At 28.9% G+C, this 70,116-nt stretch overlaps 2 long non-coding RNA genes across 3 annotated transcripts; both read left to right on the top strand.

Annotated features, from left to right (window-relative positions):
- Positions 1 to 21,874: 21,874 nt before the first annotated feature.
- LOC147802066 (uncharacterized) lies at positions 21,875 to 26,129 on the top strand. Its single transcript, XR_015429864.1, has 3 exons — positions 21,875 to 21,995; positions 23,394 to 23,515; positions 24,703 to 26,129. It is a non-coding gene; the product is annotated as an uncharacterized LOC147802066 (long non-coding RNA).
- A 150-nt stretch (positions 26,130 to 26,279) lies between these two features.
- Positions 26,280 to 54,494, top strand: LOC147802065 (uncharacterized). 2 transcript variants are annotated; one of them, XR_015429668.1, is made up of 8 exons: positions 26,280 to 26,753; positions 37,329 to 37,478; positions 39,272 to 39,326; positions 39,448 to 41,723; positions 44,486 to 44,575; positions 49,936 to 50,005; positions 52,251 to 52,433; positions 54,167 to 54,494. It is a non-coding gene; the product is annotated as an uncharacterized LOC147802065 (long non-coding RNA). The 2 variants fall into 2 exon arrangements; XR_015429669.1 differs by lacking the exon at positions 39,272 to 39,326.
- Positions 54,495 to 70,116: the final 15,622 nt, after the last annotated feature.

The following is a 70,116-nucleotide window of genomic DNA, read 5'->3' as shown; positions in this document are numbered from 1 at the left end:
CGGATTAATTTTTAATTTTTTTCTTCTATTTTCATTATTCTACTTTTTAAAATTTATTTTTCGATATTTCAACGAGAATAAAGTGTTATGTATATAAAAGTAATTATTTTTCTTTGGGAAAGAGGGAATAATAGCTGAAAAACGGATAAATTTCGACTCCGGAGTTAATCACACGACTCACTACGTAACTCCCTGTAATATTAACTTATAATTTTCAAACTCTGCCAGAAATTAGAGTTTTATATACCAGACAATCGTAATAAAGGAAATTTTTATACACTAATTAGGGGGAAAATAGTGGGCCAAAATAGATTTTGTTAATTAACGGGAAGGAAGTTCTTTAAGCTATATATTCGTGGAAGCAACGTGTGAGTCGTGGTGTGGTTGTTAGCGCCATGGGTAAAGAAGTTTGTTGAATCGGTGATCAGGGTTTCGGTCCTGATCACGGATTAATTTTAAATTTTTTTTTTCTATTTACTTTATTTTACTTTTTAAACTTTATTTTTCGATATTTCAACGAGAATAAAGTGTTATGTATATAAAAGTAATCATTTTTCTTTCGGAAAGAGGGAATAATAGCTGAAAAACGTATAAATTTCGACTCCGGAGTTAATCACACGACTCACTACGTAACTCCCTTTAATATTAACTTATAATTTTCAAACTCTGCCAGAAATTAGAGTTTTATATACCAAACAATCGTAATAAAGGAAATTTTTATACCCTAATTAGGGGGCACATAGTGGGCCAAAATAGATTTTGTTAATTAACGGGAAGGAAGTTCTTTAAGCTATATATTCGTGGAAGCAACGTGTGAGTCACGGTGTGGTTGTTAGCGCCATGGGTAAAGAAGTTTGTTGAATCGGTGATCAGGGTTTCGGTCCTGGTCACGGATTAATTTTAAATTTTTTTTTCTATTTACTTTATTTTACTTTTTAAACTTTATTTTTCGATATTTCAACGAGAATAAAGTGTTATGTATATAAAAGTAATCATTTTTCTTTCGGAAAGAGGGAATAATAGCTGAAAAACGTATAAATTTCGACTCCGGAGTTAATCACACGACTCACTACGTAACTCCCTTTAATATTAACTTATAATTTTCAAACTCTGTCAGAAATTAGAGTTTTATATACCAGACAATCGTAATAAAGGAAATTTTTATACACTAATTAGGGGGCACTTAGTGGGCCAAAATAGATTTTGCTAATTGACGGGAAGGAAGTTCTTTAAGCTATATATTCGTGGAAGCAACGTGTGAGTCGTGGTGTGGTTGTAAGCGCCATGGGTAAAGAAGTTTGTTGAAACGGTGATCAGGGGTTCGGTCCTGGTCACGGATTAATTTTTAATTTTTTTCTTCTATTTTCATTATTCTACTTTTTAAAATTTATTTTTCGATATTTCAACGAGAATAAAGTGTTATGTATATAAAAGTAATTATTTTTCTTTGGGAAAGAGGGAATAATAGCTGAAAAACGGATAAATTTCGACTCCGGAGTTAATCACACGACTCACTACGTAACTCCCTTTAATATTAACTAATAATTTTCAAACTCTGCCAGAAATTAAAGTTTTATATACCAGACAATCGTAATAAAGGAAATTTTTATACACTAATTAGGGGGCACATAGTGGGCCAAAATAGATTTTGTTAATTAACGGGAAGGAAGTTCTTTAAGCTATATATTCGTGGAAGCAACGTGTGAGTCGTGTTGTGGTTGTTAGCGCCATGGGTAAAGAAGTTTGTTGAATCGGTGATCAGGGGTTTGGTCCTGGTCACGGAATAATTTGTAATTTTTTTTCTATTTACTTTATTTTACTTTTTAAAATTTATTTTTCGAAATTTCGACGTGAATAAAGTGTGAAGTATATATAAAAATAATTATTTTTCTTTGGGAAAGAGGGAAAAATAGCTGAAAAACGGATAAATTTCAACTCCGGAGTTACGCACACGACTCACTACGTAACTCCCTTTAATATTAACTTATAATATTCAAACTCTGCCAGAAATTAGAGTTTTATATAACAGACAATCGTAATAAAGGAAATTTTTATACACTAATTAGGGGGCACATAGTGGGCCAAAATAGATTTTGTTAATTAACGGGAAGGAAGTTCTTTAAGCTATATATTCGTGGAAGCAACGTGTGAGTCGTGTTGTGGTTGTTAGCGCCATGGGTAAAGAAGTTTGTTGAATCGGTGATCAGGGGTTTGGTCCTGGTCACGGAATAATTTGTAATTTTTTTTCTATTTACTTTATTTTACTTTTTAAAATTTATTTTTCGAAATTTCGACGTGAATAAAGTGTGAAGTATATATAAAAATAATTATTTTTCTTTGGGAAAGAGGGAAAAATAGCTGAAAAACGGATAAATTTCGACTCCGGAGTTACGCACACGACTCACTACGTAACTCCCTTTAATATTAACTTATAATTTTCAAACTCTGCCAGAAATTAGAGTTTTATATAACAGACAATCGTAATAAAGGAAATTTTTATACACTAATTAGGGGGCACATAGTGGGCCAAAATAGATTTTGTTAATTAACGGGAAGGAAGTTCTTTAAGCTATATATTCGTGGAAGCAACGTGTGAGTCACGGTGAGGTTGTTAGCGCCATGGGTAAAGAAGTTTGTTGAATCGGTGATCAGGGTTTCGGTCCTAGTCACGGATTAATTTTAAATTTTTTTCTTCTATTTTCATTATTCTACTTTTTAAAATTTATTTTTCGATATTTCAACGAGAATAAAGTGTTATGTATATAAAAGTAATTATTTTTCTTTGGGAAAGAGGGAATAATAGCTGAAAAACGGATAAATTTCGACTCCGGAGTTAATCACACGACTCACTACGTAACTCTCTTTAATATTAACTAATAATTTTCAAACTCTGCCAGAAATTGGAGTTTTATATACCAGACAATCGTAATAAAGGAAATTTTTATACACTAATTTGGGGGCACATAGTGGGCCAAAATAGATTTTGTTAATTAACGGGAAGGAAGTTCTTTAAGCTATATATTCGTGGAAGCAACGTGTGAGTCGTGTTGTGGTTGTTAGCGCCATGGGTAAAGAAGTTTGTTGAATCGGTGATCACGGGTTTGGTCCTGGTCACGGAATAATTTGTAATTTTTTTTCTAATTACTTTATTTTACTTTTTAAAATTTATTTTTCGAAATTTCGACGTGAATAAAGTGTGAAGTATATATAAAAATAATTATTTTTCTTTGGGAAAGAGGGAAAAATAGCTGAAAAACGGATAAATTTCGACTCCGGAGTTACGCACACGACTCACTACGTAACTCCCTTTAATATTAACTTATAATTTTCAAACTCTGCCAGAAATTAGAGTTTTATATACCAGACAATCGTAATAAGGGAAATTTTTATACACTAATTAGGGGGCACATAGTTGGCCAAAATAGATTTTGCTAATTAACGGGAAGGAAGTTCTTTAAGCTATATATTCGTGGAAGCAACGTGTGAGTCGTGGTGTGGTTGTAAGCGCCATGGGTAAAGTTGTTTGTTGAATCGGTGATCAGGGGTTCGGTCCTGGTCACGGATTAATTTTAAATTTTTTTCTTCTATTTTCATTATTCTACTTTTTAAAATTTATTTTTCGATATTTCAACGAGAATAAAGTGTTATGTATATAAAAGTAATTATTTTTCTTTGGGAAAGAGGGAATAATAGCTGAAAAACGGATAAATTTCGACTCCGGAGTTAATCACACGACTCACTACGTAACTCTCTTTAATATTAACTAATAATTTTCAAACTCTGCCAGAAATTAGAGTTTTATATACCAGACAATCGTAATAAAGGAAATTTTTATACACTAATTAGGGGGCACATAGTGGGCCAAAATAGATTTTGTTAATTAACGGGAAGGAAGTTCTTTAAGCTATATATTCGTGGAAGCAACGTGTGAGTCGTGGTGTGGTTGTTAGCGCCTTGGGTAAAGAAGTTTGTTGAATCGGTGATCAGGGGTTTGGTCCTGGTCACGGAATAATTTGTAATTTTTTTTCTAATTACTTTATTTTACTTTTTAAAATTTATTTTTCGAAATTTCGACGTGAATAAAGTGTGAAGTATATATAAAAATAATTATTTTTCTTTGGGAAAGAGGGAAAAATAGCTGAAAAACGGATAAATTTCGACTCCGGAGTTACGCACACGACTCACTACGTAACTCCCTTTAATATTAACTTATAATTTTCAAACTCTGCCAGAAATTAGAGTTTTATATAACAGACAATCGTAATAAAGGAAATTTTTATACACTAATTAGGGGGCACATAGTGGGCCAAAATAGATTTTGTTAATTAACGGGAAGGAAGTTCTTTAAGCTATATATTCGTGGAAGCAACGTGTGAGTCGTGGTGTGGTTGTAAGCGCCATGGGTAAAGAAGTTTGTTGAATCGGTGATCAGGGTTTCGGTCCTAGTCACGGATTAATTTTAAATTTTTTTTTCTATTTACTTTATTTTACTTTTTAAACTTTATTTTTCGATATTTCAACGAGAATAAAGTGTTATGTATATAAAAGTAATTTTTTTTCTATGGGAAAGAGGGAATAATAGCTGAAAAACGGATAAATTTCGACTCCGGAGTTACGCACACGACTCACTACGTAACTCCCTTTAATATTAACTTATAATTTTCAAACTCTGCCAGAAATTAGAGTTTTATATACCAGACAATCGTAATAAAGGAAATTTTTATACACTAATTAGGGGGCACATAGTGGGCCAAAATAGATTTTGTTAATTAACGGGAAGGAAGTTCTTTAAGCTATATATTCGTGGAAGCAACGTGTGAGTCGTGGTGTGGTTGTTAGCGCCTTGGGTAAAGAAGTTTGTTGAATCGGTGATCAGGGGTTCGGTCCTGGTCACGGATTAATTTTAAATTTTTTTTTCTATTTACTTTATTTTACTTTTTAAACTTTATTTTTCGATATTTCAACGAGAATAAAGTGTTATGTATATAAAAGTAAATATTTTTCTTTGGGAAAGAGGGAAGAATAGCTGAAAAACGGATAAATTTCGACTCCGGAGTTACGCACACGACTCACTACGTAACTCCCTTTAATATTAACTTATAATTTTCAAACTCTGCCAGAAATTAGAGTTTTATATACCAGACAATCGTAATAAAGGAAATTTTTATACACTAATTAGGGGGCACATAGTGGGCCAAAATAGATTTTGTTAATTAACGGGAAGGAAGTTCTTTAAGCTATATATTCGTGGAAGCAACGTGTGAGTCGTGGTGTGGTTGTTAGCGCCATGGGTAAAGAAGTTTGTTGAATCGGTGATCAGGGGTTCGGTCCTGGTCACGGATTAATTTTAAATTTTTTTTTCTATTTACTTTATTTTACTTTTAAAACTTTATTTTTCGATATTTCAACGAGAATAAAGTGATATGTATATAAAAGTAATTACTTTTCTTTGGGAAAGAGGGAATAATAGCTGAAAAACGGATAAATTTCGACTCCGGAGTTACGCACACGACTCACTACGTAACTCCCTTTAATATTAACTTATAATTTTCTAACTCTGCCAGAAATTAGAGTTTTATATACCAGACAATCGTAATAAAGAAAATTTTTATACACTAATTAGGGGGCACATAGTGGGCCAAAATAGATTTTGTTAATTAACGGGAAGGAAGTTCTTTAAGCTATTAATTCGTGGAAGCAACGTGTGAGTCGTGGTGGGTTGTTAGCGCCATGGGTAAAGAAGTTTGTTGAATCGGTGATCAGGGTTTCGGTCCTGGTCGCGGATTAATTTTAAATTTTTTTTCTATTTACTTTATTTTACTTTTTAAACTTTATTTTTCGATATTTCAACGAGAATAAAGTGTTATGTATATAAAAGTAATTATTTTTCTTTGGGAAAGAGGGAATAATAGCTGAAAAACGGATAAATTTCGACTCCGGAGTTACGCACACGACTCACTACGTAAGTCCCTTTAATATTAACTTATAATTTTCAAACTCTGCCAGAAATTAGAGTTCTATATACCATACAATCGCAATAAAGGAAATTTTTATACACTAATTAGGGGGCATATAGTGGGCCAAAATAGATTTTGTTAATTAACGGGAAGGAAGTTCTTTAAGCTATATATTCGTGGAAGCAACGTGTGAGTCGTGGTGTGGTTGTTAGCGCCATGGGTAAAGAAGTTCGTTGAATCGGTGATCAGGGGATCGGTCCTGGTCACGGATTAATTTTTAATTTTTTTCTTCTATTTTCATTATTCTACTTTTTAAAATTTATTTTTCGATATTTCAACGAGAATAAAGTGTTATTTATATAAAAGTAATTATTTTTCTTTGGGAAAGAGGGAATAATAGCTGAAAAACGGATAAATTTCGACTCCGGAGTTACGCACACGACTCACTACGTAACTCCCTTTAATATTAACTTTTAATTTTCAAACTCTGCCAGAAATTAGAGTTTTATATACCAGACAATCGTAATAAAGGAAATTTTTATACACTAATTAGGGGGCACATAGTGGGCCAAAATAGATTTTGTTAATTAACGGGAAGGAAGTTCTTAAAGCTATATATTCGTGGAAGCAACGTGTGAGTCGTGGTGTGGTTGTTAGAGCCATGGGAAAAGAAGTTTGTTGAATCGGTGATCAGGGGTTCGGTCCTGGTCGAGGTTTAATTTTAAATTTTTTTTTCTATTTACTTTATTTTACTTTTTAAACTATATTTTTCGATATTTCAACGAGAATAAAGTGTTATGTATATAAAAGTAATTATTTTTCTTTGGGAAAGAGGGAATAATAGCAGAAAAACGGATAAATTTCAACTCCGGAGTTACGCACACGACTCACTACGTAACTCCCTTTAATATTAACTTATAATTTTCAAACTCTGCCAGAAATTAGAGTTTTATATACCAGACAATCGTAATAAAGGAAATTTTTATACACTAATTAGGGGGCACATAGTGGGCCAAAATAGATTTTGCTAATTAACGGGAAGGAAGTTCTTTAAGCTATATATTCGTGGAGGCAACGTGTGAGTCGTGGTGTGGTTGTAAGCGCCATGGGTAAAAAAGTTTGTTGAATCGGTGATCAGGGGTTCGGTCCTGGTCACGGATTAATTTTTAATTTTTTTCTTCTATTTTCATTATTCTACTTTTTAAAATTTATTTTTCGATATTTCAACGAGAATAAAGTGTTATGTATATAAAAGTAATTATTTTTCTTAGGGAAAGAGGGAATAATAGCTGAAAAACGGATAAATTTCGACTCCGGAGTTACGCACACGACTCACTACGTAACTCCCTTTAATATTAACTTATAATTTTCAAACTCTGCCAGAAATTAGAGTTTTATATACCAGACAATCGTAATAAAGGAAATTTTTATACACTAATTAGGGGGCACATAGTGGGCCAAAATAGATTTTGTTAATTAACGGGAAGGAAGTTCTTTAAGCTATATATTCGTGGAAGCAACGTGTGAGTCGTGGTGTGGTTGTTAGCGCCATGGGTAAAGAAGTTTGTTGAATCGGTGATCAGGGTTTCGGTCCTGGTCACGGATTAATTTTAAATTTTTTTTTCCATTTACTTTATTTTACTTTTTAAACTTTATTTTTCGATATTTCAACGAGAATAAAGCGTTATGTATATAAAAGTAATTATTTTTCTTTGGGAAAGAGGGAATAATAGCTGAAAAACGGATAAATTTCGACTCCGGAGTTACGCACACGACTCACTACGTAACTCCCTTTAATATTAACTTATAATTTTCAAACTCTGCCAGAAATTAGAGTTTTATATACCAGACAATCGTAATAAAGGAAATTTTTATACACTAATTAGGGGGCACATAGTGGGCCAAAATAGACTTTGTTAATTAACGGGAAGGAAGTTCTTTAAGCTATATATTCGTGGAAGCAACGTGTGAGTCGTGGTGTGGTTGTTAGCGCCATGGGTAAAGAAATTTGTTGAATCGGTGATCAGGGGTTCGGTCCTGGTCACGGATTAATTTTCAATTTTTTTTTCTATTTACTTTATTTTGCTTTTTAAAATTTATTTTTCAAAATTTCGACGTGAATAAAGTGTTATATATATAAAAATAATTATTTTTCTTTGGGAAAGAGGGAATAATAGCTGAAAAACGGATAAATTTCGTCTCCGGAGTTACGCACACGACTCACTAAGTAACTCCCTTTAATATTAACTTATAATTTTCAAACTCTGCCAGAAATTAGAGTTTTATATACCAGACAATCGTAATAAAGGAAATTTTTATACACTAATTAGGGGGCACATAGTGGGCCAAAATAGATTTTGCTAATTAACGGGAAGGAAGTTCTTTAAGCTATATATTCGTGGAAGCAACGTGTGAGTCGTGGTGTGGTTGTAAGCGCCATGGGTAAAGAAGTTTGTTGAATCGGTGATCAGGGGTTCGGTCCTGGTCACGGATTAAATTTAAATTTTTTTCTTCTATTTTCATTATTCTACTTTTTAAAATTTATTTTTCGATATTTCAACGAGAATAAAGTGTTATGTATATAAAAGTAATTATTTTTCTTTGGGAAAGAGGGAATAATAGCTGAAAAACGGATAAATTTCGACTCCGGAGTTAATCACACGACTCACTACGTAACTCTCTTTAATATTAACTAATAATTTTCAAACTCTGCCAGAAATTGGAGTTTTATATACCAGACAATCGTAATAAAGGAAATTTTTATACACTAATTAGGGGGCACATAGTGGGCCAAAATAGATTTTGTGAATTAACGGGAAGGAAGTTCTTCAAGCTATATATTCGTGGAAGCAACGTGTGAGTCGTGTTGTGGTTGTTAGCGCCATGGGTAAAGAAGTTTGTTGAATCGGTGATCACGGGTTTGGTCCTGGTCACGGAATAATTTGTAATTTTTTTTCTAATTACTTTATTTTACTTTTTAAAATTTATTTTTCGAAATTTCGACGTGAATAAAGTGTGAAGTATATATAAAAATAATTATTTTTCTTTGGGAAAGAGGGAAAAATAGCTGAAAAACGGATAAATTTCGACTCCGGAGTTACGCACACGACTCACTACGTAACTCCCTTTAATATTAACTTATAATTTTCAAACTCTGCCAGAAATTAGAGTTTTATATACCAGACAATCGTAATAAGGGAAATTTTTATACACTAATTAGGGGGCACATAGTTGGCCAAAATAGATTTTGCTAATTAACGGGAAGGAAGTTCTTTAAGCTATATATTCGTGGAAGCAACGTGTGAGTCGTGGTGTGGTTGTAAGCGCCATGGGTAAAGAAGTTTGTTGAATCGGTGATCAGGGGTTCGGTCCTGGTCACGGATTAATTTTAAATTTTTTTCTTCTATTTTCATTATTCTACTTTTTAAAATTTATTTTTCGATATTTCAACGAGAATAAAGTGTTATGTATATAAAAGTAATTATTTTTCTTTGGGAAAGAGGGAATAATAGCTGAAAAACGGATAAATTTCGACTCCGGAGTTACGCACACGACTCACTACGTAACTCCCTTTAATATTAACTTATAATTTTCAAACTCTGCCAGAAATTAGAGTTTTATATACCAGACAATCGTAATAAAGGAAATTTTTATACACTAATTAGGGGGCACATAGTGGGCCAAAATAGATTTTGTTAATTAACGGGAAGGAAGTTCTTTAAGCTATATATTCGTGGAAGCAACGTGTGAGTCGTGGTGTGGTTGTTAGCGCCTTGGGTAAAGAAGTTTGTTGAATCGGTGATCAGGGGTTCGGTCCTGGTCACGGATTAATTTTAAATTTTTTTTTCTATTTACTTTATTTTACTTTTTAAACTTTATTTTTCGATATTTCAACGAGAATAAAGTGTTATGTATATAAAAGTAAATATTTTTCTTTGGGAAAGAGGGAAGAATAGCTGAAAAACGGATAAATTTCGACTCCGGAGTTACGCACACGACTCACTACGTAACTCCCTTTAATATTAACTTATAATTTTCAAACTCTGCCAGAAATTAGAGTTTTATATACCAGACAATCGTAATAAGGGAAATTTTTATACACTAATTAGGGGGCACATAGTTGGCCAAAATAGATTTTGCTAATTAACGGGAAGGAAGTTCTTTAAGCTATATATTCGTGGAAGCAACGTGTGAGTCGTGGTGTGGTTGTAAGCGCCATGGGTAAAGAAGTTTGTTGAATCGGTGATCAGGGGTTCGGTCCTGGTCACGGATTAATTTTAAATTTTTTTCTTCTATTTTCATTATTCTACTTTTTAAAATTTATTTTTCGATATTTCAACGAGAATAAAGTGTTATGTATATAAAAGTAATTATTTTTCTTTGGGAAAGAGGGAATAATAGCTGAAAAACGGATAAATTTCGACTCCGGAGTTACGCACACGACTCACTACGTAACTCCCTTTAATATTAACTTATAATTTTCAAACTCTGCCAGAAATTAGAGTTTTATATACCAGACAATCGTAATAAAGGAAATTTTTATACACTAATTAGGGGGCACATAGTGGGCCAAAATAGATTTTGTTAATTAACGGGAAGGAAGTTCTTTAAGCTATATATTCGTGGAAGCAACGTGTGAGTCGTGGTGTGGTTGTTAGCGCCTTGGGTAAAGAAGTTTGTTGAATCGGTGATCAGGGGTTCGGTCCTGGTCACGGATTAATTTTAAATTTTTTTTTCTATTTACTTTATTTTACTTTTTAAACTTTATTTTTCGATATTTCAACGAGAATAAAGTGTTATGTATATAAAAGTAAATATTTTTCTTTGGGAAAGAGGGAAGAATAGCTGAAAAACGGATAAATTTCGACTCCGGAGTTACGCACACGACTCACTACGTAACTCCCTTTAATATTAACTTATAATTTTCAAACTCTGCCAGAAATTAGAGTTTTATATACCAGACAATCGTAATAAAGGAAATTTTTATACACTAATTAGGGGGCACATAGTGGGCGAAAATAGATTTTGTTAATTAACGGGAAGGAAGTTCTTTAAGCTATATATTCGTGGAAACAACGTGTGAGTCGTGGTGTGGTTGTTAGCGCCATGGGTAAAGAAGTTCGTTGAATCGGTGATCAGGGGATCGGTCCTGGTCACGGATAAATTTTTAATTTTTTTCTTCTATTTTCATTATTCTACTTTTTAAAATTTATTTTTCGATATTTCAACGAGAATAAAGTGTTATTTATATAAAAGTAATTATTTTTCTTTGGGAAAGAGGGAATAATAGCTGAAAAACGGATAAATTTCGACTCCGGAGTTACGCACACGACTCACTACGTAACTCCCTTTAATATTAACTTTTAATTTTCAAACTCTGCCAGAAATTAGAGTTTTATATACCAGACAATCGTAATAAAGGAAATTTTTATACACTAATTAGGGGGCACATAGTGGGCCAAAATAGATTTTGTTAATTAACGGGAAGGAAGTTCTTTAAGCTATATATTCGTGGAAGCAACGTGTGAGTCGTGGTGTGGTTGTTAGAGCCATGGGAAAAGAAGTTTGTTGAATCGGTGATCAGGGGTTCGGTCCTGGTCGAGGTTTAATTTTAAATTTTTTTTTCTATTTACTTTATTTTACTTTTTAAACTATATTTTTCGATATTTCAACGAGAATAAAGTGTTATGTATATAAAAGTAATTATTTTTCTTTGGGAAAGAGGGAATAATAGCAGAAAAACGGATAAATTTCAACTCCGGAGTTACGCACACGACTCACTACGTAACTCCCTTTAATATTAACATATAATTTTCAAACTCTGCCAGAAATTAGAGTTTTATATACCAGACAATCGTAATAAAGGAAATTTTTATACACAAATTAGGGGGCACATAGTGGACCAAAATAGATTTTGTTAATTAACGGGAAGGAAGTTCTTTAAGCTATATATTCGTGGAAGCAACGTGTGAGTCGTGGTGTGGTTGTTAGCGCCATGGGTAAAGAAATTTGTTGTATCGGTGATCTGGGGTTCGGTACTGGTAACGGATTAATTTTAAATTTTTTTTTCTATTTACTTTATTTTGCTTTTTAAAATTTATTTTTCAAAATTTCGACGTGAATTAAGTGTTATATATATAAAAATAATTATTTTTCTTTGGGAGAGAGGGAATAATAGCTGAAAAACGGATAACTTTCGTCTCCGGAGTTACGCACACGACTCACTACGTAACTCCCTTTAATATTAACTTATAATTTTCAAACTCTGCCTGAAATTAGAGTTTTATATACCTGACAATCGTAATAAAGGAAATTTTTATATACTAATTAGGGGGCACATAGTTGGCCAAAATAGATTTTGCTAATTAACGGGAATGAAGTTCTTTAAGCTATATATTCGTGGAAGCAACGTGTGAGTCGTGGTGTGGTTGTTAGCGCCATGGGTAAAGAAGTTTGTTCAATCGGTGATCAGGGGTTCGGTCCTGGTCACGGATTAATTTTAAATTTTTTTTTCTATTTACTTTATTTTACTTTTTAAACTTTATTTTTCGATATTTCAACGAGAATAAAGTGTTATGTATATAAAAGTAATTATTTTTCTTTGGGAAAGAGGGAATAATAGCTGAAAAACGGATAAATTTCGACTCCGGAGTTACGCACACGACTCACTACGTAACTCCCTTTAATATTAACTTATAATTTTCGAACTCTGCCAGAAATTAGAGTTTTATATACCAGACAATCGTAATAAAGGAAATTTTTATACACTAATTAGGGGGCACATAGTGGGCCAAAATAGATTTTGTTAATTAACGAGAAGGAAGTTCTTTAAGCTATATATTCGTGGAAGCAACGTGTGAGTCGTGGTGTGGTTGTTAGCGCCATGGGTAAAGAAATTTGTTGAATCGGTGATCAGGGGTTCGGTCCTGGTCACGGATTAATTTTCAATTTTTTTTTCTATTTACTTTATTTTGCTTTTTAAAATTTATTTTTCAAAATTTCGACGTGAATAAAGTGTTATATATATAAAAATAATTATTTTTCTTTGGGAAAGAGGGAATAATAGCTGAAAAACGGATAAATTTCGACTCCGGAGTTACGCACACGACTCACTACGTAACTCCCTTTAATATTAACTTATAATTTTCAAACTCTGCCAGAAATTAGAGTTTTATATACCAGACAATCGTAATAAAGGAAATTTTTATACACTAATTAGGGGGCACATAGTGGGCCAAAATAGATTTTGCTAATTAACGGGAAGGAAGTTCTTTAAGCTATATATTCGTGGAAGCAACGTGTGAGTCGTGGTGTGGTTGTAAGCGCCATGGGTAAAGAAGTTTGTTGAATCGGTGATCAGGGGTTCGGTCCTGGTCACGGATTAAATTTAAATTTTTTTCTTCTATTTTCATTATTCTACTTTTTAAAATTTATTTATCGATATTTCAACGAGAATAAAGTGTTATGTATATAAAAGTAATTATTTTTCTTTGGGAAAGAGGGAATAATAGCTGAAAAACGGATAAATTTCGACTCCGGAGTTACGCACACGACTCACTACGTAACTCCCTTTAATATTAACTTATAATTTTCAAACTCTGCCAGAAATTAGAGTTTTATATACCAGACAATCGTAATAAAGGAAATTTTTATACACTAATTAGGGGGCACATAGTGGGCCAAAATAGATTTTGTTAATTAACGGGAAGGAAGTTCTTTAAGCTATATATTCGTGGAAGCAACGTGTGAGTCGTGGTGTGGTTGTTAGTGCCTTGGGTAAAGAAGTTTGTTGAATCGATGATCAGGGGTTCGGTCCTGGTCACGGATTAATTTTAAATTTTTTTTTCTATTTACTTTATTTTACTTTTTAAACTTTATTTTTCGATATTTCAACGAGAATAAAGTGTTATGTATATAAAAGTAAATATTTTTCTTTGGGAAAGAGGGAAGAATAGCTGAAAAACGGATAAATTTCGACTCCGGAGTTACGCACACGACCCACTACGTAACTCCCTTTAATATTAACTTATAATTTTCAAACTCTGCTAGAAATTAGAGTTTTATATACCAGACTATCGTAATAAAGGAAATTTTTATACACTAATTAGGGGGCACATAGTGGGCCAAAATAGATTTTGTTAATTAACGGGAAGGAAGTTCTTTAAGCTATATATTCGTGAAAGCAACGTGTGAGTCGTGGTGTGGTTGTTAGCGCCATGGGTAAAGAAGTTTGTTGAATCGGTGATCAGGGGTTCGGTCCTGGTCACGGATTAATTTTAAATTTTTTTTTCTATTTATTTTATTTTACTTTTAAAACTTTATTTTTCGATATTTCAACGAGAATAAAGTGATATGTATATAAAAGTAATTATTTTTCTTTGGGAAAGAGGGAATAATAGCTGAAAAACGGATAAATTTCGACTCCGGAGTTACGCACACGACTCACTACGTAACTCCCTCTAATATTAACTTATAATTTTCAAACTCTGCCAGAAATTAGAGTTTTATATACCAGACAATCGTAATAAAGAAAATTTTTATACACTAATTAGGGGGCACATAGTGGGCCAAAATAGATTTTGTTAATTAACGGGAAGGAAGTTCTTTAAGCTATATATTCGTGGAAGCAACGTGTGAGTCGTGGTGTGGTTGTTAGCGCCATGGGTAAAGAAGTTTGTTGAATCGGTGATCAGGGTTTCGGTCCTGGTCGCGGATTAATTTTAAATTTTTTTTCTATTTACTTTATTTAACTTTTTAAACTTTATTTTTCGATATTTCAACGAGAATAAAGTGTTATGTATATAAAAGTAATTATTTTTCTTTCGGAAAGAGGGAATAATAGCTGAAAAACGGATAAATTTCGACTCCGGAGTTACGCACACGACTCACTATGTAACTCCCTTTAATATTAACATATAATTTTCAAACTCTGCCAGAAATTAGAGTTTTATATACCAAACAATCGTAATAAAGGAAATTTTTATACACCAATTAGGGGGCACATAGTGGGCCAAAATAGATTTTGTTAATTAACGGGAAGGAAGTTCTTTAAGCTATATATTCGTGGACGCAACGTGTGAATCGTGGTGTGGTTGTTAGCGCCATGGGTAAAGAAGTTTGTTGAATCGGTGATCAGGGGTTCGGTCCTGGTCACGGATTAATTTTCTATTTTTTTTTCTATTTACTTTATTTTACTTTTTAAAATTTATTTTTCGATATTTCAACGAGAATAAAGTGTTATGTATATAAAAGTAATTATTTTTCTTTCGGAAAGAGGGAATAATAGCTGAAAAACGGATAAATTTCGTCTCCGGAGTTACGCACACCACTCACTACCTAACTCCCTTTAATATTAACTTATAATTTTCAAACTCTGCCAGAAATTAGAGTTTTATATACCAAGCAATCGTAATAAAGGAAATTTTTATACACTAATTAGGGGGCACATAGTGGGCCAAAATAGATTTTGTTAAATAACGGGAAGGAAGTTCTTTAAGCTATATAGTCGTGGAAGCAACGTGTGAGTCGTGTTGTGGTTGTTAGCGCCTTGGGTAAAGAAGTTTGTTGATTCGGTGATCAGGGGTTCGGTCTTGGTCACGGATTAATTTTTAATTTTTTTCTTCTATTTTCTTTATTCTACTTTTTAAAATTTATTTTTCGATATTTCAACGAGAATTAAGTGTTATATATATAAAAGTAATTATTTTTCTTTGGGAAAGAGGGAATAATAGCTGAAAAACGGATAAATTTCGACTCCGGAGTTACGCACACGACTCACTACGTTTCTCCATTTAATATTAACTTATAATTTTCAAACTCTGCCAGAAATTAGAGTTTTATATACCAAACAATCGTAATAAAGGAAATTTTTATACACTAATTAGGGGGCACATAGTGGGCCAAAATAGATTTTGTTAATTAACGGGAAGGAAGTTCTTTAAGCTATATATTCGTGGAAGCAACGTGTGAGTCGTGGTGTGGTTGTTAGCGCCATGGGTAAAGAAGTTTGTTGAATCGGTGATCAGGGGTTCGGTCCTGGTCACGGATTAATTTTAAATTTTTTTTTCTATTTACTTTATTTTACTTTTTAAAATTTATTTTTCGATATTTCAACGAGAATAAAGTGTTATGTATATAAAAGTAATTATTTTTCTTTCGGAAAGAGGGAATAATAGCTGAAAAACGGATAAATTTCGACTCCGGAGTTACGCACACGACTCACTATGTAACTCCCTTTAATATTAACATATAATTTTCAAACTCTGCCAGAAATTAGAGTTTTATATACCAAACAATCGTAATAAAGGAAATTTTTATACACCAATTAGGGGGCACATAGTGGGCCAAAATAGATTTTGTTAATTAACGGGAAGGAAGTTCTTTAAGCTATATATTCGTGGACGCAACGTGTGAATCGTGGTGTGGTTGTTAGCGCCATGGGTAAAGAAGTTTGTTGAATCGGTGATCAGGGGTTCGGTCCTGGTCACGGATTAATTTTCTATTTTTTTTTCTATTTACTTTATTTTACTTTTTAAAATTTATTTTTCGATATTTCAACGAGAATAAAGTGTTATGTATATAAAAGTAATTATTTTTCTTTCGGAAAGAGGGAATAATAGCTGAAAAACGGATAAATTTCGTCTCCGGAGTTACGCACACCACTCACTACCTAACTCCCTTTAATATTAACTTATAATTTTCAAACTCTGCCAGAAATTAGAGTTTTATATACCAAGCAATCGTAATAAAGGAAATTTTTATACACTAATTAGGGGGCACATAGTGGGCCAAAATAGATTTTGTTAAATAACGGGAAGGAAGTTCTTTAAGGTATATAGTCGTGGAAGCAACGTGTGAGTCGTGTTGTGGTTGTTAGCGCCTTGGGTAAAGAAGTTTGTTGATTCGGTGATCAGGGGTTCGGTCCTGGTCACGGATTAATTTTTAATTTTTTTCTTCTATTTTCTTTATTCTACTTTTTAAAATTTATTTTTCGATATTTCAACGAGAATCAAGTGTTATATATATAAAAGTAATTATTTTTCTTTGGGAAAGAGGGAATAATAGCTGAAAAACGGATAAATTTCGACTCCGGAGTTACGCACACGACTCACTACGTTTCTCCATTTAATATTAACTTATAATTTTCAAACTCTGCCAGAAATTAGAGTTTTATATACCAAACAATCGTAATAAAGGAAATTTTTATACACTAATTAGGGGGCACATAGTGGGCCAAAATAGATTTTGTTAATTAACGGGAAGGAAGTTCTTTAAGCTATATATTCGTGGAAGCAACGTGTGAGTCGTGGTGTGGTTGTTAGCGCCATGGGTAAAGAAGTTTGTTGAATCGGTGATCAGGAATTCGGTCCTGGTCACGGATTAATTTTAAATTTTTTTTCTATTTACTTTATTTTACTTTTTAAACTTTATATTTCGATATTTAAACGAGAATAAAGTGTTATGTATATAAAAGTAATTATTTTTCTTTGGGAAAGAGGGAATAATAGCTGAAAAACGGATAAATATCGTCTCCGGAGTTACGCTCACGACTCACTACGTAACTCCCTTTAATATTAACTTATAATTTTCTAACTCTGCCAGAAGTTTGAGTTTTATATACCAAGCAATCGTAATAAAGGAAATTTTTATACACTAATTAGGGGGCACATAGTGGGCCAAAATAGATTTGCCGTCATGCAATCGTGGGAGAGATGACATCAGAATGACGTTTTAGCCGGCGTACACTAGCAATAGCATTAAATTGCATTGTCAATGAAAATCTTATGACAGGGTAGATTTTAGCTGAGCATGCGAAAACGCAGCAAACGGAAACCTTATAATTATGTAGATTTAAGATGATTTTCATCTTAGAACTAGCTTTATTCAAGGTTTTTTTTCCCGCTTGAAAACCCTAAGACAACCTCGTTTTAAGGTTGTTATGTTGAAGGTTGTTTTCCAAGGTTTAGGATTAGGGTAATGTGCGTAAAATAGAGCAGATTGTCGCGGACCTCGTTTTAAGGTTGGAAGTTTACACGTAAACCGTGTAAAAAACCCTTTTTAGGTTTACATGAAAAGATTTTTGCTGTGTTGAAAAAACCTTATATTGCTATCTGGGATAGGAAAAAGTTTACAGAAAATAATAGCTTTTAGGAATCCGCGAACTCAACGATTTATAGAGGACGTTGTTATCTAAGACGAATGACATCTAGCAAAACAACACGATCATCAGTTGCTCTGGAGATTTCTTCATTGTAACGTTTCCAACTTTATATAGCTGCTTACTAAATTTCAAAAAGAAACATTTTTAATATTCTTTCTTATGCAAGCAAAACAAAATGAAATTTCTTTTTTAAAAAGAAAGAGCAACCCAAACATCCCGGAAAAATATTCGTAAATAAACAGGAAAAAAATATGTATCATATTTTCTTTTTGAAGTTAAAACCTATTACCTCTGAAATCGCTCTAATAAATTTAATGATCTGATATGAAAGATCTGTTTAAACTTTACATTCCAAACTTTTTTCAATCATAGAACTTCAAAAAATAAAATATGCAAAAAGTATACAGTGACACACAATGTCATGTAATTTAATCTTGAAAAAAATCTTTTTAACGAAAATTGTATCAAAAAAAGTAAAGTCTTAATAAAAAATCATTATTTACAAACAAAAAAAAAATGTAGGATAAAAAATGCTTATAATAAAACAAAATATAGTTTTTTTTTTTTTTTTTAGTCTTAAAGTTCTAAGTCAGACATAGAAAATCACTCTGTAGAGAACTATATTCAAATTAGAAAAAAAAATGTTTACAAGTAAATCTTTTATCATTAAAAACGCAACAAAGTGGCCCTGGAAAGACTGGAAAAATCCAGGAAAATTAGTTTATTTGCTCTTTTTCTACTTCTTTTGTAACATTTTGGATATTCTAGCACGCATGGAGTGTTTTCTGTTTGTGAAATCTAGCAAAGAAAGCGTAATGGAATAATAAAAGAAAAAGAATAAAAAAATAAAATGGCCCGAGAAAGGTTCAAATTTCAAGACCCCCTAGCTCCATTTAATATCAAGGTATAATTTTCAAACTCGGACCCTAAGTAGGGGTCTATGGTCCTTACAAGGCTGCCGAAGAGAATTTTTATAGGCCAATTAGGGGGGTCACAGTGTGCCCCTAAAGGTATATTGCGAAGATGAGAGGAGAGAGCTTTTGAAGCGACACTGTGGTAGGCTTCACGTATAACCGTGGACTGGAAGGTAGGCCACCAGACCAGCAAGTTCGCTGCTGGACGGAGGGGTCCTTGGGTTCAAATCCCAGGGACGGACAAATTTTGAAATTTTTTTTCTTTTTTTCCCCTTTTGTTTTTTTTTACATTGTATTATTCCTGACTGCGAAGCCATTGGCTGCGGGCTGGAATCCCGCTCTGTGCATGGATCTTTCCTCTTCTCTTTGTGCTGTCCTCTGTTGTGTGTGTGTGATGTGTGAATATGTCCCACCCTATAAACGGGTGTGTGGCAGTGTGGCGTGGGCAATGTTGATAGCCTTCGTGACTTTGGCTCATAGGAGCCCGCTGGGTAACGACAAATGAGCAACAGTTCTGTCATCTTCATAGGCAAAAATTAAAATTCAGTGCCTGTCATTGGAAAAAAAAGTTATATTATTTTTTAAAAGTGTTTTTCGATATTCTGGAGACTACTTTATGTAGGAAATAGTTTCCTTTAATTGGGAAAATGGGAAAAAACTGGAAAAATCTAGGAAAATCAGTTTATTTGCTCTTTTTCGACAGCTTTTGCAACATTTTGGATATTCCGGCATGTGTGGGGTGTTCTGCGTGTGAAATCCAGCAAAGAAAGCGTAATGGAATAATAAAGAAAAAGGAATAAAAAAATGAAATGGCGCGAGTAAGGTTCAAATTTCGAGACCCCCTAGCTCCCTTTTAATATCAAGGTAGAAAAAAAGGAAAATTTTTTGAAAAATTGCCGCAGCTGGGATTCGAACCCACGACTCCTCACTCCAACCGTGAGTTACTAGTCCGGTGCCTTGACCACCAGTCCACCGGAATACATGACGTCTGCCACAATTTCGCTTCCAAAGCCTTCTCACGATCAGCTATGCAATAGACCTTTGGGGCCCCACCCTGCCCCCCTCATTCACCTATGTGAATTTCCTTCGTCCTTCGGCCAATGGACCCCTACTTAGGGTCCGAGTTTGAAAAATATAACTTAATATTATAGGGAGTTTGACGGCTTCGAAATTCGAACCCCACCCTGCCATTTTATTTTGTTTGTTATTATTATTCCATTACGAGTTCTTTAACAAAGAAAGATGCTCGATTTTGCACATAGAACTCATTATGCATGATAAACTGTCGAATATATTGTAAAAATAATTTAAAACAATGTAAATAAACCAATTTTCCTTGATTTTTCCAGTTTTTGTCCATTTTTCGCTATTTTTCGAATTTAAAAAAATTATTTCCTACATGTAGGACCCCCTAAAATATGGAAAATAATATTTAAAAAAATAATATAGTGCAATATAGGCGAAAGAAAAAGAAAAGAAGATTTTTTGAAAAGCTGCCGCAGCTGGGATTCGAAACTGCGCCTCCTCGGCCCAGCTGTGAGTTACTACTCCGGTCTCTTGACCACCAGACTACTAGACACGGGAACATCTGAGCAACGGGAAAGGAGACTGTTAACAAATCAACTACGCACTACTCAAGCCCGTTCGACGGATCATGGGTTAGAGTTCCCTTGTCGTCAGGTTAACCTTGGGAGGTTTTCACGGATTTCCTTTCCATGTAACTCAAATGCAGGTTAGTTCCATCATAAAGTCCTCCACGTAGGCAAATTTCTCCCAAAACTTGATCCAAGAGTTCCCTTGTCTTCTGGATTTGGTTAAAAATCACAAAACAACTGAGTTGGACAGTAGTAGTCGTGAACACACAAAAAAAATCGGATCGGCTGTTAAATAAAATAAAGTCAAATACGTAGAAAGTCTTCTGTGGTAAACGCATCATGGGTTAGAATCCCCTTGCAGTCAGGCTTACCGTGAGAGGTTTTTGCGGTTTTCCCCTCCATGCAACTACAATGCGGGTTAGTTTCATCAAAAAAGTCAGCAACGGAGGCTTTCTCCAAATATATGTTCCAGGGGTTCCTTTGTCATCTGAATTGGATTCAAAATTACAAGGCTACGGTGTTGAACATTCACAGTCGTAAATACCACGAAAAGAATTGGGTCGACTGCTTTAATACAGAGAAGAGTGGCTGAGGGTATAGGGCACTTGCCTCTCAATGAGTTGACCTGGGTTCGATTCCAATAATTATCTGATCGATTCGAACTCAGCACCCAGCTCATACCGACCACAGTACAAGCGAAAAATATCCTCAGTGGTAGACGGGCCTTGAGTTAGAATAATCGCTAGACGTTAGGCTAACCGTGGAAGGTTTTACTTTCCTTGTAACGCAAATACGGATTATTTCCTTCAGAAAAAATCCTCCACGACGGCAAAATTCTCCCCGGTTCCTGAACTAGGAGTTCCCTTATCTCCTGGATGTGGTTCAAAATTACAATGCTACGGAGTTGAACATTAATAGTCGTAAACCCTAAAATTGGGTCGGCTGTTCAACGACGGTAACAAAATAAAATACTGAGAAGGACAGTGCGAAGATAAATCCAGGGTAAAAGCGGGATTCAAACCGGCTAACTCTACTCTTAGAATTAGATTATCTATTCTAATTTCTGCTGTTTTTTTTTTTAGATGTTTAGTCTGCCGCACACTGTTATCTTACCTGTTATAAAAATTTGAATTCAAAAAAACAAAAAACTGAAAAAACGTCGTAGAAAACTAGTAAGCTGAAAGCGGAAAAAATATTTTTACACAATCCTTCAAAACTGATATAAAGCCAACATTAATTTTTTTTTTTTTTTTTGTAATATCAACGAGAGTATTTTAAATTAAAAAAATTCCACTAAAATAAGAAAGTTTTTTTAAACTGCAAATTTCGGGGTGCACATCCCCAATGAATTTAAATATTATATAATGAAGTATATAATAAATATTATATAATGAAATTATATATTATTATTTCGGTCCTTTCAAGTAGCATTTTAAATTATACAGATTTTGGATTTCAACGAAATCTTGTATTATGCTGTCGAATTCCAAACTACGCAAAATGTCGTATTCAATAGACATAAGTGCGAGCGATGTGTAACGATCTTGATTCATTGCTGATCTGTATTCGTATGCTGCAATTAAATTCACAAAGACGTGATTCAACCCAGGTGATCCAGGAAAAACATCGAGAAACAAAATTATCTGCAGGGATAGGGGGGGGGGGCGTATGTGGATATCATCAGATTGAAATAGTATTTCAATTTTTACTTTATTTAGGTCGATAGTCCACTTGTTATTTTGAGCTAGTTTCAAATTTATTATAAGTGCTTTCTTTTATTTTGAGGTTTTGTTTAGAGAAAAATTACCAAATTGTGTAGGATATTATAAATGGTGTAAACCAACCAGTAAGTGTAAACCAGGGCCGGATTAACCTATAGGCACACTAGGCACGTGCTTAGGGCCTATGAAATTCAGGGGTCTACGAAAAACTTGGGAGAAAAAAATTTGTTGACAAAAATAATTTAGCTTTAAAAACAACAAGTGTATTTTGCACAAAATTATGAAGATACAAATAAAAATATAACCTACGAAAGGTATAATCCGGCTCTGGTGTAAACCTATTTGGTTTGGTAAGTATATATTATGTTGTTCTGCAACGAAGTAAAGAAGAAATTTTCTCATTCGGAAAAGATAACAAAACTGAAATATTTCATTTGCTAGTTTGAAACAGTGCTTAACATTCAAAGAACCAGTCTATTTGTTTATTTATTTTCTTGATAAATTTGTGTTTTGTGTAATACTTAGCTTTGTTAATTTGAAATGTTCTAATGTTTTTAAACATTATTATTTCTCAGAATTCCAATTGCTATTTTTAATTGAAATATTATCTTTATTTCTTTGTTTTGTAACTTTTATATTAAGATACTAAGTTTGCAGTATTCATTCTTAAAAAGGAAGGGTAGGACACTTGAAAGAGCCCCTAAAATATGGCACCCATTGCAGAAGAGAGCATTATTTACAGATATTTGCTTGGCTTTTACGACACTCAAAATATAAAAAAATTTTAATTTTATCACTTAAATTTTTTTTGAGAAAATTAGTTTAAATTCAAAAATAATTTCTCAGTTAAATTGGTACATTGTATAAATTAGTTTTAAAATCAGCGTAATTATCAAATTTTGAAGCACATGACAAAATATGTATATGGTTCAAGAGTTGGTGGGAAATTTAAATTTTTTTAAAATCCTCCGATTGTTTTTCTTTTCATGTTGATAACTATGTTTATTTATGCACCTAATTTTAAATATTTTTCCTTTCTTATCTAGAAGATGAAAATGATCCTTGATATCTTTTTGGAAGCTGAAGATTGCAAACATGTATTGATGGTGTCAATTGATGTCATTTATCATTGGTAGTCTGAAACAAGAAGCTATCAGCTGATCTAATGGTTAGTTAGCAATTAAGCTACCCTTCTATTTTAGTGGAGTATGTTTGATTCATGCTCTTGCCATTCAGGTCAAATAAAATATACATTAATATTTTTATTACTTTTCCTAACTAAAATATATTGTATCTAATATACTATAGCTAATATTATGTTTAATTTTTTTTTTCAATCTAATTCTCGTGTGAGGGATTTGGATTAACTAGTGTCAGGGTTTGAAAAAACACAGGGTAAATTGGGTTTTATATGAGAAAACCCAAGTAAAATTGTTTTTTTTTTTTCATTTAGTACTCATAAACTTTAAAGTTTTACTGTGTAAATATTTTTATTTATTAAATAGTTCTGTATAAGCTTAAAAAGTGTAAAATGTAAAATACATATAATAAAATTAAAATAAGTTTTAATAACACACTATCACTAATACATATTTGAATCTTTATTGTTAATTATATAACGTTTCACAATTTTTGACTCAAACATTATAAAATATAAATGCAACAGTAATATAAAAGGAACAAGTTTATTAATCTTTTTGTTTTCACACTCATATATATACTATTTTATTAAATATATAATATATATATATATATTATAAATTTATAATCAGTAAAAACTTCAATTTTATTTGACTTTTATCTTTAATAAAATTAAACTGAACTAAATATTTAATGGTCTTCTATATTTATATAATAAGATTAATAGAAGGTGAACTTAAAATTATGTATAATTTTAAAGAGTATCAGTCACTTATCCTATTTTTCAAAGATTTAACCTTAGAAAAAAAGACTTCATTTTCAGATAAATAATTTTAACTTAATATTTTTAATTTCAAAAAAACCAATTAATATATAAAATTATAAAAAAAGCATAGATAAATAGTTTTGGCTTGTCTTTTTAAAACCAGAGAATGAAACTTTAAATTTGTTAATGTATCACTTAGTAGACATCTTAAAAATAATATTTTATTCTTTTGCTATTTTTTAATGGGGATAAGCTTTTACCAAATAGTTACAAATTGTCAGCAAATGTTAAGAGTTAACTTAAAGATTAATTTTCAAAGAGCAGCAAACAGATTAATGTTTTAATGCTTCATTTTTTATTTATTATTATTGTCATACACCAGATTCAAAGTGTCCATATTTCTCTCTTAGATGGCAATATTATCTAAGTAGTACTATCTATCTTTGTAGCTCTATCTATTCCTAATTTATTTCGTAGTTTACTCCACACCAAACTGAAAGTTGAAAAGTGTTTTTCGTCAGGGGCAGAGGATGTTAGTGCTCAGTTTAAAGCAAGAAAGAATTGTCAGAAATTTTGTGTAAGCTTGAAAGCTTTTCCCATTTGGTAGCTTTTCCTTCTTTTTTTTTGCCATAATTTTCCACTATTTTTGTGATGAAAACTGTTGAATTACTGTGTTAAGCATCATTGATTTTGGAAAGTATTCATATCGAAAGTTTTGAATTTCATAACACCTGGCAGAAATTCTGAATGATGCTTAGAAAGCTAGTTTTCTACTAATTGCTCTTGTTCATCATTTGTAAGTTGTTCTCTTTTTTTGACATTTGTGATGTATGCTAATAAATGAGATGGCTGAACAGTCTAATGGAGTCTTTTTGCCAAACATTTATTATGATGTTGTGATTCATCAGCTCTGAAATTGAAGTATTTTCTGATTGAAGCTTATTTAAAGCTTCAGAAACAATTGATAACCGTTTTTCCAAATTAATAGCTTCTTGATAAACCTCAAAATTATTCAATATTTTTGACATATTTTTATTGAATTTATTTTGATGTTCAAGAGCAATCTAATGATTTTTACTGTAATTATTGGCAAAAGGTTTTACGAAGTCACAATATGAACTCTACCTTGTATTATTTGGTAATTAAAGCAGTTTTTTTTCTTCATTTGCCCATCCATCTGCTTGATGAACTTCCATAATGTGTTCAATGACACTATTAGAAGATGCTTCTTTTTCAACTAAATTTAAGAAACTCACTTAGTGTTCCAAGAAGGTTTTTTCAAGGGAGCCCCATCCAATAAAACACAGGCAGGTTTTCTCAAATTGGGCCCACTTGGCAAACCCTGACTTGTATGAAGAGAAACTACTAAAATTCTAAAAAAATTTATGTTCGTCGTTCTTGCTCAAATTTATTACCTTGTTAAAAGAGAAGATGGTAAGTTAGTTTACAATGGATGTTCATTAAGTGTTTTATTAATCTCATTATAACATTTTTAATGCTCATAAATTAGAGTATTTAAAGAAAATTATAGTGCTATTCTTAACCATTAAAAAAATGTTTCCTTTAAACTTTTAAGATTGTTCGGCGCAAAAAGTTATGCTGTGTAACCTGAATTTTTTCTTTTGTCACTTTCTCTTTATGCTGTTCTATCAGAAAATACTTATGAGGATATTTTCATTCTAACTTGCTTTAGTGTCTAGAGATGCCAACCATTAAGATTTATCTTTAATCATTAATTTATTATCTATAATCTTATATTCGAGTAATGAAAATTATTGTTTTTAGAAAAAGTAATCTGCTTAAAATGTCATTTTTTTCTTAAATATTAAGAGATAAGAAATTTTAGTGTAAAAATAGATATTCTACGATAAATTACCCCTGCCTCTTGAAACTGTTGCTAAAAGCAAGAAATTGTAAAAAGATGTCTAGAAACAAGAAAACAAAAATTAATAAAAGCAAAAAAGCAGGATACCTAATCACCCTTTCACTATTTTTTTTTGTTGACTCATCAAAGTGAAAAATAAAAGTGCTTCAGGTATCACATGAGACGTGTTATTAGTTATTTTCATTTCTAAAAATTTCTGTGATATATATTTTTTAATTTGAAACCTTTACAAAAGTGATATTTTTTCATTTAATCGTAAATAACAATTTCATAATTCATGTACCCTTTATGTACTTTTATAAACTTAAGTCTTAAAATTGTATTAATTTTTAATTTCCATAAACTTTAATTGTATGATTCAGTGCTTCTGAATACTGATAGCCAGTGTATAAATAATAACTAGTGTACCTCTGCAAATATATAAATAATTGTATTAAGTAAAATTACATTGATTCAATAGGAGCTTGAAACAAAAGTTGAATCTTTTGGTTAAAAGAAATTTCTACTCATCATTATGAGCAACAAGAAGATATGACATGAGCTTTGGAAAAAGGCAGACATCTACCAGGTAGGCTACCATGTCTGACTACAATTCTGTCTTCACTGTTTCATCTGGTAAGTAAAATTTATGCTGATAATTAGTGTTATATTTTTGACATATTGTATTAATCTGTACAATTTTGTCTATATAATATATACAAGTAATTTGTTTTAAAAAAGTTAATCATGCAAATCTGTTTCGGAATATGAATAATCCAAAATACCTTATTTGATTCATATTCTGTTGTGATACCTTTCTGAATAATAAATGTCTGTGGTTCTAAAAGTTTTTGAGTTTCTACATCTTTATTACTAATAAATTAAAAGAAATACAGCTTAATATTTGTATGTTTTTCAAAGGAATATAAAATATGTGCTATATGTTAAAATATTTCTGTATACGAAGTTTAAAAGAGATCATGAAGTTTCTACCCTCATTGAAAAAAAACTAATCGGGGGCAAAAACTTTCCCCCCTGTTAAAATTGTATGTTTAGCTTATTGAGTAATTCTAAGCAAGGATTTATATACTTTAATCTGTAAATAACATAATAAATAGTTTTTTGTGTTTAGTTTTATCATTTTATTCCTAATCTTTAAGAGAGAGAGAAAATTTAATAATTCATATAGGAATGAAGAAAGTGTATTTAATTTTTTTTATTTAAATATATTTCATTTATTGCTTTTCACTTGAAATTTCTTTTTAAGTCATAGGTTAAATTCTATAAACTTAAGTGTGATTAGGACATAAAAGTGAAATGGCATATAACAAAAGCATTGAAATCAATAATAATTAACTGGAATTAATTTTATTTGCATTAATATCTTTTATTCATTTGTTTAGAATGAAGTATAAGTGTAGAATAATAATTATAGATTATTATTGCCGCTAACTTTATTGGATTTACCAGTACATTTCTGAATCTTGTCAATTCCTCCTGCTCTATTGGTTTAATAAAAATTCTCCTTTTTGAATATAATGAAAATTCTCTAAAATTGAGTACATTTCCGTAAAAAAATCCTGATGGAAATAGAATTTTTACACAATTTATTGCTTGCTTGAATATTTAAATAAGTATTACAAACACATAATCAATGGAATCTCATTTAAAGTATTTCAATTATATTCATTCAGAACTCTCCTTTTAAATTAATTAAAAAATCTTTTAAATATTAATAATAAATTACTTGTCTATTACTATTTGAAATTCTACTAAAAATCATTTCAAGTTCATTTAATATTAATCATAACTGGAAAATATTGTAGACCATTCATAGCTATAAGTATAATAAAGTTTTTTTACTTTGATGTCAAAAAATTCCTAAAATTCTTTGTGTGTAAAATATTTAGTATCTTATGCAACAGTTATCATAAAATTTAAATTTTGTGAAATCTACTGGATTTTTGTCCCATCAATGTTGTCAGTTATAAATATTAAATTGAAAATAGTAAATGAGATTATAAGAGATATACTAGCTGAATACCCGTTCTTCGGATAGGGTGAGTAAAAAAAGAAAAGAATCAATAAATCAGTACTGAGAACTCAACGCAATCGTGCTGAAAATCAAAAGGCATATACAACACAATTAAAGAGCTTAATGGAAGAACCAGGTGAATGACAATTTTAAGGGAATTAATAAATTAGAAAAAATTGCAAAGTATTTGTGTCAATATGGGTATGTTTAATGTAACAGAACTGTTTTTGCTTTTATCTTAACTAATACATATTAGTTTTTAATATGCTTGCATGATTTTTATTTCAAATACTTGGCAGTGGCAAATAAAATGAAGCAAGGAATTATTTGTCCCATATTCTAATAAATTAGTAATGAAATAATTTGGGTGCAATTTCTTTTTTCATTCTAAAAATGTCACTTACCTGGTTCTTCCACTAGTTTTTCAATTAATATAGCTAAAATAATTAAAGTTTTTTAAAAATTTAATATTACATGTTGTAATCACTGGTGGCATTATGTTAAAGTAAGCAACGCTCCTTGTTAGTAATTCGTACCATTGAAATAAAAATTAAATGTATTTAGCATCACTTGGCATACACTATCTTAGCTACCAGTGGAAAAAAATATTTTCCGAAACTGCGGAAAACCAGCTGTAGAATTTTTATCAAAACCAATTCACCAATTACCATAATAACAGCAGTACATATTACTGTCAGTGATAAATATGAATTAAGCCACAGTTGTGAAAGGATATTTTTTAGGATTTTCTTAAACTAATTTCCCTTTAATCTTCCCTCCATGAGCTTGGCTTTTTGGCACATAGCTTATTTGATTTTATTTTAATTAATACACATTATTATTAATTGAGCACATAGCTTATTTTATTATAATTAATACACATCAATATTAATTGAGCATTGGTGTCAATAATAACATGCTGATTTTTTTGGGGTTGCTCAAAACATGAATAAATATATTTTCTCTTCATTTTTGCTTTTTAGTTCATAAGTTGCTTTTTTAGGTAAAACAAATTACCAACATTAATTAAGCAATTATTGTAATCAATGATTGTATGACGATTTCTTACGTTTCTTCTGGAAAAGTAAATGCTTTTACTCCATTAGTTTTGCTTTCTAGTACGAGGCTTATATCTTTTATTTCAATATGCATAAATTACCTTAACTAATTTAGCATCATTGGCATCAATTTTTAACATTTCTCCTAAATGAATAGTACCACTTTCCCATTAATTTTGCTTTTGAATACATAAATTTATTTTTTTCTATTTTATTACTGTTGGTTTTAAATAAGTAATTTTTTAGAAACATGTTTAAAAGAATTAAAATAAACAAAATGATACTGCATAGTATCAGACAAAGTATACATTTGGCGACATAAACCAAGCATGCTACCATACAATGTTCATTGAATTTATCTGACATAGTGAATATAGAATAATTAAATATTTAAATATGTGCACTAAACTATTTTTTTTTATTAAATAGAGCTATAAGCTGACACTTATCATTAATGTTATCTTTTAAATATGTGAAAAATTGAGTTGTTAAATTTATAACAATGGTTATTGCTTATCCAATCACAAAATTCCATTTCATTTTTCGCTCATCCTATTAGAACAATTTGCCGTAAAATGTTTTAATGTCGACAGTGACCTTCCTCATTCTTTGAACTATCTGTATCCCAAGTTTCATAGCTTTCGGTCAGATGGTTTAGGGGTCTATAAAGGACACACACACGGACAATAATTTTTATGGGTACAGATGACTACCTTTTGTTTAATTTTCTGAATTGCTTTGTATTTTAAAGTTTGACCAATAACTCTGCAATATATTAAAGTTATATTGCATAGTTCAATATTTCTTTTGACTAAAATGAAATTCTAAAATTTCTCAAATATGGCTGATTTTTAATAATATAATTATTCTTATTATTTTAAAAAAAATAGAATTAATACAGATGAAAGCTAAATATAATCTTGAATTTTTTTTCTTAAAAAAAAAGAAATTAAAAAAAAAGGCAAATTTGTTTTAAGTGAAATAATTTTATGAATAAATTTAAAGTAAAATTTATAGTTTTAGTTATATCACTTATATTAAATTTACAAACTCACTACAAATAAACAAAACCTGTTTAAAAACTTAGTTTCAGCAAATTTCATAAATTTTAATTTAATTTTCTGCGATAATTGACGATATCTTCCATTTAATACAATTTATCTTAATACATTGAATAAAATTATTTTTTCTTCAAAATGCACCAATTTTAATTTAAATGATTTAATATAATGTCTATTTTATTACATTACACATTGTTAACCTTTATACATTACTTTTTTAATTCAAATATGTCTCATTTTGATCAACATTGATTTTATGCATTGTTTATCATTTCAATGAGACATTGTATCATAAACTAAATATTTATAGTCTTTTAAACTATTTACTCTGAAACTGACATATAAGTTTCAAGTTTATTTGTGAAAATTAAATATAAAATTATATTATTCTCAGAACTATAAGCAAAACAAATCTTGTTTACATGCCTTAAAAAGAACAAAAAATTCTAAAAGCCCCAATTTTGGATATTTATCCAATGCAAGAGTAAATGCTTGGGTAAATAACCTACCCCCTGGGTATTTACCCGTCTCACATCTATAGTTGCAACCTCACTAAATCAAACCTCATCTCAACTATAAAAGTTTTTTTGAAGATTTTTCTTTCAAATTTTTTATTTCAAAATTATTTTTTCTTATAAACATTAAAATATTATAAAATGTAAATAATATTTTATATTAGTTACATTTTTTTTAATAAATTTAAGAAAAATCATTTATTGAAATTTTTTTATGAACTGGAAAACAGTTAATTTGAAAGAAATAATGTAATTTTTTTAATGAAACAAGACGGAAAAAATGTTTGGTGTTTTCTTTCATTATTAAATTTAGTTGATGCATTATTTGATTTTGTATAAATATTTGCATATTTTTTAGGCCTTTATTTTTAAAGATTAGGTCCCTGAACACCCATTATTTTAGTTAAAATTTAGTTACAGTCCTATTATTGAAGTTTGCAATTCTAAGCAATGAAAAATCAAAAACATTATTGCAGTCAAAAGAATCACTGCAAAAGAAACTTGGACTGAAATCATTAAAACACATTCAATTGCTGGAGAAAAAAAAGAAAAAGATTTAACATTATGAAAAAAACTATTTGATTATTATTTTTGAGAGCAATCAAACGGATCTTTTTGTACATTTACACTTACAGTGCATTTTAAGAGTGTTTTTTGTTTCCTTTTTCCTTAAATATTAATTTGAAATTCCTAATGTGTACTTTTTCACATTATATTTGACAAGTCTTATAAGATGTCTAATTAAGAAAAAATATATGGTTAATCTTGCTAAATTTTTGTGATACGACTTTTAATTGTGTGTAAGAATACTTTTTTTAAATCCTTATTTTCATGTTAAAAAATTCTTTTTGTCATGGAAAATTTCTTCATATCAAGTTTTTTTTTATTAGGGTAAGCTAAATAAGTAAGATCCAAGCTAGAGTGAAGGTGTACAAAAATGCATAAAAGTGTATGTTGTAAATGTGCAAAAATATGTCTTATTGCTGTTAAGATGCAATGTATGTTATTTTTAAAAGTAGAACTCTATTCTAAATTTATAAATTTTAGAAATGTTTTAAACAAATTTTAAAGGAAATATCAAGCAGGACTTTTTACTTTCTACTTTACATTGTAGCATTTATGATCAGTATAAGAAAAAATGCACCTTAAGGTTTAACATTTTATTTTTATTTATTCAGTTTTTGATATAACTTAGTAATAATAATTTTTTTTTATTATGAGACAACGTAGATAGTAACTGAAGGCAAGTTAACTACTCTACTGACATTATTAACTTGACTTTGAAATTTTGTAAAATTTTCTTATTTCAATAGAATGAAATACATTAAAGGACTATACTCTTATGTCTGGACATAGAGGAACAATGTTACATTTTTTGTTATTCAGCATAAAATAACATAATTTTTAGGTATTTTTCTGTGAAGTTATTTTAAAAAAAAAAGTGAAATATTCGTGCCAGATTCTTGTTTTTCTTCTGATTTTTCTGAAGTCATTTTTCAAATTTTACTACATTTTTTTTCCTACGTGAGGAGAATGCTTAGGAAAAATCTCTCACAGGAATTTACAGTAGGTAGTTAAAGGCATTTACATTGCAAAGTATTTATATATTTAAGAAATAACTTAAGATTCTCTTTTTTCATCAAACTGTCTCAAGGTCAAAAGGATGGTGCACGTCCAGTGTCTTCTAGATTTAGATGCCCACCAAAAAACAAGACTCCGCCCGCCCTGCCCCCCAAAACGGGTGATTTTTTTGATTTTAGGTTATTATTTTTTTTTTAAAAATTCGCAATAGCTCAAGTAATTTATTTTTTCAATTCTGATTATTAGTGTGCTGAAAGAAGAAATACATTTGATTTCATAAATTACTTAAATTTTAATTACTTAGATAAATCAAACTTAAACTACTTTTATTAAAGCTAGATCTACTTTTGCTCTGAACACTTCATATATGTAGCCTATTTTTTTTTACATTTCTAAACGTCGAACTCTTTTTTTCTTATCATATACATTTTTTCTAATTGTTTTGTAAAGAATCTGGAGTGGATTCAAAACCCCTTAAGTTTAATGGCTGTTGTCTGCAGTGTGAATATTGAAAAGGAATTTAATTTCTTTTTTTTTCAATTTATAATTAATTATACTTTTTTTTTAAAAAAATGATTTCTGATCTAAATTAATTTATTTTTCATTTGGCAAAATTGGTACTCTGTTTTTACAATTTATTTTAAGTTTTGAGTTTGATTAAAAAATAATAGCTTCTATAATTTGTTTTGTAATTAGTTTGTAGTAATTAAATTATATTAAGCTGTTTTTAATGGTATTAAGAATTTTTATTGCAGTATTGTTAAGTAATATGAAATATTATTTGTACATTTTAGAGTTCAGATCCTTCAACGTGAAAAGAATTTTAAAATAAAAAATCTTATTGAAATAAAATTTATAATATGTAATATATATCTTTTAAACAAATATGATTTTTATGTACCCTGATAAAATTCTCCGATGTTTCGTTGAGGGCTGCTACAACTCTAAACACGAAATTACCTGGCATGGTTTTTTGTATAGCAAGTTAATTATTTGTTTACTAAAACTACTTTATCAAAAAGACCTTATAAATTTGTTAATTAAAACTTAAAGTTTTTTTTATATAGAATTTATATATCATACTTAATAAGTCGGGTTAATTTTGGTTTATTAGCTTGCATTAATTAAATAATATTAAACTTTTTATTATTACTGGTATTAAGAATTTTAGTACAGTTTTATTGTTAAATGGTATTGAGTATTTATAAATCTTAGTAGAATTTTAATCATTAAACGCAGGAAAAAATTCTCAATTGAAATAAAAAATTACACTCTTAAATCTGTTTTTTTTTTCATTTTTTTTTTGTAATTATTTTTTGCTAAAATATAAGTGCAGAAAAATCTTAATTACTAATCTTGTTAATTTGTATGACAGAACAGGAAAACTTAACAGATAGCTTATGTTTTCTCAGAATTAAGAAGAAACTTCGAAAACCCATTTTTTTTTTCAAAATAGATTCAAATAAATGTAAAATTCGCCTCATCGATTTAGATTTTTTTTAAAGCTCGCAAGAAAATATTTTTGTTCGTTGTTTATTTGATTTGATTTGCCTGATCAAACAAAATATTTCTAGACATCAAAATTTAACTTTTGAATGATCAAAATGTAAAAATAAAATTTAAAATGCAAAATGTCAAAGTGAAGTGTGCATTGACGTACACTTCAAAAATGCAATATCAAAATTAGACTGAATATTTTTGTTTAATTCGTAAAAGAGGGTTTTTATGGTGCAAAAGTGACTTTTAAAATTTCTCTTTTATAACATATTTTATATTCATTATTTCAAAAGAGGTGCCAATAAGTTAAAAATTATACATTTTTGCCTTTTTTGATATTACCTTTTGCTCTGTATATTTTCAATTAACCAGTATTAGGCTTAAACAAATACGGCATGTCTTCATGGAACTAGTTAAGAAAATGGTGGTATAGGTAGTGTGGACAATGACTCTGCTCAACTTCCAATGGAATAAATGTTTATTGGTTAAATATATAACTCAATTTCCTAAATCAAAATGATTTTGTAGAATAATATACCTTTACAGTTAATGATTTCAATATTTAGCATAAAACCTTAAGATTAATTCATCCCTTAAAGGTTTTAAGAAAATTTAAAGGTGATGTTTTATCAAGTTTGATAAAAGAATACCATTCAATATAGATAAATGAAAGAATTTTTGCCAGACATTAAATTAGAACAGCAAATGGTTCTCTTTTGACAGTTGTTTTCATTGAGGGAAATATTACTAAACCATGCGCTCCTCATTTGAACCATTTCATCATCAAGTTAAAACTATGGTTATTGCAACTGATTCAATTTTAAATTGATTCATGCTATCCAATAAAATCGAATTGAATACTAATTTTTAATGTATTGATTTTGTTTAAAATGTCATTTTTAGTTAAGTGAAATGCCCTCCATAAGGCTTAGATTGTAATTGATTTAATTTTATCTTTAGATATACCTTTCTGAGTTATGATAAATGACTACTTAATAAATTATCAAATTTGTCACTAGCACCTTAGTTTGTCCACATTAGTCATGTGTAGTAGAGCTACTGAGGATAAAAACAGCCTTTTTATATCTATAAAAAATATTACAGAATAACTAAACAACTTTGTAATTCTAGATATAAACCAGAATACAGGTAATCATTCAGATTATTAGTGAAAAAAAATTCTTGACTAGTTAGAAAAATATATTTAAAAAGATTTTTTGAGAAATTTGTAAGAAATGTTATCTCTCCAAAATGAACCTCCAGAAGAGAACTAGTCTATGTTACTTCATATAACCGAACCCTCAGCTTTAACCTCCTTTAAAATATTTCACCTTAAAAAGTTCTTTAATAATGTTTGAATTGTAAACTCAAAAATATGTATATGTTTTCAGCACAATTTGGACACTCATCTGAGAATTGAGAACATTGATATTTCTTCTGGCGTTCTCTTTATGATCATGATACTAAAATGGTATATGTTGCTGGAAAGGTCAAATATTTGTTTGTTTTTATTTCGTTTAGAGCCTAAAAAAAAGTAATGTTTTATTGAATAACATGCTATTTTTATAACTATTAAGAGTTTGGAACATCACAGGGTTCTTAGTTATCCTGATATTCTTGATATTTCTGATCATATTTTGTCCCAATTTTTATCTTTTTTGTCATGATGTTCCTGATTTTTGTGTGTGTTCAGAATATTCCATTTTCTACAAATAAAAATCATGTATATAATTACTGAACTGCCCATAAGTTTGAATTTTCCATTATTTTGGGAATGGTTAAATTAATTTTGAAAAATTTGTATTTTCAACCCAGCATCGTTTTATTTTATGTAATTGTGCTTTTAAAATTCACAATATTTGATGATTCAAATTTATGGACTGCTCATTTATATGCACGATTAAGTCATACAACCTTACCTGCAGGATACTTTGTTTCAAATTATTTAGGAATGCAGTCACTTTACGAAAAAGATATTCAATAAATCTTATGTAATATAAAATTTTTATGGTGAAGAATTCAAGGTTCATACGCTTATTTATGCAAATGCAATAACAAACATTGCAGCGTTGAATTCTGTAGTTTTGAAAGTCATATTGATTTATCTCTTTCATCTGATTTTAAAAATATTTGATTCTAATCATGTCATAACAATTTTGAATGGGAAATTGAGGTATTATCCACTAAATAAATTTTGTACAATAGTGTTAAGAAACACAATCACTCTGCTTTTTCAAGATTATTGAAACCCTACTTTATACTTATTTGATAAACACATTGACTGCCACGTCACCCATATTCAGATAACAGCATAGTTTCTGATCAGGCCATGTCACCCGTATTGGGATGATGCTTATTTGCAATGACTTCTTGCGAAGGATATTCATATGTATTTTAAAAGATATTTCACAGGACGTAACAAAACTATTGAATTTTTATAAAAGTAATTCAAAAATGATTTATTAAGGAAATTATTGTGAGCCTCATAAAAGCTTTCTTGTTCACTTCTATCTGACTCACTAAAAAGTAAGTTTTCCATTTCTTTTTTTTTTGAAATTTCAACTAATTAGAGTAAAAACTTTAAGTTATATTCCTCTTTACTCAGCAAAGATTCAAACTGATCATGTGAAGTTGTGAGATGAGAAGAAACAGACTCAATTAAAAAGATATGATATCATGGAAACAAAACGAACCGAGATATTGTTCTTGTGACTGCCATGGACTCATATTATTAAAATATCGTTGAGACTTAGCAGAATACACTTCATACTCTTGGCCTGAAGGAGATTTCACTGCAAATGCATGTGGCAGTCAATGTGTTAAGGAAGTCTTGAACTCGATTACAAAATTTAATTAAATATTGGTATGAGGGAATGTTAACTGATTGATACTGATTATTTTTTTTATTTCAATGTAACAGCACTGTAAAATTTTATATATTGATTTAAAATTTATGTGTATTGATCTCTTTATATGTATTATTAATTGTTCAGTACTCCATTAATAGAACTGTACTGGATACTGTTAAACTATCTGACTAAGAGAAGTTTTGAAACTAAAAATATTATATTTTGTAATTCTTTTGTGATAAAATTCACTTTTAATGTACTTAAGGGAAGCAAATTATTATTTTTTCTAAATTTGTCTTTAAAAAAAAAAACAAAAAAAAAACAGTCTGGTATATAAATACTTCGCAAAAGAAATGTTCTGAATTTTTTTCTTTGGCTATCACTAAAACAGAACAACTGTTAGTTCACGATTTGACTATTCTTAGCCTGCACTCTTTATGCTAATTATGAAAATGGAAATGTCTATGCGAAGAAGAGTCACAGTTAATAGAAATAAAAGGCATTTGTAATCTAATTATTTAATATTTAAAAAATTACTATAAGACTGCATTAAAGTTTTGCAGAACTTTGCAAAAATTAAGAATTATTCTTTGATTTTTTATAATTTTCTTGTAGGTAGAAAAATCTGGTCAAATTAAAATCTTTGGACTGCTTTCCTGACCAAACTTTTATGACCATATTTCCCAGATAGCGAGAAATATTCCCCTTCATTTTGGGGTCAGTAATTCGAATTCGTAGAAAAAAGGGTGTGTTTGTTCAGAGAAAGTAAGTTTTGTGTCTGATTTCTTGATTTAAAATATCATCTGCACAAATTAATTAACATATTTGTGTCACCCACTCAAATCATTGAGTCCTAGAATGTGAAGATCCGATCATTAGATCAAAAGTTATTCAGGGTGCTCTGTTTTTTATTTTGTACATTAGGTAATTTTCTATGGATTTTTAAATTTTATGGTGTTTGAAATTATAACTCTCATGTTTGAGGACCCCAAGCTATGACTTTTTTTAATTTTCCTTTGTAAAAGAGTTTCCAAAAACACTCTTAATCTTGCAGGGCAAAAGTTTTTTATTGGTAGACCAATAATTGTCTGAAAACCTTTTTTTTTTAAAAATATTTTGGAAATCATTCCTTGCTCAGAAAGGTCTTTTTCAGTTAAGAAATAAAAAATCAGACTTTTAAGGAAGCAATTATTGAAAAGATCGCTGGGGACATGCCAAGAAAAGGGTTTTTGAAGCTTAGCATACATTTTTAATCACATATAATTTTTTAAATCATTCACTCTCAAACATTAAGTAACATGTAAATTTTTAGATGTATCAAATCATTTTAAAATGTTAACAATAATGGTATTAATTCAACGTTTAATAAAATTTATCATTTATTGTATGATATTAGAAATCTATGGCACTAAATTGTCGCATTTGGTTATAATCATTCACAAGGAATGTTTCAAAATTTTATAGAAAATTTAACCTTTGAAACATAGCCAACACGTCAAAGAGGGAGATGAAAAAAATCTTCATAATCTTCATCCATATTTTCCTCCTTTTTATTTTGCTGTCCTCACTCAAAGTTATTAACATTATGAAATCCCCCTCCCCCTATTATCTTATTACACTTTTTGGAAAAGAAAATTCATTAATCTAAAAATAGATTTGTACTACAAAATCTGCATATGATGTCTAATTTACTGCTTATTATAAAATCACTGAAATTTCGAATGTTTCTTGGTCTTAATTTCACTATAAATTATGTTTGGGGTTACTGAGGCGTTATTTTAGGGTAGCTTTGGCAGAGTAACTTTGATTGGGGGTTTAGCACTTTGCCAAAACAAATTTCCCTATCTACTTAGTGGGGAAAACAGTGGAAAGAAACGAAGGTTACCCACAAGATAGCCATATCTGAAACAGATGGAGATTCATCGTGTTCGATTAATGTCAAGTGAAGAAAGTGAATGGCTTGATGTACAACAGGCAGTAGCGCTCAGAAGGTAGAAGTGCTGAAATACCTTTAGTAAAATATCACATTAACTACTAAATATGCTTTTGTTTCTTAAAAGAAAACATTTAATGGTTTTAAGAATTGCTACCAAAATTTTTTTTTAATACAGTCGAACCTCTTTCCCTCAAAATTGGCGGGAGTATCATAATTATTTATGTTAACCAGATTTCATCTTATCCGATACATTATGAATAATTGATACATTATGCACATGCTTCTTATCTATGTTGTGACCTTCCATGTCAGCTCGAAATTTTCATGTTAAATATGTAAAATACAGTAATAATTGATTGCTGACTCCCGGGACCGAACATATATTTCATGTAAAACGATATTTCACACTAAGTGATTTCGCATTAATGAGGTTTGACTGTATTTCCTTTTTTTTTCATATGAAGAAACTGATATTTTTACCTTTTTCATTCATGTGAGAAATGATAAACACAAAGGAATAAAAGATATTTTTATCAACATATTTACATCTAACTTTGTGACTGCCATTGGAAATTCTTTTAAGTTCTACTTTAGAACAGAGAATTCTTTTTTTTGATTCTAGTTACTGTTTTACCTTCTGCCTGGCAATGTATTCGTGTCATGATGTCTTATATCAGGTAATTGTCGCTTGTCTTGATGGTATTTCTTGATTTTATTCATTAAGTATTATCAAAAATATATTGTTACTGGTTTTATATTTTTACTTATATATTATATTCAAAACTTATTTTTAATTAGTCTGAACAATTTCAAGAAGATTTGTTCCTGACACTGTTGCACGTAATCCATCACTTACAGCTAAGGAATGGCTGAATGAAAAAAACAAAAACAAAAATCCTGTTCTGATATCTATGAAGGTAAAGTAATAGTCATTGTATGTTTCGTAATAGCTTTAGATAAAAAAAAAAATAAAGAATTAAAATGCATAGCTGTCAGCTTTCATGAAGAGATTGGTGGATTCCCAACTTTTGAGAAAATCTTCTATGCTCATAGAATATTTTCAAGTCTTACAAATTTTTGAATTTTTTTTTAACAATATCAAAAAAGTTTGCATTTTTGCAATTTTTTTAAAAATATTACTACAAATACTATGTTACATTTTCATTCAGTTGAGTTTTAGTAAATGTTTTAACTGTGATTTTTATTTTATCAAGCATTCGGGTAAATTTTTGAAGTAAAAGATTTAAAATGCCACTTTATTAGACAAAGTAAATTTTATGGTTCTTCTATCTAAGAGAAAATTATCTTCGTGTATGTAGTGTATATAAAATCTTAATGCTGTTAGAATTTTAATATTGTCAGAATATTTAACTCATTTTTGGTTTACTTTGAAATAACAAGGAAAAGCCTCTAGCTACTCCAAAATGTTTCCTATTATGTCATGTATTGTGCCGTATGAAATTTTTTTTGGTTTTGATTTTGTGAAAAACAGAAAAAAAGATAAAAGCTGCAAAAGTAAACTCCTTGAATTATACTTATATATAGGTATTTTGTGTGAAAAAATATATAATGATTCTTCAAGACACAAGAAATATTTTTAAACAAATCTGTATATCATGATCTCTATATATCTTCAATTTCATTGAAGATATTTCGAGATATCGCTATTGGCAAAAAAATATCTAGATTCACAATTGTAAATATTTTGTAATTTCCAAAATATATTTTCAAAGTGTTTCAAAGTACTCAGTCTGCATCAGTCACTTTTCAATGATAATATAATAATAAAAAAAGAAAACTAATGAACTTTTCTGAAATACAATTGATTAACTTTTTTTTTTAAAAATGCATATGTATGTAAATAGCATGTTGTTAATTAGTTATGGATTAAAAGCATGTGTAATGTAATATTCTTACTGCATTTTGTATTTTTTTAAGTGTTAAAATTTATACATTATTTAAAAAGTTGTACTATTGTTTAAAAAAAAATATCTATCAGAAATATTTATTTATGAAAAAAAATGGTTTAAACACGATAAGATATGTATTAAAAAAGTAGTATTATCTAGTAACATATTTTTAAATTAATGAAAGTTATAAAAAAAATTTATTATGTATATGAGAAACTCATTCAGTTTTGTTTTATCCATTCCAATGTTGACACAGTTAAAATAATAAGTTAATTGTGTGATTGTTTGAATTGCCTTGGAACCAGTTGTACTAGAGTTTCTAATACTGAGTGAGTTTTAATGGTACCAAACTTTCCCAGTTTTATTTTCTAGCCGATATTCTCCATTTCATTTCTGTTAGCAAATTAATTTAAAAATTATGTGCGTTGTATATAATATGAAGCAAACTGTTTCGTTTTTATTATACATTTATTAAATAAAATTAATAAATGAAATGAACTCTATACATGAAGAATATTAGTGGCGCTGCAGCAATCGCAGTAAACAATGAAAAGTAGTTCATGGGAGAACTTCCAAAGTTGAACTTGAAGGACTCTTGATTCTCTGACAGCGATGCAAAGTGGGGTGGGGGATGTGATAAGGGTAAAACAAGTAAGCGTACTTTTTTCATATTAAGGGAAAAGTCCCTAAATCCTTAACTAACTGTCTATTTTTTTTGAACTATCTATTTCAGTCAGTCTTTGGTCTGCAACGCTGCATGTAGGCAGCTCTGTGCTATTAATGTCACTGTTATACTTATTTTCTTTCTTTAATAAATTTGTTAAGTTTAATTGTTTAGTTAATCACTGTCTCTATTTTCCTCCTTTCTTTTACAAATCAAGGCCTCCAAGTTTTCATTTCAATGGTTGTAACCATAACATGCAAATGAGAAACGTAGAAATAATTTTGGTTTGTTTTTAAATTGAATTGTGTTTTATGTTCTGAAATATTATAGACGGGGGCTGGAACCAGAACCAATAAACCAGTGGTTTATAATTCGGATCGTCAGTACTTAATAACTGCTGACAGAAACAATGAGAGGAAGTTTATATTCATTTCAGAAGAAAACAAAGTTGATTACTGAGATCTGAGGAAAAACAGCAGTGAAGATGATCATCGTAACAAGTAAAAAAAATAAATAATGAACCTAGAAATATTCTTACCTAATTTATTTCCTATTATTCCTAAACAGATTGTAATAATATATGGGCTTATTTCATGAACTTTTCATTTTGCTCTTACTAACATATTTTATCCATTATTAAATTGTCCATTATTTTACCCATTAGTATCATTAAGTACAACTCTTTCTAGTAGAAATTTTTTTACGGCTGTTACATTCTGATACCTTAAGTTTTCATTGATTACAAAGTAATATAAATAAAATGAATTTTTATAATCAGTGTTAATTAAAGTTATATAAAAAAATTTCTTTTTAAATATTTAAGGAAATACTATTATTTTGAGGAAAATTATATAGGGTTAATTATATAATGTTATGCTAAAATATTTTTGGAATTAATGCTGATTTATTAAAGGAAATTCATTTAGCTTATTGCCTTAAACTAATTTGATTACTACATTGTTTGAATTTTATTATTTTCGGAGTTTTACTTAATGTAAAGAATTGGTCTTAAACTTGAACTTATGCGAGTATAAGTAATAAATTCTATGACTAAATTCATAAATTCTGTGTTTATCTCTACAAATAAATGATGAGAAATGATCAAATGAATGAACACATAACATGCAAGAGAAAATAGCTTCTCAGTTTTAGGCTCTTTTTTTTTCTTCTTATGCTAACCTTTACTGTTACCCACATTTATGTAATCAAAGCGTGTCATTGGTATTTTTTATATATTATTATTATTTTTTGTATTTTTTGAAGTTTTTAGTAGATGGTTGCATAAATATTAGACAAATAGAGAAAATAGATTTTTTAGATTTAATGATTTTTTTTGAAGTATATATATATATATATTGTGTATATTGTGCAGTAGATTTTCCTATATGTAGAAAACTTATTGTTTCCTAAAGTGGAAGTTTAAGGCTGTAGGAATTAAAGTAAGGTGAATTGATATGAATTTTTCACTACTTTTTATTAATAAAACTTCTTCACATTAATTGAATGCTAGACATTTTTAACTCCTTATAAATATATAATTTTTGTACTTTTAATATCACTATTTTAGGATGACTTGAAAATTGTTGCAATAGCAGATTTCTCTTAATATGCCATACTCGTTAAAGCTTTTACTGTATTCATAATTCCATATTTAAAAAAAACTTTGTTTTTGATACGGAATTTACTCAAAAGTTTGAAAAATATCTTCCATAGAGCAAGATTTTATACAATTGAAATGTTTTACATCTTTATCAAAAATAATTGAATATATACATCCCACTCTACTTATACATTATAAAAACTGAACTAATAATTTTAGTGATTCAAATAATTTGAGTACAAAATAAATGATTTCTGCATGGGATATGCCCATATTTCTAAAGTAACTTAAGTATCTAATATTTCAGAAATCTTTAGTGTAATTTTGCATAAATATCCTTTTTGAATATAATAGAAATCTTCAACATCACTTATACTTTTATGTTTTTTTTCTTTAATTTTTATATTTTATTATAATATATATTATGTGTGTCTTTGATAAATTATTTAAGCCAAACCAATTTAAATAATTACCATTTTATAAGAATTTAATTTTAAAACTGATGCTGTTCATTTTTGGATATTTCAGTTATAGTTTTATTATTTTGTTTGCCAAATTAGCTTTCTATAAGCTATGCAATAATCACAATATTGCAATTTTCTGTGTATGAAGCTTATATTTTACATTCCAATAAAATATAGAAATTACCTGAATTTTAATATTAACATTCAAAAATGTATAAATGTCAAATTCAAGAATGTTTTAAAAAAATTTCTGTTGGTGAAATTATTTCTTAAAATAATATTAATCAAATATTTATTTACAAATAGGAGATATATAATCAAAATGTGTTAAACTTAGCTTTGATTATTTTTTTAATTGTTAGGATTTGGCTATTAGTTAAGGAAACGATGGTTGGAAGATATTGAGGTGGATGTTAAAAACTGGAACTTTAAAATCCAGAACTGTTATTAATGATTAACCATCCAGAGCCAGGCTCGGGCTTTCAAGGGTCTGAGTTAAACTAGTGAGTATAATACTAAAGTAATCAACCTCTTTAAATTTTAAACCCTGATTACAGAATAAAGTCAAAATAAAATAATATATAATAAACTGTTAAAATAAATATGAAGGTTTAATAGTACTGAGTAATTCGTTAAAACAATTTTATATGCATGTTTAATAAATGTAGTGTGAGCCGTGATGGCTCAGGGGATGGAACGTTTGCCTTCCAGCATCGGCTGGTCGATACAAATTCTGTGCACCAACCACAGTACTGATGTAAAATATCCTCTGTGGTAGACAGCAAAGGGTTAAGAGTTCCCTTGCCGTCAGGCTAACCGTGGGTGGTTTTCGTTGTTTTCTTCTCCTTCTAACACAAATACGGGTTAGTTCCACTAAAAAGTCCTCCACAAAGGCAAATTATTTCCAATACTTGATCCAGGAGTTTCCTTGTCTTCTGGATTGAGTTCAAAATTACAAGGCTTCAGAGTTGAACATTAGTAGTCATAAACCCAAAAAATTGGGTTGGCTGTTCAATGCTGGGTTATAAATCATCTAAATCACTGTAGTGCACATTATTCCTTGCATAAATAGATTTTATTTTTAGACATATTAATAGAAGTGCCTATGCTAAATGGTAATTTATAATGATATTTAAATTTTAAAAAATGCTAAATTCATATTATTTATTCTTTAATTAATTAATTTTTTTATCTTTAGGAGATAAGTTGGGTCTGGAATGGTTTACTCCAACCTGTGAAGTTAACCATTGTGAGCATGCATCTTCAGCCGTCTTATTCTTTGCTTTAAGTATGTCAATTTTTATCCTATTTTTATTTATTTGTTTAATTATTTCTTTTTCTTATGTGATAGTTTAACTTGATTATATCCTGCTATCAGTTACTAACCATCAGCTGTGGATTGCTGAATGTATTTATATTGGTCAAATTTTAAGACAAATTATTAAATTATTCATGTTTAAATTTATATATGGTTTATGTAGTTGCAAATATATATGTATGTATATTTATTTATATATATGTATATATATTTGTTTTTTTAAAATGCATTTTTTCTTATAGAAATATCAGTGTTTGTACGTACTGAGAATATCGGGAAAACATAATTTGAAAAATTTAATTTTACCCTAAATCTAGGAATTCTCAGAGAATTTGACACTATCAAATTACAGATTATACAAATATTATATCAAATTTATCAAATTACAGAATTTCACTCTTCTGTTGATTAGAAAAATTTTTGTTGATTTTTCTGGTCCCATCTTCATTAGATGTGTGCTTGAGATTCTATTATTCTTAAGCGTTTCTGGAATGTTGTCGAATGGATGTCTGAGTTAGGGAACTTAAAATTTCTGTCTTAAAAGTATTTTTTTCATTCCACTTTTGTTTCTTAATTTCCTTTATTCATTGTAACAAATTATTGTTTTATTATTTTGGACAATACATTATTATTACAAAAAAAAAAGGTTTTTAGCATCTTTAATGCTTATTCATACCTGTCAAGTCTCCTGTTTTTTTAACGAAAACTCCCTGTATTTTATGACTATTTCACGTTCACCCGTATATTGTAAAATTTCTCTGTATTTTTAGAAGAGATTTTTAAAAAAATTTTGCAATTAATATCCACCAATCATAAAATCACTTCTCTTATTCCTCAGCAGATGGCGCTATAGCCAGTTTTGCAGTTCTTGCACTGCTTCGCCCGTTAAACCGTATGTTGGGAGAATGCTGATGCGAGTTGTTTATTCAGTGAATTGTTTTTTATCTGATAACGAATGCGTTATTTACTTACGGGAATCTTGTTACAACTTTGTTTGTGTTTGCATTGTATTGTTACTGATCGTCAACAAAAAATTGATATTTCGGTTTTCAGAATTATTAATTGTGTATGACAATTAGATAGGCAACTAGAAAACGAACTGTATGAAAACAGCTCCAAAATATTACAGATATTATGTTAGGGATGTTATGTTAGGGACATTTTCCCAGTTTCACTTATCACTTTCTGATAAAAAGCTTGTAAGCTTGTTTTTTATAAAAACTAATTTTTCTGGTAACTGTTATGAACAGAAATTTCCTAGTCCGAGCAAATTAGCTACTTATGTTCGAATTATAAACATGTAAAAATTCTGTAAAATAAAGCTTATTAAAAATTATGAAAACTATTTTGATATTGAGCTCTTATTGTATAAGAAATAATGATTAATAATGGTTTAAAAAATCTTCTTTAGTCCGAGATTTATGTACATATTTTTATTGCATTAAATGTAGGTGATTATTTCATTTCCAATTCTCTTTTTCACTTACATGTTTATGATTGATGTATCATTATACACATAGTCTGAATAATGTTGCTAGTAAAATCTCCATTACTTTATTTCTCCAATGTTGGCAATGTATGCTTATTTTATTGCATTTGCTTTCTTTAAAATTCATCTGCTTTTATAAAAAAATAAAAGCAGAATATTGTTTATGCATCACCATACTTTATTATTAAGAAAAGAAGAGCATTATTTATTGTTCAGAAGAGACATGAAGCAGATGGCAGCTTTCTCTTGTTTGTGGTGATACTTTACCCCAATGTTTTTCCTTTCGCAATCAATAAATTAGTTCTATTTATTCGTAAATTTTAAGATTAAGAATTGATCTCATCATATCTTGCTTTGTCCCAGGTTTTAATATTTAGGTAAGCGCTTCTTTTAACAAACAATTCTGTTTGGCAATTTATAAGTGTCGTTTTTATTTAATTTGATTTATAAATTGATCTTTCATTTTATTATTTTCTTTTCTTTGTTATAGTTATCAATTTTGTTTTATATTAGTTAATTTGATGACATTAATAAATCTTTCTTTTATTATAATTTTTTTTAAAATTTAGCTCAATATAATTTTTGTTTAATTTCAATTAACTTATAAAATTTTTTTATTAATTTCAAAATTTTATCATCTTAATTAATATTTTTCTATTTATCCATCTTGTTTATGATTATTTTTCTTTCTTTTTTTATAAATAAAAGATCTTTACATATTGCATTTTCATTTTTTTTCTTCCTTCTATTTTTAATAAAGTTTCTTGACTGAATATGTTTTAATTTCAATTAAATACTGATTATTTGTTCAATGTTTTTAGCAATTTAATATTTTTTACAATTTTTTTTGATGACTTAATTGAAAAATTGCTCTTTTATTTTATAGCTAAGGATTAAAAGTATTAGGTTATTATCATTTATTTATTTATAAATCTATTTATCCATTACTGATTATTATTTTTCATTTTACTTATTTTATTTTATTTATATATTACACTATTGAGTGAGAAAGCTTAATTGGGAATCAAAATTATAATTATGTTGATACAATATAATTATGATGATACGTAAAGTCAATCTACAAAGGGGAATGAGCTCCTATTGGTGCAGGCTTACCCTATTTTTTATTCTCTTCTGAACTATTGAAAAGTTTAGATGTCTCCCTATTTTTTAAAAAAAAAAATCTCTAAAAAGGGAATATTTGTTAAAAAGTCTTTTTTAATTGAAAGAAAACTTTTTTATATCTAAGAATGAACAACTTACTAAAAATGTTTTTATTGCCTGAATAAAAGTTATCTATGCTTAATATTAAAATATGTTTAGATTTTTTTTTAAATAGTTTTCTTTTTGTTCTTGCACATTATTTATTTAGAAATGTTGGGTATTATGCCTTGGAACTTACCTTCTTTGTGGATAATTGGGACTCAGACAACCAAGATTCCATTTCATTAATATATCAAATTGGAATTTGGTTTTGTATTTAATTTGACTAAAATTTAATAAAGTTTTAACTTTTGTCATAGGTTAAAAATGTAAAGTGTTTTTTTGTTTGTTGCTGTTAATAGTGTATTAATTTATTTTGCGATTTTTAGTTTTATATTTTATTCCCATAGATAACAAATCAGAGATTATATAATTTGAAACTCTTAGTGGTATTTTGAAAGCTAAATGCCTAAATAATAACAAGATATGAATTGATTTGCCTACCTATAATTTTACGTCAGTAAGTTATTTTTTTTAAACTAGTCTACTGACTAGTTTTCATTTATTTTCATCTCATGGATGAAAATAAATTAAACCACTTTTCCTCTATTTTTAGAGAGTCTTCTTGATTTTAAGTGCCATTTTTGTGTGTGTCATGCGTACCTTTCTGTCTTTAGAAAAATTGTGCAAATGTCTATAAAATTTTTTTTAAGGGAAGAGCATATATAATAAATATTTTGTGCATGTTTTACATATAAATGTGGAGGCTTTAAATGAAGGAAGTTAAATGTATTATTTTAATTTGTAAAAATATATTAATTTTATTAAATTTAAAATTAAAATACGTTTTGTATAACTTTTCCATTTCCTAAAGTGCTTTATAAGATTTTTATGTTTAAAAATAAAACATTAAATTTTCTTTCTTTCTTTTTTAAAGTTTAAATAACTATAAGAATTGAAATATATTTCTATTAAAGTTAATGGGGAAAATATCTTTCCTGTAAGTACAAAGTTGTAAGTCATATAAGTAAAACTTTTTTTTTTGTTTTTAACCATATAAATATCATAAATTTTTAATGCTAAAAATGATTGTGAAAAATACTTACTCAATGTGAAAAAATTGCTTATGCGTAATTTTTTTCTTGTAATGTAATTTTTAATGTAACCAGGTGGAAATTTAAAATATCACATAGTCTAAAAATAGTTACTGAAATATTTAGGGAAATATCTTATTTGTTTTATTTATTATATTTATTCTAATTTTTATTCCAGGTAAGCTTGCTAGATTTCATTAATAATTATTTTTACGTCTAATGACTTTGGTTAACATTTTAAAAATAATTTTCAATTGTTTTGTTAATTTTGATACTTGTATAATCAAATGAAAAAAAATGCAGCATTTTCAAAAAATTACTGTGTAGTAATTTTTGAAAATGTTGCATTACTGTAAATTTTACTTTGATTGGAATGTGAAACGCATAGAAATGTTTCCTCTGGCTACAAAAAAAAGCACTACAGTACATTTTTTCAATTCTATTCTCAATTCTATATTGTGTATAGATTTAATATGATTTCTACTAAACTTGCAGGATATTTTGTTGTAGTTTCAATCTTTTTATATGAATATTAACATTACTTTTTTTGTTTAAATTAAAAAAATGGATTTAAAAAGGAATATAAAATTACATACCTGCCAAGTATCCTGTGTTTTTTTTTACGAAGACTCCTGTACTTTTCGACTATCTCCTGTTTACATCTATATTCTCAAATTTCTCCGTATTGGTTGAAGAAATTGGCAATGAAATATCCACTGAAGACAAAGATACTTCTCTTCTTCCTCAACAGACAGTGCTATTGCCAGTCATGCGCTATGTTTAGAGTTAATAATTTAAGTACCCCTTGCAATCAGGCTAACGGTGGGAAGTTTTCGTGGTTTTTCTGTCCATGTAATGCAAATGCAGGCTAGTTCTAACAGAAAATACTCAATGAAGGCTAATTTCTCCCTATACTTGATTGATCCAGGAATTCCCTTGTCTTCTGAAATAAGTTCAAATTTACAAGGCTACAGAGTTAAACATTAGTAGCTGTAAACCCGAAATTGGATTGGCTCATTAACAATGGTTATAAAATAGTTTTAAGTAATTATAAATAGTAGTTTAAAAAAGTATTTAGATTAAGAGATTCTTCTTAATTTATATTCTTTAGATTTAGATTGTTTTCTTTAGAGATCTCCTTTAGATTTTGATCAAGATTTACATATTTTTTACTTCGCTAAATATAAGTGCTTATGTTATTTCCAATTTTAAATTTCTCTTTCTGACTTACCAAATTATGCATGATGTATCAAAACTTTATGCGTAGCCTAAAAAATGTCTCTAGTAAAATCTCCGTTATTTTATTTCTCCAATGTTAGCAGGTATGAAATTACATATTATTATGTCAACATATATTTATTTCAAAATATTTTCTTTAAATGGTTTTGACATTTTTTAATGTTATAAATTTTTATTATTGTTTATTTTAGGTGAAAGGGAAGTTTGATAAATTAGTTAATGTAATTCAAACATTTATTTAATTTGCTCATGAATTGCTCTATGAATTGTATTGTATTATTTATATTAATTTTATTTATTTTCAGGCTGTTGTCGGCTCATTACCAGTTGAAGATGTTGTTTTATCGGAATCTTAAAAACTATTGATTAGAATGTGTAATGAAATTAATAAGTATTGTTTAATTACTACTCCATTATGTTATTAATTATATTTATTTTAAGGTTTTGCCTTTATTGCTGTTATTTTTGCATTGGTTTTGTAAACAGTTTATTTTACTTGTACTGTTTTATATTTAATAATGCATGTGATTTTCCGTTAAATCGCGGACTTCCGCAAATCAATAATTTAAATTTTGTTACAACGCTGATTCTCATAATGAGGATTGAATTCAGTCCCCCATTTAATATATATTTCCATTTTGTTTTTTTCTTGAATTAAAGTTTTCAAAAAAAAAATTTCTTTTTTAAACGAAAATTTGAAAACTATTTTTAGATAAAATATATTTTAAAAAAGTACTTTTTTTTTTGAAGAATAGTGTTATTTTTATATTGAATGTTATTGACTGAACTGGTGTAAATAAAATTTGCACTGTTAAATCGGGATCTGCTTGAGTTTAAATTGTTTTTCTCGATATTTTGAGATGCTTAGTTAAATAAAAATTATTTTTTAATATATTATCTGGGAGCAACTTTAATGATGCAGTGAAAAATAGAGGTATGAATGGTTCCAGGAAAGAGTCAGAAATTTAGCAATTGGCGTGAAGAGATATAAAAAGTGTAGCTGTTATTTTTGGTATGTTTGCTTTAAAAATTAAATCAATAAAATAGAGAAGGAAAAATAATCAACTCAATGATATAATAAATCGACCACTCTCATGATAAGTGAAGGCTTTTTTAAATATTCTGTTTAATAACAGACTGTGTTAATTGGTCAAAAAATAAGTTCAGTCTTGAAAGTTTTTCAGAGTGGCACCCATGAATATTATTTATTGCAATACTTGAATCACACAACATACATTTAATTAACCCCTTCTTAAAGAGAATCGGTTCATTTCACAGCTTTTAAAATCCTTTTTTTCTTTCTCTCTTTCTTTTAATGCCGTGACGACTCATAAAATATGAAAAGGAAGTAATTATATAATTTTTTCAATATCTATATTCTTTTCTGTGTTCATAAGAAAAAAATATTGTATAAAATTTTTTATATCTCTTTAAATTTTGTGAATGTTACTTTTGTGCATTAAAATTACCATCTTTTAAATATCTTCTGTGTACAGTGCGCAAAAAAAGATATCACGCTAAATAACTTTCGTTCTAATGATCAAATTTTCATTTTTTAAGTGTCAATCTAAATGGTGACCTCAAATATGCTAATTATTAAGTGCTAATCATTAATTAAGTTACGAAATCAAACAGAAATATGTATTTTCTCTGCATTAACATATGTGTTTTTTTGCATCTTTTCATTCTTAACTTTCCAAATATAGGGGGTAGCCGCAATCTGGCAGGGCCGCCACTCCACAGTAAAAACAGGGAAAACCTGGAAAATACAGGAAATGTAAAAATCACCTAAAATAACAGGGAATTTTTATTTTTTCTTTACAAACTGGGAAAATACAGGGAATTTTGTTTCTTATTTTTATCTTTTAAAAAATAGTGACCACTCAAAGCGTAATGTATGAGATATTTAACCATGATATTTCAGCTGTACTAAACTATTTCATATACTATAGCATTATTTATGTATGCTCAGCTGTTTTACCAGCAATTAAAACTAATAAATGTAGTTTGCCTAATATAGCTCACACAAGAGCACAGTAATTGTGTTTCCTCTTAATATATTGCGTATATGTACAGGGAAAACACAGGAAATTTTTTTTTCCTGATTTGAGTGCCAACCCTGTCTGGAAAATATGGTCCCCATAATTTGATCAGGGGAGCGTTCCAAAGTTTCGACTCTTTAATGTTAATTTCACTTTTTGTGTTTTTAATCATATTTTCAAAAATACTTAGGAAAATTTTTAAAAAAAATTGCACTCACTCATAAAACCTGTTTACTCAAACATAATTCCTTGAAAAAAAATGTTTGTAATCTATTACTTTTTCTTATTTAATTGCAGATGAAAATTTTTTTAATTATGTGGTATGAATTTTTTTATACCATATTATTCTATTTTTTCAAGAAAAATAAAATAGAAATCAAATTATTAAAGTAAAAATTTTGATATCAATATTTTTAAAAAGTAGTTTGATTTAAGCAATTTTCATAGAATCTTAAGAAAAATTACAATTTACTAATGTTCTAGAAATTCAGAAAAAACATTCTGAAAATACTTATTTTGATATTCTCTGTAAGTTTTTATGATTCTGTTACAATTTACTGTAGTACTTAAATTTTCAGGCAAGAGTTTGAATCATTCAAAAATAATGAAAATGAATTATTGTCTACATCTTCAGAGGTAGTTGGCGTGATAGTGACTAGCAAGAGACAAATTCGATTGCAAAGATGATGCTGGAAATCAGTGTGACTTTATATCCCGTTACTTTGCACCCTGGTTGGGAGTAGCTGAGGACCCAGTTACTGGTATTTATCTTATCTTAATTATTTGATGTTAAATTTATAATTATGCAAAATGAAACAAAAAGTTGAGGTTTTGAAATTTTTGCTTTTTTGATGCTATATATAGCCAGGCCTCAGTTGATCTATTTTTCTTTTAAAATAAAAAATCTCAAGTGACAGATGGTAAAAAATATATTTCATAATGAAAAACAAAAAACTTTATTACCTTTAAATATGAAGTAAGAAAAATTTAAATCGTTTTAATACTCTTGTTACCAGCCTTTAGATAAATCCGATAAAGTCCCATCTCTGTTTTGTCTCTTGTCGACCGTAATTTTTTTATGTCTTTCACTTTTATTTTTGAATTTCTTTTTTGGACACTTAGCATTTATTCCTTTTAAAAAAATATTTTGGTTTCCTCATTTAGTCTGGTGGGTCTTGAGAATGGGTGGCTATGTTCATAACACACTGAATTAAATGTTTGAGAAAGTAAGAGAGTAGATGAGAGTCCATTATATAAGGTTGTTTTTTTTTCTGTAATAGTGTAAATTATTAAATTTTCTGCTAATTTTTGCTGTGAGAGCCATTGTTTTCATTTCTGGTCATTATTGTTATTTTTAGTTGCGTAATATATATGATTGCTTCGATTACGACTTGGATTTATTATAAAATGAGTAGTCACAGAAGCTATTAAAGTTTTTTCATTTCCTTTTTTATGTCCTTTGTTTGTTTCGTTTTTGTATGAGTATGCAATGCTGTTTAAGCTTAACCCAGTGTAGTTGATTTTCTCAAATTCCTTTTTTGAAATAATATGAGTGTAAGATGCAGGATTTTAGTTTCGTTAATTCTATTTTTTTTTTTAACCCTGAAGCTTTATTTTCTTTTAGAATAATAATTTTTACTTTTATTCACTTTATAATTGAAAAATCCATTGTTCTAGAGTTGGCTCCAGTTCCAACTTGTTCTGATTGATACTTTATTGTAATCATGGATAGAAATTAAGAAAATATAATCTCTGGTACAATAAACAAGTAACTAAAATATATTACTACGTAATTCATACACAGTTTCAATGGTCTATTTGCTTGTCTCTATTTGAATTTGCATTTTAAGTTGATAGAGTGAATGTTAAATGAAATATAAGTACAGAGAATATAAAAGCATGGAATATGGAGAATAGAAAAATTAATGGAGAATAGATTATAGACAATTAGGATAATGATATAATGTAGAATATGGTCAATAATAGAATATGGGCAATAATAGAATATGAAATTGTCAGATGGAACTTCATTCTTAATTATGAAGAAATATTCTATTTTGTGCTATATGCTGTTTTTTATTATTTAAAATCATATAACTGAAACAGTTAGCAGTTAACCATTCGTTAACAATGATTGCTGGTCAAGGAGGCTATGGATTATTTATTTTATGATGGTCTGATTTAAAATTTAGCAATCGCGGGCACTCATTAGTTTTGAGCCCTGGTTGTAGTTTTTTCAATTAAAGATATCTTTTTTTTAATCTTAAATTGTTGACAATAACTTTGAATGTTAAAGATTTTTACCTTTTTTCATTGTATAATTGGAAACTCTGTTGCTTCTATGTTGTCTCCAGTTCAAGTTCAGTTTAATTTAAATTCTATGGTAATGCTTGTTTTAGTTAAAAGTAAAGAAAAATTTAATCATATTTTCATGTTTTTATCAAATGTTTTGACCTTTTATTATTAATAATTATTTTATTAAATTACTTCTCAGGTTCTGCTCATTCAGTGCTTGCTCCATATTGGTCTAAAATTCTACAGCAGAACTTTTTTTGTGATATGTAAAATATGTATTTGTAGAATTATTTTTCTTTAGTCTAATTATTGGGGTGCACCAGCTGTGGTCTGCTGACTGTTGATGTGCGGCCCGCAGGAGCTTCTGACTGCAATAAAAAAATTTCTTTTGATTTGGTTTTTGCTTAAACATTATGAATTTTCTTTAATTAAAATATTTAATTCAAATTTATATTACTCTATAAAATGCATATATTTTTTGATCTATCATTCTTTAAGCTTCTGTTTGGTTAGAATTTATATTTCCTCTTCCAATATTTATGTATGCATATATATTTAACAAATTAATTTTTGTGAAAAATAAAAAAAGTTTTTTAAAAAAAGTATTAGTTTTATTTAGTTTTAAATAAATTAAAATAGTTAAAAGTATTTAATTTTCTGCAAATATGTTATTAAGTTTACTGATAAAACTATTTAGTGCTTCATAATGTTTAGATTAAAATCATTATATTTGCAATTAACTTGACTAAATATGCGTGCAACCCTGTGTTAATCTACCTGCCATGCAAATGGCACTTACTTAAAAAACTTGGGCACCCCTACAATAAGTAATTTTTCATATGGTTTTTCAATTTATTTTATATTTGAATATTCAATTCAATGCATACCCTGATATTTTGGGAGAATGAGGAATTTTTCAAATTTAACTGAAAATTGTTTTTTGTTTTTTTTCATGAATTATTGTGTTTTGTTTTTTCTTTTATCTCCCATGATTGAAGGAGACCTTTTTGTACTATTTTAAATTTGTCAAAGGAAGAAAGCTACACTTTGGTTGCAGTGAAAAGATATAATTACCAAGATGATTGTGCTTCAGAGAAATTCTGGATTTTTCGCTAACCGTAATCCGGAAATTCAAGGTCAAGAAGTTTCAATAAATCATCGATCAAATTTATGTATAAAAATTCTTGTACATTTTATTTACTAATATTGGAACTAGAATTTATACTTTGCATCTCTTTCATTTGTAAATATATTTTTTCTGGCAGAATGATTAATGTGATCAGAGATAAAAGTAAACTTATACATAATTATTCATTTAAATTATGCTGCATATAATTTATTTAAAATTTCATGTTAGAAAATATCAATATAAATTTATAAAGACATTAATTTTTTGAAATGCGTCATTTGTGATTTTACTCAGGAAATTTTCAGGATTTTTGAGTTGGGCTCGCAATCACCCCTGTCATTATTAAATAGCTATCTAATAGCTACAAGACTTTTCCTAAATTAATGCATTTTTATCACCTAAATCACAACAAAATCCTAGCTTGAGTGTCACAATTGTCAATTTTTAGGAAAGGCGAAACACAAATTACATTTATTACATTAGGGAATTATTCATAATAATTCCCTAAATTTGCTCAAATTTTTTTTTTTTTTCTTTTAGGAGAAATTATTCTGAGGTAATGTTTCTTTACTTGTCTTTGCATGACATTTTTATTCTGAGAATGACTTTTTTTTTTCTATAATTCAAAACTGTCACATAATATTCTAATTCAGGGTTTCCACTCTACATGGGAAACCTGAAAAAATACCTGGAAATCACCTGAAGCCACAGGGAAAAATGCTGAGAATTTTAAGTTTTTTGTCACAAACTGGGGAAATGCAAGGAATTATATTTCTTATTTAAGTCTTTTAAACAAGTGGTGACCACTCTATGCGCAATCTATGAGATATTTAAAGATGATATTTCATCTACACTAACTTATTTTATTTACTATAGCATTATATGTTTGAAGTATGTTAAGCTCTTCCTTATTTCTTTAAGTTTTTTGAGCATTTAAAACTAGTATAGTTAGCCTAATTTAGGTCACTCAAGAGCAAAATAATTGTGTGATTTCTCTTAATCTATTGTGTATAATATATACAGGGAAAGTACAGGAATTTTTTTCTCCAGATTTGAGTGAATAACCTTGTAAATCTATTTTTGGACTAAGTTGAATTTTTACCACCAAATTATCCCTGTGCAGAATAGAAAAATAACAATGCTTGTATAATTTTTTTTAAACTCAATATTATTCTATATGTAATGCTTCAGAAAAGCATGCACAAACATTTTATCCAATAAATCGAAACATTTCTGATGCTTTTTATATTTTAATAATCACATGAATGTAAAATACTATGCATAACATTTATACATATTGAATAATATCTATTAAAAAAAATGTAAGCAAATTTTTTTTCCTGGAACTGGTACACTTCTTATCGTGTTATCAAACATTAGCAGTTGTTGTTCGCAAGCACTTACATTATTTTTTTAACTGCAATTCAGAATGTTTTTTTTTATAAGAAATAGTAGCTTAAAATTTATATGCAGTATACTCTAGATATCTCCAAGTTGAAAGGACACTTACGAGTTTTCCCGATAACAAGTTCAGAACTAAATACTTGTCTAAAAAGTAGAAAAATATATTCTAAAATCTGACTCTAAAAGGTAGAATCATGAAACATAAGAATAACTATTATTAAATATGTAATGATAATGTAATGTGTAATGTAATGATAGTTATTATAAGTAAAAATACAACAATGATAATTTTATTTTTAAATGTAAGATAAAAATAATTATGCACTAAATAGACAATTATTGGTTTACTATAAACTTATCTTGTGATTTGTACGAAAAAATTAATTTTTTATTTAAAAAAAGTTAAAGATAACAAGGTTTTAGAAAAAACTCTTCGACATAAGAATTCAAATTAATATTAGATGGATATCTAATGCGTAACTGCCAACTCTACTGGATTTTGCCAGTTTCTCCTGGTCTACTGGTTTAATTAAAATTGTCTTGGTTTTTGTACATTTTAGAAAAATCCCTGAAATCGAGTAAGTTTCCTAAAAAAGTCCCTACTGAAATAGAATTTTTGAACAGATTATCGCTTAAATATTTAAATAAGTATTACCAATACATAATGAAATGAATCTCATTCATAGAAATCAGTTAAAAACTTTTTTTGTTCTAAAATGTTTGGTTTATTTTTATTCAGAACTCTCTTTTAAATTAAATCTTTTAACTATCTTTGATGAATTAAATGCCTATTACTATTTGAAATTGTGAGTAAACGTAATACATTAGATTTCAAGTATGTTTAATGTCAATCATAACTGGAAACTATTGCAGTTTTTCTATTTTAATGACTTTAAAAATCCCTAAAATTCCCCAAGTGTAAAATATTTAGTGCAACAATTATCATGAAATTTATATTATTTTGCAAAATCTACTGAAATTTCTCCCTGTTAAGGAGGAAAAAAAAATTGGCATAAAAAGGTGATATTTATAGAATAAATGTCCTAGGTTCACTCAAATGTTTTTTCTTTCTTATAGCTCCACAATGTTCTGCTCAGGATGGTGACTTATAAATGAAGCTTGTTGATGACAGAGTCAGTGGCAATGCTGTTGTTGTGATTCAAGGGCAAATAAACTTTTAACTACCCTTGTTACATTTTTTAATAACTTATTATGAGTTGAAGAACTTAGTGGAATAAGGGACAATTTGAAAATAAATGCTTAAACTTATATACTTTAATAATGTGCTGTGATTAGTAGTAAATAAAGAACATTATTTTTCCTCTGCTAAGGTATTAAAAAAATAGTTTGTTGTTGGAAAACATATTTTGCTTGCAGATTCTTCTGTCTTGTGCTCCACTTTCCAAAGTTGATGTTTTACACACAGGGTGCGTTGCGTTTTTAAAGAGCGCTTAAAAGTGCTTCTTTTTTATTTACATTTTTTAAAAGCCCTTAAAGGTGCTTTTTTATTCGTAGTTTGTAAAAAGTGATTAATTTTCTATCTTTTAAATAGAGATTTTTTTCTTTGCCGTGTCGATTGTCGTTCTAAATTACAAAAAATGCATGATTTTCACAATTTTCTTTGCAACATGTATCAGAAACTAGTTATTTTATGATGATTATGTACAGTTTTTGAAAAAGTTTCTGAATTTTATTGATTTTATGTTTATAAATTTAGAACTTTAAACAGTAGAGAAAAAAAAAACATTTTATTTCTGCATAGAACCTAATTATGATTTTTTTTTTTTTGGAAAGTGATTAAAATATTTGTGTGAGTGCTTAAAAGATGATTATTTTTGGTTAACAAATCTGGCTACACACTCTGACACACTTTCTCTAGATTCTTCATTCAGAGAAATTCCAATTTATACTCTTAATCTTCAGTTCTTTTTTTTAATATTTTATTTGTCTTAGTGTTATATCTGTAATTTTATAGTAATAGTAATTTGACTATTACTATAGTAAAATTACTATTACTATAAAATTACTGAGTAAATATAAAATTACTGTTAGTAATTTTATATTTTATTTATCTTATTGTTATACTATTATTCAGTCTAATTATTGTAATTGTTTTTATTTTAAACTATATTATTGATTTAGATGAGTAAACCACTTATATTTTTTGTTTGTTTGATTTCGACTATTTGTATGTGTTTTGCTAGTATTACAATATTTCTAATTTTATGGTATAAAAAAAAGTTCCTAGATTTGACATATTTATCTATTATGTTAATCTATTCTATTGATTTGATTATTGTTCAATTTGTTTATGGATTTGCTGTGGTCATTAATCATTCATTTTGTTTCTGTAATCTAGTCACTGCTTAAATTTAAAATGTGTAAGTTAAAGTTAAGTTTTTCTGCTAAATAAGCTCGGAATGCTTGCTGTTTTTATTATTTTAAGAATATTCTAAGTACAAAAAAAATTATTTTAGATATTAAACTGTTTTATGTATTTAAAACTAAAACTATTTTATATATTATAAAACTATCTTATAAATTTAAAAAAAAATTGTGTTTAAAGATTGTTGTTTAACAAAGAGATCATTCTCCTGTGTTTAAAGCTGTAATTGAATTTGTATAAAACTAATGTTGAGAATGAATAGTAAATTAATGTGTTAATTAAATAACAAATTCAATAAACATCTTAATAGACTAGTTTTAGAAAAATCATCTTTTTTCGATGATCTGCGTTAAATGTCCCTTTTTCACTCTGTGATTCAAGATGATTCAAACTACTGTATGCAATCTTTTAATAGATTCACAATTTGAAGAGAGTTGTGCTTTTAACTATATACTTAACCATTGGTTGAAATCTTGACAAGGTATCTTAATTGCAATAGTAATTTGAAGCAACTTGTTCTCTTCTAGCTTTTGCCTGGATCATATATGGAGTTTTCTGTAATAAATGTAGTTTGTTTTTAATCTAAAAATGTAATTAGTATTCACAATGTAGTTTGTTCTATTTCATATTTGTCCCGGGGAACAGTCTCACAGCATTGTCTGCTAAAAGCTTTTCTGTGAGATATGTTTACCAGGACTGATGTATCTACAATGGTTTTCGCAGATTACGCAACTTTGAAGAATATCTCTGTGCCTTAACATTTCAGTCATTGATTTTGCAATATATATTAAATATAATTGTATACTTTTTAAATTCGTAAAATTAATTAAGCTCTTTATTTTCTGGCACAGTTCTCAGTTATTAATATAATTGAAGTCTTAGATTGGATTCTGACCCACTGCAGAATTTTAAGGTAACATGATTTTTATTTTTCTATCAAGAAAAATGTTTCTATTTTACAGCTGACTAAGCAGACATGACTTTTAGCTGCTCCTTTTATCCGGATGTTGCCACTAGTAATGGTCATAGACATTATGTGATTGCACCATCATAGAGTCAAACTGGCTACCAATACTCTTTGTCTATTGTGTAAGAATGAAAAAAAGTAGACATGCTTTAAATTCTCAGATCAAACTTGATTAATTTTTTTTTCTTCCTATTTTATACTTTTTACATATGCTGTTCTCTTACTTACCACTGAAAAATAAATGAAAAGAAAAATATATTCAAAAGAAAATGTATCTCATTTATTTATCCTTTCTTGAAGATGATAGAGAAAGCAACTATTTTATAGTATTATATATCCAAGGTACTCAATTCACTTAATATACAAGCTATTACTACTATATCACTACAACCATTTCAGTTTAAATGAATCTCAAGTTAGAATTTAATGCTAATATATTTAATTAAAAACTCCATGAAAGTTAGAAAATACATCCAATAGTAGGCTCATAGAAGCTATTTGACTAAAATACTGATTAGTATTGAACAAAAGCCTGCTTTTGACTTGATCATAAATGGAGTTTTCTGTAATAAATGTAGTTTGTTTTTAATCTAAAAATGTAATTAGTATTCACAATGTTGTTTGAGGAAAAGCCAGAGTTTCGGGAAACGAAAAACGTTAGTTTACTAATTTTTTATCGAACTAATTTTGATAACTGTAATTCAACATCTTTTTATTTTCAACTAGCTGAATATCCTCTCTTCGAACAGGATTAATAAAATGAAAAAGCAAGAGCTCGGTACTAATCAATACAATGAAATTGTGAACAAAACTGAGCAGTATATACTGACAAAATTAATAAACAAAATCATAACAAAACCCTTTTTTTTTGCAGTTCATCCCATTCAAATGGAAATTAATTGTATTCAGCATCACTAGACATAATATTGAAATTTACCATTAACTTGAAATTTTTGCAAATAAAATTTTTTTTAAATTCATATAATAGGTATTACCCATATTAATTAAGCATACTAACCTGTATATGCGTTACATGAAGAGTAAAACCTCCCACGTTTAACCTGACGGCAAGGGGACTCTATCCCATGATCCATCTACCACTCAGTATATTTTGCGTCAGTATTGTGGTCGGTGCAAGCCGAATGCGGTATTTATATCTACCAGCCATTGCCAGGATTTGATCCCGGTTTACTTCATTGGAAGGTGAACGCTCTATCCTCTGAGCTTGCTAAAAATTTATTGAGATATTTTTTTGTGAAATATGTATACAAACTTCTTTTCTCCATCTTTGGTATGTTTTATTACTTAAGAATGAAAATGGTGTTGCTGGAAAAATAATATTAACTGAAAGGCAAATAATAATTAGTTTTCTTTTAAAAAAGACGCATGATTTTAGTTTCGTTAAATCTTTTTTTTTTAACCCTGAAGCTTTATTTTCTTTTAGAATAATAATTTTTACTTTTATTCACTTTATAATTGAAAAATCCATTTTTCTAGAGTTGGCTCCAGTTCCAACTTGTCCTGATTGATACTTTATTGTAATCATGGTTAGAAATTAAGAAAATATAATCACTTGTACAATGAACAAGTAACTAAAATATATTACTACCTAATTAATACACAGTTTCAATGGTCTATTTGCTTGTGTCTATTTGAATTTTTATTTTAAGTTAATAGTGTGAATGTTAAATGAAATATAAGTACAGAGAATATAATAGCATAGAATATGGAGAATAGAAAAATTAATGGAGAATAGATTATGGACAATTTGGATAATAACATAATGTAGGATGCAGGGTGCGTACAGACTCCTTATACTCCTTAGAAACTCCTTGGAAATAAAAAAGTCTCCAAGGAGTACTTGGAACTACTTAGATTTCCAACGTAGTCCTTAGAAACTCCTTAGTTTATTGCTTTGCATAGATTAACTTACTAAGTCCGCTGATGAATTTGCTGTCCAAGCTGGGAAACTAAATGATATGCAGTGGTGCAAGTGCTGCGCTGATCCGCTCCAATTGTGGAAATCTGCTCCTACATACTCCAAATTGAAGTAGTTGGCTTAAATTGCTCCAAAAAGGATATTTTTCCTTGGGTATCGTGAAGTCACAATTTTGCGGCAACCCAGCTACTGCCATGTGGGTTGCTCTGGATTCAGTGGGAAAGATTCTTGCACTTTCATGTGCAACTCTGCTTTATTTTGCAAGATCTTCTCAATTTCAGGCTTCATTTTCCACTCTCTGAAATGGAACCGAAACTTCTCTCGAATTTTCGGGGACCAACTAAACATTGACAAAATTTTAAAGCAAGAGAAAATTTTATTTCTCTTGTTAATTTCATTGTTATTGAAGTGCTATCAACTTCGTCAATGGCAAGCTCATGGCCTTCTTGCGCTATTCTATTTATAGATTAGTACCATGATCTTTGAATTAATTTGAGGGACCATTCACTAAGTACATATTTTCATGTTTCAGAGCAGTCAAGAATCACAAAACTTCATAACCTAAAAATTTCCATCTCCCCTTTATTCATTTAATTTAATAAAGATAAAAATTAATTGAGTTCCTTAAACGTAATTTTTTTATCTGAGGGACCATCCACTAATTGCATATTGTATTTAAACATTGATTTTTTTTAAATAATATTTTTCTGTTTTTTTCTTATTCAATTTTTTATTGTATTATTACTTTCAAAATTTTCGGTGCTCTTAATTTGTTCAAGGAAAAAACTTAATAATATTTAGAGGCAAGCATGAAGAGAGGGGCTTTCAATATTTAAAATGCAGCAAAAAATCTTATGTTTTTCAGATTTGTCATTCAAAAATGCTTTAATTCATCTCTTAATGATTTAAAAATTATCTTTGATTAAAAACAATTGATATAAAAAAATTTAATTGTCACAGATTTGTGAATGATTATGAGGGTAGGGACAATATAATAATTTACTTCTGACAAATTTTTTTACCTTCAATACTCATTGAATTTGCATTTAAAAATTATTTAATTTTTTTAATTATTTCATTAATAAAATACTGTACTAGGTAACCAATTTTAATAAAAATTTATGAGGGGCCATTCTCTAATTTACATTTGTAATAAAAATTTATTAAAGATTTCTTAATTTGCTTAATTCTTTACATATTTTTATGAATTCAGTATGATCAATATTTATCTTGTTAATGTTTTGTTGAATATGCAATTACCAATAACATTTATTAAAATTTTAAAGAAAAATACACTCAATACCCTTAAATAGTAGTTAAACTAATTAGAGTCTTGAATTACCTTTTACCGAATTAAATAAAGCAATTATTTATAAAAAAAATAGTATGAGCCACACAATATTGAATTTATTTAAATTGCTTTTGCCAAAAGCTCTTTTTTTTTTTAAAAAAAGAAATATTTTGGCTATATTAAATTAATTTTTAGGTCTTTTCCAAACTGAGACACCATTGATTCACTTGCTGTATGATGAAATGGTGTCTCTAGTTAGGCATTGTTAGGGCGTTTTTTAAAGAGTTCTGCTTTTCTTAGTTTGTCAGGAAAGGACTTAAAATCATTGGATGTAGAAAACGCAGATATGTGGCAAAATTCAAATTTAATAGATGTTGGACTAGATACCAAAATGTGATGACATCCTTATCTTCTTCAGAAAAAAATTCTATGTGTTTAGGTGCCAGGTCTATGGCATGTACAAAAAAGTTATTAAAAGCATTGCCTCTTGAAAATAGGTTACTGTTCCATCTTAAAGTGTTGCATCCTGCAATGAGAATGGAAGACACTTCTATTAAGGCATCTTTGTTACTAGATGAATGAACGAGGTTACATAGAAAACCAGAAGGTTATTCTTCTGACTGAAATGAATATGCACCAATTGATATGTTTTGGAAAAACTATTTTGTGAAGAAAGAAAATTTGAGAAATATCAAATATCCTCTTTTAGCAAAGCTTTTTAAATCTCTTTTGTGCATACCACATGGGAATGCCGATGTTGAAAGAAGTTTTAGTGTGAACAAAAAGCTACTTGACAATACGGCAAGTTTAAATTCACATAGTATTAATGGATTGAGACAAGTTATGTCACATATCAACAAAATAGGGGGTTTAAATAACTTTAAAGTTGACAAAAATATGATTAAGTGCCTTGTGCAGCATTTAAAAATTATTCTGCTCAATTAGAGGTTGAGAAAAAAGAATGTGAAAACACTGAAACTGAGGAAAGCAGATTGAAAGCTGCTGAAATTGATTTGCAAAAAAAAATTGAAGGCTTCTCAGGATCTCTTAGCCACAGCTGAAAAAAATATTAAAAACGGGTTAAATAATAAAAACATGTCGATTATAGAAAGCGAACAGATCCTCTTATCTGAGGAAAAGTCGAGGTGAGCAGAATATTTAACAGCATTGGAAGATACCAAATAGAAACTTAATTTTTTAATGCAGGGACCTTCATAAAAATGAAAAAAATAAGACATGTTATTAATGAACAAAATTGAAAATTCTTGTTAGTAAATTCTTGTTTTAATTCTTTTTATTACATATGCTCCAAATCTTCATTTCGCTGCTCCAAAATTGCTTTTTTGTTGCTCCAAAGCCATGTTTAGCCACTTGCATCTCTGGATATGACTTAGCTGTCAAAATCTAGCAGTTTAAGAAAACTTTTAAAAGAATAAAAATTTAATTGCAAGAGTTAGAAGAAGAAAAATAACTGCAAATAATTTTGCATGTTACAAGCAAACTTAACTAATAATTTGCTGTGATTTTTTTTTTTGGTATAAAATGCCTTAGATTTTCTTATGTATTCAAATTTAAAAATATAAGATTGGTAGGTTTTCATGTCAATCCTTAACATCTGTACTTTAACAAGATTTATTAAAATATTTGAAATTGGAAAATGTATTTATGTGTCAAAGTGATAACTTAATTTATTTTTCTTGACGAAGTTTGACAAAGTCAAAATTTATTTCAAAAGTGATAGAAATTAAATTCAAAATATACATTTTTGCAAGTTCCTTATAATAACTGCTTTTTAATTTTTTAAAAGAAACTATCTTTTACACAAAGTTTTTAAATTTTTGATAAGTCCTTAAAATTTTGGACTCCTTGGATACTCCTTGGATTTCTTCTTCTGATATCTGTATGAACCCGGATATGAGCAATAATAGAATATGAAATTGTCAAATGGAACTTCATTCCTAATTATGAAGAAATATTCTATTTTGTGCTATATGCTGTTTTTTATTATTTAAAATCATATGACAGAAACAGTTAGCAGTTAACCATTCGTTAACAATGATTGCTGGTCAAGGAGGCCATGGATTATTTATTCTATGATGGTCTGATTTAAAATTTAGCAATCGCGGGCACTTATTAGTTTTGAGCCCTGGTTGTAGTTTTTTCAATTAAAGATATCTTTCTTTTCATCTTAAATTGTTGACAATAAATTGGAATGTTAAAGATTTTTACCTTTCTTCCTTGTATAATTGGAAACTCCGTTGCTTCTATGTTGTATCCAGTTGAAGTTCAGATTAATTTAAACTCTGTGGTAATACTTGTTTTAGTTAAAAATAAAAAGAAATTTAATTATATTTTCATTATGATTTTCAGTATGAATTTTCTTTAATTAAAATATTTAATTCAAATTTATATTACTCCATAAAATCCATATATTTTTTGATCTATCATTCTTTAAGCTTCTGTTTGGTTAGAAGTTATATTTCCACTTCCAATATTTATGTATGCATAAATATTCAACAAATAAATTTTTGTGAAAAATTGAAAAAGTTTTTTTAAAAAAAGTATTAGTTTTTTTTAGTTTTAAATAAATTAAAATAGTTAAAAGTATTTAATTTTCTGCAAATATGTTATTAAGTTTACTGATAAAGCTATTTAGTGCCTCATAATGTTTGGATTAAAATCATTATATTTGCAACTAACATGACTAAATATGCCTGCAACAATGTGTTAATCTACCTGCCATGCAAATTCATCTAAAGTTTACTATGTATGCCTATGCGAAATAAAGTGTTCTGAGAAGCTTAAAATGAAGAAATAAGCGTTCTAAAATGCTTTAAAAATGCAAAGACATCTTTCAATGGTTAACTAACGCAAGGCGCGATATCAGACCTTAATATTGAACCATAATATTTAAATTGGACCTGGTATTATTTTACAGGGTACACAGCGTGACCCTAAAGTTTACTATGTATGCCTATGTCAAATAAAGTGTTCTGAGAAGCTTAAAATGAAGAAATAAGCCTTCTAAAAAGCTTAAAAGCTTTCTAAAAAAGAAATAAGCCTATAGGTCAATTAGGGGGTATCATCAGAATTTTTCTAAGTACCGTAATCGTCAGAATTTTTCCAAGTACCGAAAAGGTCAGAAATTTTCTAAGTACCGAAATCGTCAGAATTTTTCTAAGTACCGAAATCATCAGAATTTTTCTAGGTACCGAAATCGTCAAAATTTTCTAAGTACCGAAATCGTCGGAATTTTTCTAAGTACCGTAAAGGTCTGTAATTTCTAAGTAATAATAGTTATATAATATAAATTTGATAATATAATTATATAATAATAATTTTATGTTATTTTTTTTTAATTATTTTAAATTATTTTAGTACCGAAATCAACAGAATTTTTCTAAGTACCGAAATCGGCAGAATTTTTCTAAGTACCGAAAATTTCTGAATGTTTAATAAGTATCGAAATCGTAAGAATTTTTCTAAGTACCGAAAACGTCAGAAATTTTCTAAGTACCGAAGACTTCTGAATGTTTTCTAAGTACCGAAATCGACAGAATTTTTCTAAGTACCGAAAACGTCAGATATTTTCTAAGTACCGAAAAGGTCAGAAATTTTCTAAGTACCGAAAAGGTCAGAAATTTTCTAAGTACTGAAAACTTCCTAGTCTTTTCAAAGTACCGAAAAAGACAGAATTTTTCTAAGTACCGAAATCAACAGAATTTTTCTAAGTACCGACATCGGCAGAATTTTTCTAAGTACCGAAAACGTCAGAAATTTTCTAAGTACTGAAAACTTCTGAGTCTTTTCAAAGTACCGAAAAAGGCAGAAATTTTCCAAGTACCGAAATCGACAGAATTTTTCTAAGTACCGAAATCAACAGAATTTTTCTAAGTACAGAAGTCGGCAGAATTTCTCTAAGTACCGAAAACTTCTGAATGTTTAATAAGTATCGAAATCGTAAGAATTTTTCTAAGTACCGAAAAAGTCAGAAATTTTCTAAGTACCGAAGACTTCTGAATGTTTTCTAAGTACCGACATCGACAGAATTTTTCTAAGTACCGAAAACGTCAGATATTTTCTAAGTAACGAAAAGGTCAGAAATTTTCAAAGATCCGAAATCACCAGAATTTTTCTAAAAACCGAAATCGTCAGAATTTTTCTAAGTACCGAAATCGGCCGAATTTTTCTAAGTACCGAAATCGTCAGAAATTTTCTAAGTATCGAAAACTTCTGAGTCTTTTCAAAATACCGAAAAAGGCAGAAATTTTCCAAGTACCGAAATCAACAGAATTTTTCTAAGTACCGAAATCGACAGAATTTTTCTAAGTACAGAAGTCGGCAGAATTTTTCTAAGTACTGAAATCAAAAGAATTTTTCTAAGTACCGAAAACGTCAGAAATTTTCTAAGTACTGCAAACTTCTTAAAAATTCAAAGACATTTTTCTATGTTAAATAACGGCTCGGTATCGGACCTTAATATTGACCTATAATTTTTAAATTGGACCACGTATTATATTACAGGGAAGTAGTGTACCCTATCACAGGAAATAATTATAGGTCAATTAGGGGGTACACAGCGTGACCCTGAAGTTTACTATGTTTGCCTAGGCGAAATAAAGTGTTCTGAGAAGCTTAAAATGAAGAAATAAGCGTTCTAAAATGCTTTAAAAATTCAAAGACATCTTTCAATGGTTAACTAACGCAAGGCGCAATATCAGACCTTAATATTGACCCATAATATTTAAATTGGATAAGCTATTATATTACAGGGTATTAGTGTATCCTACCACGGGAAATAATTATAGGTGAATTAGGGGGTACACTATGTATATTTTAAATAGTGCATTAAAACAAGGAAATTCGAAGACACTTTTCAATGTTTACTAACGGCACGGTATCGGACCTTAATATTGACCTATAATTTTTATATTGGACCACTTATTATATTACAGGATAATAGTGTACCCTACAACAGGAAATAATTATAGGTCAATTAGGGGGTACACAGCGTGACCCTAATGTTTACTATGTATGCCTATGTCAAGTAAAGTGTTCTGAGAAGCTTAAAATGAAGAAATAAGCCTTCTAAAAAGCTTTAAAAATTCAAAGACATTTTTCTATGTTAACTATCGGCACGGTATCGGACCTTAATATTGACCTATAATTTTTAAATTGGACCACGTATTATATTACAGGGTAATAGTGTACCCAACCACAGGAAATAATTATAAGTCAATTAGGGGGTACACAGCGTGACCCTAAAGTTTACTATGTATGCCTATGCGAAATAAAGTGTTCTGAGAAGCTTAAAATGAAGAAATAAGCGTTCTAAAATGCTTTAAAAATGCAAAGACATCTTTCAATGGTTAACTAACGCAAGGCGCGATATCAGACCTTAATATTGACCCATAATATTTAAATTGGACCTGGTATTATTTTACAGGGTACACAGCGTGACCCTAAAGTTTACTATGTATGCCTATGTCAAATAAAGTGTTCTGAGAAGCTTAAAATGAAGAAATAAGCCTTCTAAAAAGCTTAAAAGCTTTCTAAAAAAGAAATAAGCCTATAGGTCAATTAGGGTGTATCATCAGAATTTTTCTAAGTACCGTAATCGTCAGAATTTTTCTAAGTACCGAAATCAACAGAATTTTTCTAAGTACCGAAATCGGCAGAATTTTTCTAAGTAACGAAAACGTCAGAAATTATCTAAGTACCGAAAACTTCTGATTGTTTTCTAAGTACCGAAATCGTCAGAATTTTTCTAAGTACCGTAAAGGTCAGAAATTTTCCAAGTACCGAAAAGGTCAGAAATTTTCTAAGTACCGAAATCGTCAGAATTTTTCTAAGTACCGAAATCATCAGAATTTTTCTAGGTACCGAAATCGTCAAAATTTTCTAAGTACCGAAATCGTCGGAATTTTTCTAAGTACCGACATCGTCAGAATTTTTCTAAGTACCGAAATCGTCGGAATTTTTCTAAGTACCGTAAAGGTCTGAAATTTCTAAGTAATAATAGTTATATAATATAAATTTGATAATATAATTATATAATAATTAATTTTATGTTATTTTTTTTTAATTATTTTAAATTATTTTAGTACCGAAATCAACAGAATTTTTCTAAGTACCGAAATCGGCAGAATTTTTCTAAGTACCGAAAATTTCTGAATGTTTAATAACTATCGAAATCGTAAGAATTTTTCTAAGTACCGAAAACGTCAGAAATTTTCTAAGTACCGAAGACTTCTGAATGTTTTCTAAGTACCAAAATCGACAGAATTTTTCTAAGTACCAAAATCAACAGAATTTTTCTAAGTACCGAAATCGACTGAATTTTTCTAAGTACCGAAAACAGCAGAATTTTTCTAAGTACCGAAATCGTCAGAAATTTTCTAAGTACCGAAAAGGTCAGAAATTTTCTAATACTGAAAACTTCCGAGTCTTTTCTAAGTACCGAAATCGACAGAATTTTTCTAAGTATCGAAATCAACAGAATTTTTCTAAGTACCGAAATCGGAAGAATTTTTCTAAGTACCGAAAACTTCTGAATCTTTAATAAGTATCGAAATCAAAAGAATTTTTCTAAGTACCAAAAACGTCAGAAATTTTCTAAGTACTGCAAACTTCCTAGTCTTTTCAAAGTACCGAAAAAGACAGAATTTTTCTAAGTACCGAAATCAACAGAATTTTTCTAAGTACCGACATCGGCAGAATTTTTCTAAGTACCGAAAACGTCAGAAATTTTCTAAGTACTGAAAACTTCTGAGTCTTTTCAAAGTACCGAAAAAGGCAGAAATTTTCCAAGTACCGAAATCGACAGAATTTTTCTAAGTACCGAAATCAACAAAATTTTTCTAAGTACAGAAGTCGGCAGAATTTCTCTAAGTACCGAAAACTTCTGAATGTTTAATAAGTATCGAAATCGTAAGAATTTTTCTAAGTACCGAAAACGTCAGAAATTTTCTAAGTACCGAAGACTTCTGAATGTTTTCTAAGTACCGACATCGACAGAATTTTTCTAAGTACC

The sequence above is a fragment of the Parasteatoda tepidariorum genome, chromosome 10 (genome assembly GCF_982258835.1).
Source record: "Parasteatoda tepidariorum strain Cologne lab strain chromosome 10, Ptep-v5.0, whole genome shotgun sequence".
Taxonomy (NCBI): Eukaryota; Metazoa; Arthropoda; class Arachnida; order Araneae; family Theridiidae; genus Parasteatoda; species Parasteatoda tepidariorum.
The sequence above is the reverse complement of the archived record's forward strand: the minus strand, read 5'-3'. Positions and strand labels throughout refer to the sequence as shown.